Source organism: Ipomoea nil, unplaced genomic scaffold (genome assembly GCF_001879475.1).
Source record: "Ipomoea nil cultivar Tokyo-kokei standard unplaced genomic scaffold, Asagao_1.1 scaffold2805, whole genome shotgun sequence".
Taxonomy (NCBI): Eukaryota; Viridiplantae; Streptophyta; class Magnoliopsida; order Solanales; family Convolvulaceae; genus Ipomoea; species Ipomoea nil.
Window position 1 is genome coordinate 3,825,087 of NW_017619233.1, and position 60,948 is coordinate 3,886,034.

At 39.0% G+C, this 60,948-nt stretch overlaps 4 protein-coding genes across 7 annotated transcripts; 2 read left to right on the plus strand and 2 right to left on the minus strand.

The window, feature by feature from the left end:
- Positions 1-6,619: 6,619 nt before the first annotated feature.
- Positions 6,620-8,783, minus strand: LOC109158088 (leucine zipper putative tumor suppressor 2-like). Its single transcript, XM_019305908.1, has 3 exons — positions 8,409-8,783; positions 7,061-7,192; positions 6,620-7,018 (listed from the first exon to the last, which is right to left on the minus strand). Exons 1-3 carry the CDS (start codon positions 8,781-8,783, stop codon positions 6,620-6,622), a joined length of 906 nt encoding a protein of 301 aa, XP_019161453.1.
- An 11,426-nt stretch (positions 8,784-20,209) lies between these two features.
- LOC109157969 (uncharacterized membrane protein At3g27390-like) lies at positions 20,210-26,078 on the plus strand. Its single transcript, XM_019305777.1, has 10 exons — positions 20,210-20,584; positions 21,971-22,079; positions 22,164-22,356; positions 22,461-22,597; positions 23,226-23,514; positions 23,805-23,911; positions 24,010-24,154; positions 24,277-24,475; positions 25,356-25,596; positions 25,701-26,078. Exons 1-10 carry the CDS (start codon positions 20,491-20,493, stop codon positions 25,963-25,965), a joined length of 1,779 nt encoding a protein of 592 aa, XP_019161322.1. The 5' UTR covers positions 20,210-20,490; the 3' UTR covers positions 25,966-26,078.
- Positions 26,079-35,394: 9,316 nt separating this feature from the next.
- LOC109158112 (RPM1-interacting protein 4-like) lies at positions 35,395-37,829 on the minus strand. Of its 3 annotated transcripts, none has more exons than XR_002050307.1 (3): positions 37,691-37,822; positions 37,179-37,361; positions 35,395-35,673 (listed from the first exon to the last, which is right to left on the minus strand). XR_002050307.1 is itself a non-coding variant. In XM_019305932.1 (3 exons), exons 1-3 carry the CDS (start codon positions 37,815-37,817, stop codon positions 35,639-35,641), a joined length of 357 nt encoding a protein of 118 aa, XP_019161477.1. In that variant the 5' UTR covers positions 37,818-37,829; the 3' UTR covers positions 35,395-35,638. The 3 variants fall into 3 exon arrangements, 2 of the variants coding, with proteins under 2 accessions (XP_019161477.1, XP_019161478.1); XM_019305932.1 differs by having other exon boundaries at positions 35,395-35,668; positions 37,179-37,378; positions 37,691-37,829; XM_019305933.1 differs by having other exon boundaries at positions 37,179-37,378; positions 37,691-37,829.
- A 7,161-nt stretch (positions 37,830-44,990) lies between these two features.
- Positions 44,991-47,899, plus strand: LOC109157961 (cystinosin homolog). Of its 2 annotated transcripts, XM_019305761.1 has the most exons (9): positions 44,991-45,237; positions 45,352-45,484; positions 45,605-45,694; positions 45,870-45,994; positions 46,698-46,740; positions 46,836-46,953; positions 47,058-47,107; positions 47,255-47,362; positions 47,660-47,899. In XM_019305761.1, exons 1-9 carry the CDS (start codon positions 45,119-45,121, stop codon positions 47,672-47,674), a joined length of 801 nt encoding a protein of 266 aa, XP_019161306.1. In that variant the 5' UTR covers positions 44,991-45,118; the 3' UTR covers positions 47,675-47,899. The 2 variants fall into 2 exon arrangements, with proteins under 2 accessions (XP_019161306.1, XP_019161305.1); XM_019305760.1 differs by having other exon boundaries at positions 44,993-45,237; positions 47,255-47,899.
- Positions 47,900-60,948: the final 13,049 nt, after the last annotated feature.

Here is a 60,948-nt window from a genome sequence, read left to right on the forward strand (position 1 = left end):
ATAAAGATTTTACTTGCTTTAATTGGTCTCGTGTTATTCTATATTGCTTACATATAATTAGCAGTATCATTTTGGCGCCGTCTGTGGGGACCCGTGCAAGAAACCAACGTCTTGACGAGCACCCGATCACCATACAAACATGTATCCGTGGGCACACAACAACTTCGCCGACGACCAGGCGGATGCGGCGAGCTCCTCTGACCACTATGCTACCCAACAGCAGGGTCAGACGATGGACCTCAACCTCAACCTCTCACCACCGCATCCGTCAAATACATACCCGGCCGCCCAGCAACCGGTGAATTACATACAGCCGGGATACCCGACACCCGGTCTGCCGTACCAGCAGCCGCCGATGATGTATCCCGCCCAGTATCCGTACCCGGTCCCACCTCCACCGTATGGGTACTGGCCAGGCCAACCAATGTGCTACGCTCCCCCGGTTGGTTATCCACCATATACGCCAGCTTATACAGCTCCAGCCGCCGCCCCTCCAGTACCACCGACCGCACAAGTAGAGCCGCAGCGTCAGTCCACTTCCCAGGCTCGACGCTCGGCTCATTCGCGGTTGGGGTCGGGGGGTGCTGATGCGATGGAGGCACCAGCTCAGGCCGTTCAAGCGGAGGACCCTGAAGAGGTTGCCCGAGCGGTAGCTTTCGATCGTCTCCGACCAGAGATGCGCCAGCGTTTGGGACCCCAGGACCCGAATCGCGGGCAAGAGGACGTACAAATGCAGGAAGCTAGCCACGAGGCTTCATCCGGGTATAGCGGGTCGAGATCTCACCGACGACGACGCGCTCGGGATACAGCCCAAGCCGCCGAGCTCAACGAAACCCGAGGATTGCTCTACAACCTCCAGGCTGAAGTTGCGCAGCTCAGGAGTGCGTATCCCACAGCACCCCCGGCCGACCGATCGACCCTGCACCAGACGCCTTTCACAGCAGCGGTAATGGCTCAGCCTTACCCGCTCGACTTAAAGGTCTCGGGAGAGAAGAGTTACGACGGTCGGACAGATCCTGAGGCCCACGTGAATGATTTTTTCAGCAACATGATGCTGAAGGGCGTTTCGGACGCCGTGATGTGCAGAGCCTTTTACTCGACCCTCACCGGTCGGGCAGCAGAGTGGTTCCGTACCCTGCCCCCGGGGTCGATCGATAAATTTGAGACCCTGGCGATCAAATTCGTGAGGAAGTTCATCACTTCCAAAGTGGTGAGGAAGTCCTACATGTATCTCGAGAAGGCCAAGCAATTAGAAGGGGAAAGCTTGACCGATTTCCTCATCAAGTGGAAAGCGGCGGTCGGGGAGGTCGAGCCTATGGACGATGCGACCGCTACTCACATGCTTCACATCTCCCTCCGGGCGGGGTATCTATACCAGGATTTTATCCTCCACCCCCCGACCACCTATGAGGAGGCCCTACGAAGGGTCGCTGATTATGCCAACGCAGGTGAGGCGAATGCCGTCAAGCGCTCGCAGGAGGTCGGGTCGTCGTCCCGTAAACCGGCCGGCCGGGCGGAACATCGATCGGGAGATGACAACCCCCGACCCCGCACCAGGCATGGCGAGTTTACGGCCTTGAACCGATCCGCAGCGGAGGCCATGCAATATGCCCAGTCCTGCAATCTCATCAAACTTCCCCATCCCGATCGAGACGGCCCTGACAAGAGTAAGCATTGTGCTTACCATCGATGCGCCGGGCATGACACCGAGGAGTGTACCCACTTGCGCCAATTATTGGAAGATTTGCTCAATTTGGGAAAATTGGACAAGTGTGTGGGGAAGAGAGAGGAAAACAAGAGGAACACCGATCGGAGAGACCATAGGCGTTCTCATCATCGCTCCGATCGGTCGGGTCAGGACCGAAGAGACGATCGAAGGGACGATCGTCGTGATGACCGACGGGACCCTGACCCTCCATCCGGTAGCCGCCCGTCCGGAAAGCCTACCATCCACGTCATTTTTGGTGGGCTGGAAGATGCTTCCCGACTGCGGACTAATTGCTCGGTCGCAGTAGTGGATTCCCGGGAGACCGGGAAGAGGCAGAAGATGGAGCCCATAACCTTCACCCTCGAGGACCAACCTACCAGCAGTGATCACGGCATGGAGGCGCTCGTGGTCACGATTGACGTTAAGGGGACGGATGTCCAGAGGGTTATGGTTGACACGGGCAGTAGTGTGAACGTCCTATACTGGGACGTGTTTGAGAAGCTTGGCCTTGACAGGAAGGAGCTGACTCCGGTCGGTGTACCACTGTCGGGATTTACCGGGGTTCTTATCTACCCCGAGCGAAAAATAACGCTCCCGGTCGAGATCGGCACGCCTCCAAAGTCGATCCAAACGGAGCTGGAATTTGTTGTGGTCAACCTCCATTGCGTCCACAACATTATCTTGGGCCGACCCGCCATTATGAAGATCGGTGGGATAATTTCTATGCCCCACCTGTGCATGAAATTCCCCACCCCTAGCGGGGTCGGCGTGGTCCGTGGCGATGTCCAATCCGCCCGGAAGTGTTACACCCGAGCGGTCAATAGACGTGACTCCGGTCCGTCTTCCCGGGTGAACACCATAGCCAAAGAGGAGGCTAACGAACGGAAGGAGCAGCCTGAGCCTTCCGAAGAAATTGAAGAAGTTCCCCTGTCCGAGGACCGCCCGGACAGAAAGATAAAGATTGGACGAGCCCTCACCCCCGAGATCCGAGCGGAAGTTCTGGCCGTGCTCCGGGAGTATGCAGATATCTTTGCATGGGGGCCTGAAGACATGCCCGGGATCGATCGGTCGGTCATTTGTCACAAATTGGCCGTCGATCCCGCAGCTAAGCCGGTCGTGCAAAAGACACGACACCTTTCCTCCGATCGCCGCGAGTTTGTAAGAGAGGAAGTCAAAAAGATGGCGGCGATCGACCATATCCGTCCGGTGGTCTATCCTGAGTGGGTGACAAATATTGTTCTTGTTCCTAAGCCCCCAGCATGGAGGATGTGCATCGACTTTACGGACCTCAACAATGCCTGTCCGCTCGACCCGTATCCTCTACCGAGCATTCATCAGATGGTCGACGAGACGGCTGGGGCCGAGTTAATGAGCTTCATGGATGCCTTTAAGGGATACCATCAGATCATGATGCACCATGAAGACGAGAGCAAGACAGCCTTCGTGACCCCGGATGGGCTGTATTGTTACCGAGTGATGCCGTTCGGCCTCCGAAACGCAGGAGCGACCTACCAAAGGATGGTCAACATGCTCTTTGCTGATCTACTGGGCCGAACGATGGAGGCTTACATCGATGATATGCTGGTCAAGAGTCGGGACCGGTCCGACCACACTCGGGACCTCCGGGAGTGCTTCCAGATCATGAGGAAGTACCAGTTGCGGCTGAACCCGACCAAGTGCACATTCGCGGTTCAGACCGGCAAGTTCCTCGGCTATATGATGACCAAGAGAGGAATCGAGCCCAACCCGGCCAAAGTAAAAGCGATTCTGGACATGTAGCCACCTTCCACCGTTCGGGAAGTCCAGCAATTGACCGGTCGGCTGGCAGCCCTCAGCCGGTTCCTCTCCAAGCTAGCCGAGCGCGCTTTACCTTTCTTCAAGGTATTGCGAAAAGTTAATGGATTCGTCTGGGACGAAGAATGTCGAGCGGCTTTTGATGAGCTGAAGGAATACCTCATGTCACCGATCGTGCTCTCAAAGCCTGAGCTCGGGGAAGAGCTAGACGTGTACCTCGCCGTGTCCGATCGCGCAGTAAGCGCAGTGTTGTGCCGAACCGATCCGGAAGGGGTCCAGCGACCGGTGTACTATGTAAGCCACGCGCTACATGGTCCCGAGCTCCGGTACTCCCGGCTAGAGAAGGTCGTCTATGCCTTATACATTGCTGCAAAGAAGTTGGCCCCCTACTTCCAAGGTCGAGCAATTCGCGTGTTGACCGATCAGCCGATCGGGCCAGTCCTCCGAACTGCTTCATCATCAGGTCGCCTAGTCAAATGGGCGTTAATGTTGATCCAGTACGCGATCGAATACCGACCAAGACCCGCTATTAAAGGTCAAGCTCTTGCGGATTTCTTGGTTGAGTGCACCGCCCGGGATACCCGGCCTCCTGAGGTTGCGGATCCCGAGGCGGAGTGGTGGTCGCTGGCTACAGATGGGTCGAGTAGCAAAAAAGGGGCCGGAGGAGGAGTGGTGGTCACGAGCCCGGAAGGATTCAAGATCTATTTTGCTCTTATGTACCAGTTCCACCCGACCAACAACGAAGCCGAGTACGAAGCATTCGTTAATGGCTTGCAATGCGCTCGGGACTTGGGGGCTGAATACATCCGAGCCCAAACAGAGTCTGCGCTCGTGGTCGGGCAAGTCCTCGGGGACTATGAAGTCAATGGTGAGCGTTTGCAATTGTACCGAGACCTTGCCATGGAAAAGCTCGCTCAGTTCCGGGGGTATACCGTCCGACACATACCCCGGTTGGATAACGCCGATGCGGATATCTTATCCAAACTGGCCCAAGACGCCCCGGAACACATGTCGAGGATAGCTCGGATCTTGGTGATCCCAAGACACAGTATTCACCGTCTGCCGGTCAATCCCATCCAACCGGTAGATGACAGTTGGATCACCGATCTGAAGGAGTATCTCGAGCACGATCGCCTCCCCGACGACCCGCAGCGTGCTCGGAAGGCCAAGCTAAGAGCCCCAAGGTTCCAAGTCTTGGACGGTCGCCTGTATAGGCGATCGTATGGAGGCCCCCTCATGCGTTGCTTGACCGCATTTGAGGCTGAGTTGGTCATGAAGGAGCTACACTCGGGAATTTGCTCTTCACATCAAGGAGGTCGATCCCTGGCCCGTTGTATCATGTTGATCGGGTACTATTGGCCGTCCCTCCAGCTAGACTGTGAAAAGTTGGCTCGGGAATGTGAGACGTGCCAACTGTACGCCCGGATGCCTGGACGACCGGCAACGTTCTACCAGCCAGTCACGACCGCAATCCCTTTCGCTAGGTGGGGGGTAGACATCTTGGGCCCCTTCCCTCAGCTCTCCGGTCGGAGAAAGTTCGTGATCGTCGCCATAGATTACTTCTCCTAGTGGATAGAAGCCGAGCCCTTAGCCACGATCACATCTCAGCAGTGTGCTCGCTTCCTTTGGCGCAATGTCATTTCCCGTTTTGGCGTACCCGTGCATCTCATTAGCGACAACGGCCGCCAATTCGTAAGCCAATACTTCCAGAATTTCTTGGCCACGATCGGGACGACTCACGTCCGGTCGTCGGTCGCTTACCCACAGGGAAATGGACAAGTGGAGAATGCTAACCGGACGATATTGGAAGGTCTGAAAAAGAAGTTACACTCGGCCGGTCGTAGTTGGGCCGATGAGTTGCCATATGTCTTATGGACTTATCGGACGACCCCGAGGGAAGCTACTTTGGAGACCCCTTTCGCCTTGGTTTATGGAGCGGAAGCCCGACTCCCGATCGAGGCTTGGATCCCAACCGATCGAGAAAGAACCTACAACGCCGAGGAAAATGAACATGCCATGGCAGTGGATCTCGATGGGGTCGAAGAAAAAAGAGAGCTAGCTGCTCGACGCATGGCCGAATATCACAAGCGCGTCAAGAGTTCTAAAGATGTTCGGGTCAACCCTCGTTACTTTCAGGTCGGAGACTACGTTCTACGACGAAGGGAGGCCAGTCAACCTCTAGAGGGCGGAAAGTTAGCTCAGAACTGGGAAGGGCCGTACATCATCAACGCTGTCATACGGCCGGGTACATACCGACTAGAGACAACGACTGGTCGGCTACTCGAGGGGACTTGGAATTCCGAGCACCTCATTCTTTTTAGGCATTAGCCTATTTTTTGTACTTCCTAGACGAAGTGGGGGCTTGACCTGCGAGTTAGCCCCGGTCGTCATTTCTATGTAAATTTATGGTTGTAAAATTAATTCAACCGCCTGCGAGCGGGAAAGTTTAATGTATATACGATCGATGATTAATTTATCTTCAAGCTACACCGACCGGGCGAATCTATTGACCGGTCAGATGCGCTCCACATCGGCGGACATTCGAGTCCCGCCATTGATCGGGGAAGCCAGGAGCTGTCAGCATTATCCCCCGATCCGTCCAACTTCTGTCCACTATTGCACCCACTCGTGCCTCGAGCGCACAATAGTGTGGGGGCTGGGATAAGGAAGTATTCGCAGGCCCGTCGCTCGGTTACATCCCGACCGTAGAGGCTTGCTTTCAAAAGGAAGTATTCGCAGGCCCGTCGCTCGGTTACATCCCGACCGTAGAGGCTTGCTTTCAAAATTTTTTCGACAAAGGCCCGGGGATCGGGTACACCCGATCGGTTGGCCAGATTCGACGTCGAAATATCAAACGCATGACCAGGCCATAAGGTCGTAAGGTCGGGCGTCGAGTGGGTCGAAGCAGTGCAAGATCGGGCCACAAGGCCGCGAGGTCGAGCATTAAGGATCAGCATTTACGCGATTAAAGATAAAAGTGCGAAAAGAAAGAACGAATAACGCGAGTTAGAGCAAAAACAAATTTTATTAACAAACAAAAAGTTGCCCGGTACAATTCGGGACCGGGCTCCCGATCAAGGGTCCTTTACAAAAAGAAGAAGAAGAAAGGAGCCTATTTTACTTCTTCATCTCCCGAGCTCCGGCAGCCGGTTCCTTTCCGCTCGGGGTGGCCGCCGTTGATGCCCCGGCTTCAGACGCCTTGGCTTTTGGGGCGAAGGGAGAGGGACCGGGATCGGCTAGGTCCGGGGGCAATGCCGAGAGGACCAGCTGAAGGTCTTCCCCGTCTAGAGCCTGCTCCAACCGGGAACGGACTCGTTCAAGCATCTTCCGCTTCCCGGCCGTAAAGCCCCAGCGACCGAAAGAGACGATCAGCTCTTCCCCGATCTCTGTTCCCCGGGCTGCGGTGAGGAAGGCCGAGCCCAACTCCCTGTCTTTGAAGGCTGCCCGCGCCAGCTCGCTCGGATTCTCGAGCTGAGCCTTCAGCTCCTTGGCTTCTCCGATCGCCCGGCTGGCGACCTTCTCGGCAAGAACCCGCTCCTCGTCGCCCTTCTTCAGGGCCTTTTGGGTCTTCTCCAACTCGGCTTGGAGGTCCTTGATCTCCTTCAAGCGATGGGCGGCCGTCTTCTTGTGGTGATCAGCTTCCTCGGCCAGCATGGCTCGACCTTGTAAGAGCTGGGCGGCCCGGGATATCTGCAAAACAAAAGACGTTCGGGATCAGCCCGAACGAAAGCACTTGAGCAAAAAAGCTGTTAATTGAGAAAAGTTTACCTCGGCCAGGTCGTGGCCGATCCGCTCGGCCACTTGGGTCGGGGTCATCTTCCCCAAATCCTCCTTGGCCGGCGCGGCGTTGCCGATCCGGGCCAGCATGGACGCCGAGTCCCTTTCTCGCCCGACCGAAGGGCTCGGGCTGCGCTGCTCACGGCGGCGCTTCAGGCTGCCCACCTCGGTCGCGCCCTGGTCGGCGACCTTCTCCTTTCCCCGGGCGACCTCTACCCGGGTGACCAGGACGTCAGGCTGCTCGACGACGAAGCCCTCGCCCGTCGTCACCGTCGAGGCGCTCAGTGGTCGGGCCAAGGGGATCTCCTTCTCCCCGGCCGGCTTCGCCTTGGCCTTCTTCTTGCCGCCAAGGGAGATCTTGGCGGGCGGGGAAAGGGGGGCCTCTTCATCACCAAAGTCCGCCATAGCTGCAAAACAAAGAAGATCGTTAGTGTGGTCGAGGCATAAAAATGAGTCGGGGGGGGGCGGGGGGTTTAGCTCGAGTTAAACCTTTCTTCGTTCGCCTCGCAGGTTTGGCGACCGTCACGCCCATCGGCACGGGCAGATACTTCTCCGGCAGCTCGTAGGTGGGGGGCGGGAGTTGAGCCGCCTCGAGGCTTTCAGCCGTCCGGAAGATTGTGTATTCGTGCACCTCGCTCGAAATCCGGCTGACCGTGTCCCTCAGCGCTTGCGTCTCGACCGGCACCACTTGTTTCCGAAAGTGGGTGCTCCAAGCGCGATCAACCGGGAGGATCCAAGGGTCGTATTTGAGGGAGAAGATCCTATTCTTCCACCCCCTATTGTTCCCGGGCAGTCCTTTGATCGCGCACATATCGGCCCGGGACTGCAACATCAGGAACCCGCCTCCATAGTTGCCCGGGAGGACTTTGACCTGGTAGATGAAGTTGAACAGCTCCATCGTGCAGGCGGCTTCGTGCCGAGCGCATATCTGCGGGAAGCAGGCGATGATCCGGTGCGCATTAGGGCAGATCTGGGCCGGGACGACCCGGTAGTAGGCCAAGAAGGCATTCAGGAGGGGGGTGAAGGGAATGGCGATCGGGGCCATCAGGGAGTCGTAGTGCATCCCGATCCATTTGCCCCGATGCCGATCGATGACGTTCCCCAGCTGCCGGCTCGTGTCAAATTCTACCCGACCCATGAGCCTTTCGGCAATCCTAGCCGCCTCGCCCTTGGTGAGCTGGCTCATTTGCTGTTCGACGTTCTCGCTGTTCAAGAACTCGAACTCCGCGACAGCTGGGGCGGCTGGCCCGGCCGTGTCCTCTTCGGTCGGCTCGGGAGCCGGACTGGGGTGGTCCCCAACCACCCGAGTGGGCGTTTCCCTAACGCCTTCGGTCGGGGATCCTTGTCTCCCCGACGTGGTTCCTTCTTCTTCTTCCTCGTCGAAGCTCCCCGATCCGCTTGAGCCGGAGCTCGACGACCCGGATGAGCTGGACGACGTGTCTTGTGCGGCGGCCCGCTCGGGAGAAGGACCCGGTCGGCTGGTAGCTTCGGGGGAGTAGGACATGATGTCCACCTCCTCGTCGCTGAGGTGCTCGACCTCCTCGTCGTAATCCGCGATCGATGCGTTTTGGCTATCCGAGTCCGACATAGTTCTACCTAAAGGTCGGTCGGGAGTTAGTATAGGGTTCGGGGAGTTAGCTCGAAGTTAGTGCTATCCTACTTCTACGCTAAGTGAAGAATAAAGAAAGAGTAAGGAACTAGGAGCTTACCGAGTGAAGAAACTTGGAAGAGGATCTGAAGTTTTGCTTTGCTTGATCGCCTTGCTGAGATGCTCTGCTCGGGATTCTTAGAGGATACCGACTGAAGCAAAAGAATGAGGAAAGTTCAAATGAGGGCCTCAAGGGCCTATTTATAGGAGGGCATTTAGGCGGGAAATGGGCCAACTTGCCTGACACGACCCGCGCTGAATCCGAGGCGACGGATGGGATCGCCGAGGCCGGCAGAGGCCGACACGTGGCGTAGGAGGGAATGACAGCTGGCAGGTCGGCTTGGTAGCTGACGGTTGGGCTTCTTCATCCCGTCCCGTTTTTTCCCGACTGATCAAAAAGGCCCGGGCTGGGGGGCTCTTGGTAGGGAATATCCCGACCGACATAGCTTCACCACGACCGAGGAGCCTTTGTCTCTTTCTCCTTGTCTTTGCAGGTAACAGGTCGGGCTCCACGAGAAGAACCCGGTCGTAGACCGACCGGAGTTGCCCGAGCGACGGTGTCGACCACCGAGCGGTAGCCCTTTGGCGAAAGAGCTGACGAAGGACACGTGGCGGCTCTTTACATCGACAGGCAGGGCACCCGGGAGGATGACACGTGGTGGCTACGTGGAGGACATGCCGAACGGCTGGAATCCTGTCCCCGACATAGCGGCTATAAATACCCACAGTAGCTACAGTGTAAGGGACCTTTTTGACGATCGATAGGTTGTTGTTAGAGAATCCCGACCGCACTCAGTCGGTACTCAGAACAACCAAGTAGATTGTACTTAGGGCCTTTACCGTGATCAATAAAGATTTTACTTGCTTTAATTGGTCTCGTGTTATTCTATATTGCTTACATATAATTAGCAGTATCAATATATATATATATATATATATATATATATATATATATATATATATATATATATATATATATATATATATTTATATTTATATATATATGAATGAGTTCTGGTGCGGAGATAACTTCTCGTGCGGTTAACACAAAACGACACACTTTAATTATTAAAATGATGCACCTTAAGTACACAAACCACGCACACGCACCTAAAGTTTTAAAATGGCACACCTTAAGCATACAAATCACGCACCTAAAGTTTTAAGCCGACGCACCTTAAGTTTCCACAATTGACGCACCTTAAGCACACAAACCACGCACCTAAAGCTTTAGATCGACGCACTTAATTAATTTTCCAACAATTGACGCACCTTAAGCCACACGGTACAAAAACCACGCACCTTAAGAAGGAAAATCACGCACCTTAAATTTGACCTAGATGCAAAATGATCAAATTGTCACCGCATTTTTTTTTAATCATTGTTAATCCTGAATGTTGATTTAGGCTAGATCAGCTCAGATTTAATTGCACAACCGGAAGACACCCCACTGAATTTTATATATATATATATATATATATGTGTGTGTGTGCGCGCGCGCGCCTAAATATTGGACACATTAACGGATCAACCTTATCATCCATAACTTTGCTTGGGCAGTGCGCGACGAACAACTTGAGAGGCAAATACTACCAAGTTGATATTTGAATCAATTAACTAAACTAACATTTCATGATTAATTTATGTTGTTAAGAGACAACAAACGAGAAGAAGAAAACAAGGAGAAGATTCCACCAAGAGTTCTTTTTCTGGTAGAAGCAACTAAGTAACCCCACATGTCCGCCACCATGTACCATATATCATGGCATTATATTCACTTTCAGCAGACATACATAATTGCCGAAATAAATTATCCTGACTTTGGGACGTTACGTTGCAGAAATCCTAAGACGCCATAATCCGTTGTCTGTTAAAGAAGCCTTAAAAGCAATGTCGGACCAGATTCATATATTCTTCTCAATGAAGCACGTACAATAATGGGATGTTAGACCAATATTATTATTATTATTATAATGTTAGTCCCATGCATGCATAATGGTGTTTGCGTATGTAGGTAAAGTGTGGATATGATGAGAGACAGGGTCCATGAGGCCACTGCACATTTTGTTTCTACATGATAAGATCAGAAGAATAATACATATATATACACACTCGTGTGTTACAATGAAAATAATATTTGAACATGCATGATACATGGAACTAAATTAATTAACTGAATCTGCAGTATGCCACAACACGATACATTGTTTTTCCTAAAGCCGCATATTATTGCGGGGATAGAATAGTAATTTATTGACTTTATTATAAGATAGTATCTGTTTTATACTTTCTGCTAGAGATGTGTCATCGATCTTGTGACCTTCCCTCAAGAATAGTGAGCTATAGATGTGTCATCTGAGCACGAGGTGTTTGGCTTGTTAAATAAATTTATTCTTATTGTGAATTGAGATATTTTTCGGCATGAATTATTGTATCATTTTGTTAGGTGATGTGATTGATATATATATATATATATATATATATATATATATATATATATATATATATATATATATATTAAATATATAATAGAGTGCGTAAAATAAAGAGCCTATAAGATCTCTATAACTTAAGTAATTGAATCCGATCTCCATCCACTTGAGCTACAATTAAGTTATTGTGTTCTATAACACTTCTTATGGACTAATTACCATATAGATGAACTCTTAGCCTTGTTAAAAACTTTGGTAGGAAAAACCATATGGGAAAATAACCATAGTGAAGGGGGAAGAGAGTGCATGCTCAAATCCTTAGTGCTTCATCATCAATGCTACCTTGCTAAAAACCTAATTAAGTTAGGAAAATTTCCATGGGAAATTAAAATCAATAGGGATGTAGATTATTAAGTTCATGGGGATGTGACTTTAAATTGGTTGGGTAAGCTAAGGGAGATGAGACTTGACTTTGATGATGTTAATTAACATGATTGAGTTCTGATTAGAAAGTGATTACCTAATCTACACTCAAGGGGATAATTAACCATACTTCACATTTGGGTAAAGGAAAGTATAGGATGTCAAGAGTAATGTGTTTGATGAAATGCTTTTTAGACACTCATGAGTTACACAATTATTTTGCTAGAAATATACAATTCAATACATGTATTATACACGTAAAACACAAAATATTAATCTAATATTGATAGCAGAAACATGTGATCGAGCATCTCTAGCCATAGTTGTAATCTCCGTTGCATTCCTTAAAAGAATGGTAAGAAATTGAGTTTTGTTTAGCTATCACTTAAATTAGTCTCCTAAGAAACTAGATATATAGTATAGTTGTGAGTCCGTAACAAGAACAGTAAGAGGACCTATGATAAAAATTAAAGCTAAAATAGATTATATATAATACAACTCATCAACCCTGTCATCATTATCGAGGGAGGCAATAACAATAATAATAGGTTTTTTTTTTTAATTAGAAAATCTGGAGAGAGGGCTCAAAATGGTGTACCTTAAGTGTTACAAAGACGCACTTTAAGTAGTACAAACACACAATTTATGTATAAAAATGACGCATATTAAGTGTTGGAAGGACGCACATTAAGTGTTGAAAGGACACACCTTAAACTATGAAAATACACACCTAAAGGTCTAGAACAACGCACCTTAAGTTTTAACAAAAAAAAACACCTTAAGTTCTCAAACTAATAAGTGACGCACCTTAAGAACAAAATCTACGCACCTTAAGTTCTCAACTGCATAAGTGATGCACCTTAAGCACAGAAACAACACACATTAAGAAGGAGGACGACACACTTTAAGCACAAAACATACGCACCTTAAACACAAAACTTGGCCTACACACCATAAGTTTGACCCATATGGAAAATGACTAAATTGCCACCGCATTTTTTAAATCATTGTTAATCCTGGACGTTGATTTAGACAAGATCAATGACTCTCATCTCACCACACCTTCACACCTGGGCGCCTAGTGAAGGAGTTTGGTTTCAAACCCCGGTTGGAAGAAGAGGAGTACTCCATGCTAATATGACATTGATGATTTATATCACAGGGTTAGGACTATGAGTTTTCACAACCCAAACACAACGGTGCAATTATTCACACACACATATATGTCAAATAAAAAAAAAAATCCTATATATATATGTCAAATAAAAAAATCAATCAATTGGTATCATATACGTAAATACAAAAATATTTAAAGATATATTTAGAAAAAAAAAATGTAGCTATCATTTGTTTTGTTCATTTAGTAAGAGTTCATACGTACGCCGCCCAATATATGATTTGTAATATAGTATTCACTGCAATCTGATGATCTGATCGACCAAATATTCCCAACAATGATACTGTCTAGAAAAGGATCGAACGAATAGTTTGATTTATTGAGAATCTTTCAAAACATTTTCCAGCAGGACCAATTAGGAAACCTTTTCAGCCATATGTATTGTCTACTGTTTGTTCATATCCTTATTAACATGATGAACCAATTCATTTTGATTATTAAGCTAATTAAACTCAATGATGAAAATAATCAAAAGCGGAGGTTTTTTTTTTTTTTTTTTTTCCAATGATTAATATTGTAAATGTTATATTTGTATATAGAAAAGGTGCATGTACTAATGTGTGGTATTACTCAAATATAACGAAAGGTTATGGCCTTGTTTGGTACAATAATTAGCTTATAGGTCAATTTTGGCTTTTTTGACAATTATTAGTTCTTTAATTTGGTAAAAATTAATATAAGTATTTGGTTAATTAGCTTTTTGTAAATTCAAAAAGCTACTCAAAGCAAAGTTTTCAATTAGCTTTTTGAAAAAAAAATAAAATTATACCAAACAGCTAACAGCTAATTTACCAAAAAATTTTCTACAATCAACTAATGTTATCAACTAGTTATACCCTCTACTTAACTCAATCAGCCAATCAGCTAACAGCTAACAGCCATTTACCAAACAGGCCTATGTGAATGTTTAGATGCAATAGAAAGCTCCTTGTACATATCTTAATTCTCAATAGAGACATATTTTAAAGGGAAAATTTGTAATTTATGTCCTTCACAAATATGTCAATTATCAATGTCACCTTGAATTATTAGTGGTGTAAATGTTTCCCCTCAATTTTCAAAATGTGACATATATATTAGTAAATTCAAACAATTTTCACCGCCACAACTTCTATTGTGCCAACGGCAAATTATACTACGGAGCATGAATAAATGTTCACTTTTAATAATAATAATAAAAAAAATCACTTTTGATTCATTGACTATTGTATATATATTAAATTTGGTGCTTGACTATCAATATTTGTTAATTTGTGAGTCTTGAATGCAGGTAAATTTCTAACTGGTTCCTACTTTATTTTTAATCAAATTGATTATATGTATTTAGTTCTGTATTAGAAACAAAATATATAATAAAAATATTGCAGGAAAAATAAATGAACCCGAATATGTTTACACCGTTCAGAGAATTTCTCCTAGGTTTGCGAAGTCACACAATGTGAAACTCAATTCCACTAGATGATCACAGATGATACACAGTTCAACAGATTTCCATACTATAGTTATAGCCTAATCTTTCACACAACTTCTTCACATTTCCTGGACCGATGAACGAGACTTCCACTCCTCTAAATAATATCAGATTACTTCAAACATATATACTGGATTGCCATCTAATAAACTAAAATAAACATGAATTAAATTTACAGACTTTGCATATTAAAACAGCAGGGAAAATTGCGTAAATAGCAGTTTTCTTTTTCTGTATATTTTCAGCTTCAACTTCTCTGGAGATTCACTCACTATTTAGACTTGTAACATAACTCTGAAACTTTGAAATATTGTTGCAGGAAGATCTATCTCCTTGAATCATGGAGAGACAATTAATCAAACCTTAACCTGAAAAATCTGATCACTAACAAATTCTTGTTTGAAAAAACTCCAACCACTTTTATAACTTCACATAATTAATCTGAGACTTCAGGCATAATTAATTATATCTAAAAACATAATAAGTCCCAATCAAAGTTATATCCCTCATTTATGTCCATGTTTTTAATGCTAATCATTTTGTACATTGTGCTTTTAGAGTTGTACTATATAATTTTTTGGACAAAAATACCCCTACCGTTATAACTTCCATTATCTTTTCCATTATTGTTACCATGCACATGCATCCATCATATATTTTCTTATATTCTTTAATGATAATAATATTTGTTGACATTATATAATGAATTATTATGATAAATAAATTCGATTTCATATAATTTTAATTAGTAAGGATTTGTTAGTTATTTAAAAAAATATATAAATATTGGGCATATGTTTTTGCGCATCGCGCATAGAAAAGACTAGTATATTAATGTAGACCAATACATACATACTAACTTAAATTATAAAATTAACTTGACAAATATATTGCTAATTAATATTCTACACAATTTATTTTTCACTTACAATAATTTTAAATTAGGGGTGTGTTTGGAAACCCGGAAAATGATTTCCAGAAATCATTTTCCGGGTTTCCAATGTTTGGAAAGAAGGAAAATTTGAAGTCAACTGAAAATGAGGTACTGGTCAATGGAAAATGAGCCTATTTTTAAGGAAAACAACTTCCCCTTTAAAAAAGGGAAAGTCATTTTCCGGATGTTGACTTCTTCATTTCTTCACTTCAAGAGCATTTGACTTTCTTAATAAATAATATTATTTGATTTTAAAAATAAATATTATTATTCATAATATTATTGTAAATTTTATATATTTTAAACAAAATAATTAATTATATAAAATGTTTAATTATACAATTCTACATCATTTTCAGAAACACCAAAAGACAGTTTTCCATTGTGCAGCCAAACACAGGAAAAGAAAATGACTCATTTTCCAGAAGTCATTTTCGCTCTCCAAACGGACCCTAGATGCATGATTATGTAATTTGTATCACATTTGATCCTTGACTATTAATATTTTCAAATTAGGTACATGACTATGTAATTTGTATCACATTTGATCATTGACTATTAATATTTTCAAATTAGGTGCATGATTATGTAATTTGTATCAAATTTGGTCATGCCATCCAATTTTCTGGCGAAGTTTCGGGTCAACTATTGCCAAAATTTCAATGAGAAAAATAATTTTTTTGGCAATAGTTAGCCAGAAATACCCTTTTAATTAGAGCATATTATTTTTCTTGTTGAAATTCAGGCAATAGTTAGTCGAAAAATTGAATGGTAGGACTAAATGTGATACAAATTACATTCATGCACCTAATTTGAAAATATTAGTAGTCAAGGACTAAATGTTATACAAATTATATAGTCATGCACCTAATTTGAAAATATTAATAGTCAAAGACCAAATTTGATACATGTACAATAGTCAAAGGACCAAAAGTGAAATTTTTATTTTTATTTTTTTGAAAACAAATTTTTTCTTTTTAATATACTAACTAGTATTTGCACTCGTGCGATGCACGGAATGTATTCGTTATAATATATGAATTATAATTTGTTTCATATTCGATAGTGCAAATTTTAACGTTGAAGGTTTGTATGAATGTTTCGGAATTGAATTAATTGGTCTCATTATCTTTATGTGTAGTAATTTAGCTATAGAAATTTTTGTAACAGAATATATACGTAATATGTAGAAATGTAACAATTTTGTTATATTTGTGCAAGAAGTATACATAATATAACTGTTTTGAATTAGACATTGTTGAAAACCTCTTTGTAGACGACATTAGTAGTACTAACAGAAGTTTGTCCATCCTCGTCTAGAGCTAAAACCTTAAGGCCATCAGGATGAGTGACTCGGGAAAAAGTCACGTACAATTGACCGTGATTAAAGATTGATTTTTTCAACAATAAGCCAACGTGAGTTAGTGTTTAACCCAGACTTTTGTTGATAGTCATTGCATATGCTAGCATCAACGGGAATTGTTTACGCTGGAACTTGAATGACAATCTCGTATCAGAAGGGGTGAGAGACATTTGTGGTATAAGAACTTTGTTTCCTTGCTGCGTTCCATTAACTATTCTTGTTTCGCCAATATGATCCGCCAATCTTGTAACGATGAGGCGCGTATCGTTGCAAAGACCAAGAGAGTGGTCTATGGTAGTATATCAAATAGTACACAAATGATGAATCTATCTACTTACTATGATAATTATGCCAATATCTTTCATCGAACCATAAATTACTTTGCAACCAGTCATTATATTATAGACCGCGGTGCATGTGCACCGCGGTAAAAAACGGTGCCGTTTCTTTAAGTAAAGAAACGGCCCGCCGTTAGAGTTAAAGGAGTCCGCTTGTTTGGTGTATTAAACACCAACTGACACTATAGTATATCTAAACCGACACTGCAGTTATATCAAAATGATACTGTAGTTATAGTGAAATGAAACTGCAGTGTATATAAAATGAAACTGAATAACATTTCACATATTTGAGTGTATATTGTACAATGAAGCTGTAATTATATCAAAATGATCAAGTAGTTGTGTTTTAATGAAATTATAGTGTATATAAAATAAAATTAAATAACATTTTCACATATTTGAGTCTATAAATATCGAATGAAACTATAGTTATATCGAAATGAAACTGTAGTTGTGTTGAACTGAAACTGCAGTGTATACAAAATGACGCGCGGCGGAAACAAACACTGTTTATTTTCATTTAAAAAAAAAAAAAAAGACGCGCGGTGCATAATATAATTTGCCCTTTGCAACCTTTAATGTATTAAAAATAGCCAAAGGCCTTGTTGTCGAGCGACATAATTGTGACCCCTCAAATGAGAGGTTTCGTATGAACATATGCTACATTGTAATAAAGTCAATATTATTAAGAAAAAATGTATATCTTTAATTGCAAATGTTTTTTTTTTTTTAAAGATTACAAATGTTTATTAAAAATAAATTTTTAATGTGTCAAAAATGAGCCTTTACAATATAGGTCATAGTCTATTGTATAATGGCTATGAGGCCCATTCCTTCCTCCTTTCTAAGAGATTTACTCTAAGCCCATTAAGGCTTCACTGGATCCACTGATCCACCTTCACCCAAGCCAATGACACAAGGCAAAGTATTCAATGAATTCGGGTCCACATTGCAAGGTGGATTCGTGTTTAAAAATACACAATATATATACTGAATGTTTACAATTTATATATACTAAATATTCACAATTACATATTAAATGTTTACAATAGTATATTATATACTAAATGTTCATAATTTACATACTGAATGTTTACAATTTGAGTTGTGAACATTCAGTATATAAATTGTATATTTTGATTCAAGGTGGATCCGAGTCCATGGCATAATTTTCGATGACACAAAACACAAGACCTATCAATATTGATGAGGAAAATTATATCGTGGACTAACCTTTATAATGTGGGCAAATTGTTGTGTGGATCACAGCCCAAAACGATGTTGTTGAATTTTATGAATTAGAATAATGTATATTATGATATATTTGGTTGGAATTAGCAAGTTTTTATTATAGGATTAATGTATTGATTTTATAAATATATAGTTAACATATTATGTATATGCAATTAAGATATTATTTGTAATTAACGATTGTGTACACATTCTAACATTGTTCTAAGTGTATAGTATGTAAACTATTGGTAGATAAACTTAAAGCTTAAAGTTCATAAATTAAGTGTTTGACATGTAATAATTATAATTATTGTATAATTTTAAGTGATATTTGATTGAAATTAACAAGTTTTTATTATGAACTTAGCTATTGATTTTATAAATATGTAGTTAACAAATTTGTACATACAATTAATATTTTATATACATATAATTAACATATTATATATATCATATATGTAGTACCAACATTATTTTTGATTGGGTGAAAAAATTGTATCACTAAAAGCACCATTTATGTTAATTACAAAAATAATATCATTTAGGATTAAAATTTGTATATTTTTACACAAATTTTAAAAGTTCCTTGGTAATATTTTATAAATTCATTTCCTCTCGTTTTCTTCGAGTTCATTTTATTATTATTATATTTAGGGTTTTCATTTTCCAATGCCTCAAAATTATCAAACCTATTCTTGTATATTTTATACTCTACTAAACAAAGTAAATTCATATTGTATAAATAATTTTGTTATTTTTTTTTCTCGATTTGATTACATGTTTACTTATTAGATTACTAGAATTATGTATTAAGATTGATTTTATTCATTTTAGATAAAATTCATTATTAAATTGAAGATACCTATATTTAGGGATGTTAGCGAATAGAGCTTTCTATTTATGTTCGTGTTCAGTGAGATTCTGATATATATATTAATAGTTGTTGTGCTGTTTGTGAATATAAATTATTTTTTGTTCACAAACGAATTGTGATAATGAATATGAGCATGTGTTTGGTTATTAAGCGTGAATATGTTTGCGAACATTAACAAACACTAATAAACACTTAACAAACGAACACGAACATAATTTTTTTAAAACTTCAACAAACGAGCATAGATATGAACACTCTAAAAATCTTAAAATAGGAACACGAACAACTTCCATTAGTTCACGTTTGATTTATTAAGAGCCCTACCTACATCATATAATTTATACCTGTATTTTGATTAAATATTTATTAGTACAATATCGGTTGTCACTTTTTTTTTTTTTTTAAAAAAAATGAAATGTAATTATTACGCCACATAATAATAGAAAATGAAGCAAATGAAGCATTTGACACGTTTTGGATCAATTTTACTGAGTGGATGCTGAGTGCATACCAACTCCACAAGTTTCTGTTTTTTTTTTTTTTCCTTTCTTTTAATATTCCTAAGCATACTGCATAGCTGTTAAGATACATACATCTAATTGGGGCAACCACTTAAATTAATCAAACAATTAGTTTAATAATAAGTTTTAAATTTAAATCTCTCTAAAAATGGATTATTAACTTTTCTAAACGAAATTAATCAATTATGAACAATTTAAATTGATTTATATCGATTAAAGTTACAAAATGAATTTTAAAAGCGCACATTTCAATAATAATTCCGGGTGAATCAAAAGATTGAACGCCTAGAATAAACTCAACCAAGATGACTTAAAATACAAACTTGTAATCACAAAGTTACGCGTTCAAATCACAACATTCTTAATTTGAATCGATCAACTATGGACAACTTAAGATAATTTAGCCGTGCACGTTTTCATCGTCCACCAAAAAAAAATAGCGTCTAATTATCTATATACGAAGCCTGCCTGCATTGTTTTTGGAGGTTTAAAGAATATTTTCTCAAGGTTTAAAAAAAATGAACTATTTTCAAACAAAGAAAAGATAAAATTCCTTGCTTGTAAACTTACGCTCTGCAGTTTAATTGCTTTCTCCTTTGCATCTCCAAAGGCAAATTTGTGTTGCCCCTGCAGTTTATTAACTGTTTTCAGGTTGCTTTCCATTTTTATAACGAGTTTCAAGAATAATAGAAAGGCGAGTAGAAAGCTGGGATTTTGCTGAGGTTTTTTAAGAGAGATGGGTATGAAGCAATAGGAGAGAAGATCTTGTTTGGTGGGTGATTATACATACAGTAATGGAACCCCCAAGGGGGTTTCTGGCATCTCTATGGAACTTCATCCGTTTCTTGCCTTACTTCATTGGCCTTCTCATCCTTGGCACCATAAAAGGCATCTTTCCATCCCTGCTATACTCACTATTTTGCTATTTTGGTATTCATATTCAGAAACATGATATTTCCGGAGTTTATTCTTCTGCAAATTTTATCCTCAGATTTTACCTTTTGGTTGCTCCATTTTTATTTTTTCCAGAGTTCACATATTAACACTTTCTAAATATATGGCAATGGGATGTTTGGAATTTCAGTTAGTCCCAACAGAAACCTTATTGATAATTAAGTTTGCAATACAGCTATGGCAATATCAGTCCGCTGAAGGGCCAAGTCCAGCCCCGGGTGGCTAGGGGATCGTTGGGCGGAGGCCTGAAAGGCTAAGTTCGGCACCCTACCTTTCGAAAATGTGGCAATATGAGCCTGCATGGGCAGCTCAACTAGTCATAGAGGTGAAAATAAGAATGACCAGGGATCGAGTCTCACTAGCGGCTGTGTGGGAGCAACCTCTCAAAGTAAGGGGTCTCCTTGTGCGCAGTAAGCAAAGGTCTCAAATGTTCAGTTGAGTTACCATGATTTACATCCTCCTAGATGCTTTGTTGGGCCGAGGTGTGGGGTGCCCTTAGGGGTTGGGGTTCAGCCTTTTGGAAAGAAAATGTGGTAATATGACGGTATAAGGAAATAAAGTTGTGTCTTCACTACTAGCTTTAGTTTTTAGTGTAGCGGTAAGCGCTTAATCCTAACAATATCCAAAATAAAGTGAAGCTCCTTTTGTGTTGGTACCTATCTATACCCAACCTTTTTTGGAGATTTTCCAAAATGCCAATGAGCTCCAAACTTCGCAATTGCTTTAATCTAAATTATGCTTCCTTGGTAGAATGCAATGATAATTCTGAGAGGGGGAACTACATGGTCTCTCAATGCTCAAAGATTGCCCTTTCTTTAATCATAGTGAATTCTGGAGACTAACATCAGGCTGTCGAATGTATTTCAGTTAGGAATAGATATGTGGTATTTTGGGTTATTATTTCAGCAACAATCTTGCATTTGTTATTTTGTGGAAATAATGGTTCAGAGGAGAGCTTACGTGTCTTCCATCACTATCGTAGCTGCCATTTTACTTTCTTTTCTCCATCTTCTAATTGTTTTGATGTATAATTACTTATTTCTAGAGCTTTCCTTACGAAATTTCTTCACCAGGTACCATGGTATCTTAACGTATTTACTCCAATATACCAAAAGATTCTTAAATTCAAGATTGTATTTGCCACTGATCCAGTAACCAAAATTGCATCTATTATAGGAATAAGGGTCAAATAGGCCACTCAACTGCACACCAAACTACAACTATATTGTATATTATGAAGTCTCTCAGCTGGTGGCCTAGAGATTCGATGCAATTCTATATTAATGTTGACAAAATTTGTCTTATGCTTTCATTTTTCAGGTGTCATTTTGTGCCCATTTATACTTGTTATAGTTACAGTTGGGAACTCTGCTATAGTATTGGGACTTTGGCCAGTTCACGTGTTCTACTCATTTTACTGTGTCCTTAGGTGCCCTCTTCATCCATTTCACTTCATGCCAGCCTCAGTTTATTTGTTATACTTTTAATGGCCATTTTTTTTTGTCTTTTGCAGCGCAAAACTAATAGGCCCAGTTTTGAAACTCGTCTCTTGCATCTGTCTTCCTATCATTTTATTTTTGTGGTTACCGATTGCAATTGCCAGCAGCATTGTTGGGGGGGCGGCATATGGTTTTCTTTCACCCATGCTTGCCACTTTTCAAGCTATTGACCTAGGAAAGGCTAATAAACTTTACCACTGCATTTATGTATGTTTCGAAAACCGTCTTCTAAACCCTGTTATATGCATACATTTCCAGTCATTTTATTATCTTTACTTTGGCTAATCTTAGATGATGAGTTCTGCATATAGGATGGAACTTGGGATACAGTCAAAGGGAGCTGTACTATAGTTAGAGATGTAGGGGACATTTGTTACCATTCCTACTTCTCAGTAATGGATGATCTACGAATTCAAAAGTCTTCAACTGGAAAATATTACGAGATCAGGTTTTCATTCATCCTTTCTGTTTTGGCTTTTTGGGGAAATTTCTTTGCTGTTTCAATTCAGTCCTATGTGAAACTCTTCTACATGAAATCGGGAGTTTTGTTTGACACCTTAGAAAGAACTTGAGTACAAAAGCATAGTACATGTATTTTCTTTGTGCAAAAAAAGGAGGATGAGAGCATTTTGATTCCCAGCTTTCTTTGGAATGCAACTGATACGATCCCACATCGGCTCCAAGAGATTGTGGAGTGGTACTTAAGATGGGGCAAATCTCCACTCATGAGCTAGCTTTTGTGGTGGAGTTAAGGCCTTGGCTTGAGTGCCATAACATTTGGTACTTTCATTGAGAGGTCGGAGTGTGGTGGTAAAGGGCTACCTGGAAGAGGGTTACCCGGTGTTTGATAAGGTCCAGAGTGAAGCCATCCAAAGGGGAAAAGGGCTACCTGGTGCCGGGAAGAGTCCGGAGTGTAAGCCGACGTCCGGCAAAGCCGGGAAGGAGTCCGGAGTGTAAGCCGACGTCCGGCAAAGCCGGGAAGAGTCCGGAGTGTAAGCTGACGTCCGGCAATCACTCATGAGCTAGCTTTTGTGGTAGAGTTAGGGCTTTGACTTGAGTGCCGTATAATATTGCAGGTTGCTTTACCTTCCTGTAGCACTATTTTGTGGCTTGCTAGGTTCCATGGTCGATATGCTAGTGATCACTGTGATAGCTGCCTATAAAAGTCCTTATATGCTTATCAAGGGATGGTATCGCTTGTTTCACGATTGTATAGGCCGGGAGGGACCTTTCTTGGAGACAATCTGTGTGCCATTTGCTGGTCTTGCCATCCTGCTTTGGCCATTGGCTGTTGTTGGTGCATTCTTAGGCTCCATTGTATCGAGTATCTTCCTTGGTGCCTATGCAGGAGTTATTCTATACCAGGTATGGTTGATTTGGCCCATGACCTGGCTTTGATACCATTTGTTAGGATTAAACGCTTACCACTATGCCAAAAGCTATAGCTCACAGCAAAGACGCAACTTTATTTTCTTATATACTGCCACCACATTTTCGAGTGGCAGGGTGCTGGACTTGGCTCTTCACTGGCCTCCGCCCAATAATCCCCCAGCCACCAATTGTTGGACTTGGCCCTTTACTGGCCTCCGATCCGCCCAACAATCTATGCACATGTTTTCTTAATTGTGATAATTTTTTCCTTTTCCTTTGAACAGGAGAGCTCTTTCTGGTATGGGATATGCTATATTGTTGCCTCGATATCCATATACGATGAATATAGCAATGATATTCTTGACATGCGTGAAGGATCCTGTTTTCCCAGGTTCTAAATCTTGGATGATGTTTCAATTAAGCTTTGAACCATGTATTTTATTGGTATAATAAACTTTGACATTGCCTGAATTTGGGAGATCTATACAGGCCAACATACAGAGCGGAGACTACTTCAAGAACCAACTCCCATGCAGGTTCTTTCTCGAAATCTGATTCTCTCGGAAACCCACCCAATCGCTCAAACTCCATGAACGCCTCTATGATTGAATTGAAAGCCCGTGACTCCCGTGAGGTATGCTGTTGATTATCAAATAGCTTTATGGAGAAAAACTTTTCTTTGAAAGTTGAAACTATAACGAAAGTCATGTTTTATTGTAGAAATAATGGAACCCTAATAATACATTACTCTTGTAGCTTGCTGATGCCTTTTTCGAGGCGTGTCGGTGTAATGGTGAAATCTTGGCATCTGAAGGTGTTATAACACGAAAAGATTTTGAAGATGCCAAGTCTAGTCGAGATAATGGCAAGACCATAAGTATCGGTCTACCAGCATATTGTTTCCTCCAGGTGCTTCTACGTTCTGCCAAAGCCAACTCTGCTGGTCTGCTATTAAGTAAGTAACACATGCATCTAGTTCGATTATATACTTTGATATAGAGTTTATACCCAATTTAGTCATCGACTATAGTAGTTTTTCTCGATGTAGTCCTAATCGTCTTTTTGTTGGGTCCTCGACTTTTGCCACTAAATCGAAAAGAAACCACTATAGCCAAAGACTAAATTGGATATTAACTACTATAGTCGAGGATTATTTTGGGTAAAACCGTTGTAGTCGAAGACTAAAGTGGGTGTTAATAGAGGGGAAATTACCGAGCTACAGTTACAGAGCACTCATTTAGGGAAAACCATCAAAATTAAGGACCCAATTAAGCACAAAAAGACATTTAAGACTAAATCGAGAAAACCACTACAATCGAGGACTAAATTGGGTATTAAGTTATTAACTGGTTTGATATATGAGTTAATATCCAATTTAGTCCTCGACTATAGTAGTTTTTCTCGATTTAGTCCTAACAACTTTTTTGTGTTTAATTAGGTCTTCAACTTTGATGATTTTATCTAATTGAGTCATCTGTTAAGATAGTTTGGTAATTTCATCTCTATTAATACCCAATTTTGTCCTCGACTATACTAGTTTTACCCAAGTTAGTCTTCGAGTATAGTGGTTTTACCCAATTTTGTCCTCGAATATAGTGATTTTTCTCGATTTAGTCCTTGATTCTAACAGTCGATGACTCAATTGGGTAAAACCATCGACGTCGAGACCCAATTAAGCACAAAAAGACATTTAGGACTAAATTAGTTATTAACTCCTTTGATATATTATTGCTGAAGTGGTGATAAATGAATCGGTTATGTGAGCTTGATATCATATTGTGGAAGCAGTGATAAATGAATTGTTTACACGGCTTCTTCCTCCATCCCATCTACAGATGATAATACCGAAATAACTAGCACAAACAGGCCTAAAGATTCCCTATATGATTGGTTTTTCAATCCACTGTTGATCCTGAAAGAGCAGATCAAGGCTGATAACCTCTCTGAATCTGAAGAGAAATACCTCGGTAGATTGGTTCTGTTGGGCGGTGATCCTGAGAGCCTGAATAACTCGAATATTGGCTCGCCTCCTGAATCTGAGCTAAGACGAGCTGAGCTCGAGGCATTAGCTCGAAGGTGAATGCTAAAACCTTTAGAAACATATCATTGAACTCTGTCGATTATGATTTAGTATCGTGATATGAACTGAATGGTTTTCGTTCCTATGTTTGTTCACGAAGGCTTAGAGGGATAACCAAATCTCTATCGAGATTCCCAACGTTTAGGCGGCGGTTTGATAGCAGCATGAAGAGCGTGTTAGACGAGCTAGCCAAGAAGAATGGTGAGAGCAGAAAATGTGAAGCCGAGGGCCAAAATATCCGCAGGTCGAAGAGCATGTTTGTTAGGATTTTTAGCCAGAAATCTTTTAAAGACAAAAGAAGCAACACTGAAACTGATCAAGAGGCTCAAATGGTTGGTAACGAGGGAGATATTGAAATCAAGTGATTAAGGATTGTATGCTGTCGGGTCGGGGTGTGGGGCGTTTTGAGGTGCGGGATTCCACTTTTTTGTCACAAGGATTGAATATTGTGTGTAGGTGAATGAGAGATTTGTTTGAATTTGTACGGACTTCCAAATCTTACCCCATTCAATTTACTCCATGATGTGGCGGGCTTTGATAGGTCATTTTTTTCATGTGGATCTCTTAAAAGTGTCTACATCAATATTTTAAATGTGGGAGTAAAAGTTAGGAGTATAGAATAGGAGTAATGTAGTACTTTTTCGAACCCGATTTTAAATTCTCTTCCCACTTAATTCCCACCTAATTCCAAAAATCATTAAATTCCGTAGTTTGGTTGGAGGGAATTACAATTCCATGGAATTGCAATTCCCCCATTTTCATGGAATTAAAATCTCATGTCCCCCCTGGTATTTTAATTCCTGGGAAAAAAAGATAGTGATGAGTCAACATTACCCCTTCCATTTTTTAACTTAAAATTAATGTCTAACAACAATAATGGACATTTTTAACTTTATACTACTTATTCCCTTTCAATTCCCATGTATACCAAACATTAGAATTGAAATTTCCAGTAATTCTATTCCTGTCAACCAAATACTGGAATTTAAATTCCCACTTTATTCCCAGTAATTCAACTCCCATGGAATTACAATTTCTTTCCCACATAATTCCCTAAATGCATTGCATGAGGGTCAAATTAACTAACCAACTAGCTTATGGCCTTTTGCTACAAAATATTTTTATAGCAAATTCTTGATGAAAGATTTTAAATCGAAAGTAATTGTTTAAAATAATGCTTATTACTTTGATAACAAAAACTAATACCTACCAATTTATACAAAAAAAAAAAAAAAGTTAATACTGGTAATGTATTTTATTTTATATCACTTTTATATAAAAGTGAATATAATACTTCTCAATAAACATGTAATATTTCTTAAAAAAAATGTGTTACTTTTCAATTTAAGACAATACATATAAACATGTAATACAATTCAATAAAATCGCAATATTTTTCAACAAATAATTTAATATTTTATACCAAACATGTAATACTTTACAAAGAAAAATATTACATTTTTCAAGATTAATGTAATACTTTGCAATGAATATGTAAATATGTAATACTTTGTTCAATGAATAGTAATGTAATACTTTCAACAAACAGTTAATGGTTTCTAAAGGAGAAGTAATAAAGTGGAAATTTAATTTTTGTCTGAGATGAGGGGGATACCCAAAACAACTACTCAAAGCGCCCTACTCAAAACGTCCTGACATCCCTTGATGACTCAATAATTTTGCGTGGAGAGGAAGCACCGATCTGATCCAGAGCCACCAGCTCCATTAACTCTGGCAGAGGTGATGAGAAAAGACGAAGCCCTCTCTCGTTCATTACATCCTGCGATGCCATCTTGTCAGCCACCTTGTTCTGCTCTCTGTAAATATGCTCATAATGTACTTCCAAAAAACTAGCCGCTTCTTGTATGCACAGCCAGCCAATGTTGTGATTTTGGTCCTTCCATCCGCCTTCCTTGCGCAAACATTCCACTACGTTCTTAGAATCGCATTCGAGTAGGGATGGCAATGTGCCCCGTCCCCGATCCCCGCCCCGAAAGAGACGGGGATGGGGAAAATTTTCGGGGAACAGGAACGGGGACGGGGAATATGTGTGAATCCCCGCAGGGGACAGGGATACCCCTCCCCTCCCCGCCCCGTCCCCGGATAATTATTATATATGGAGGGCCCCGTCCCCGGATAATTATTATATATATATTTTCGGGGAACAGGAACGGGGACGGGGAATATGTGTGAATCCCCGCAGGGGACAGGGATACCCCTCCCCTCCCCGCCCCGTCCCCGGATAATTATTATATATGGAGGGCCCCGTCCCCGGATAATTATTATATATATATATATATATATATATATATATATATATATATATATATATATATATATATATATATATATATATATATATATATATATATATATATATATATATATACACTAACAATATATTAGTATACTTTAGTATAGAATATATATACTGTGTTAATATTAATTATAAAACATATATATATATATATATATATATATATATATATATATATATATATATATATATATATATATATATATATATATTTCATTACACACATATATATAGTATACTATTAGTGTGTGTGTGTGTGTATATATATATAGTTAGTATTTTAATTTTTGAAACTAGTACTTAAATTTTAATTTTTTATTATTAAAAATTAAAATTATTTAACATTTTGAGTAGGAGTTGACGGGGAATGGGGAATCCCCGACCCCGTCTAATTCCCCGCGGGGACGGGGACGGGGAGTATACTCCCCGCCCCCGCCCCCGCCCCGTTGCCATCCCTACATTCGAGAATTATCCTCGTGGCGCCAAAATTTTTCGCCATTCGTAGCCCCTGGAGAACTCCCCATGCCTCAGCAGCTTCAACAGAACACCTTCCAATTTTGTAGGAGAAACCCCGACACCACCTGCCATCCTCATCCCGAAGCACACCACCACAGCTCGCTAAGCCTCTTTGTTTGCAGCACCCATCAACATTAAGCTTCAGCCAGCCCCTCAACGTCTCTTCCACGCCACCGAAGTGGTAACGGCAAAGGGCGGTTTGTTCATAGGTTTCCATTTTTTCTTGAAGGCCCCTGCCACTTCATTGTCATACTTCCGGAGCCAAGTGATCTTTTGGTCTAGAGGCATAAGGTTCCCATTGAAAAGCTCGTCATTCCGCCACCTCCACAGCCACCATAACCTGCATGCGAAACGCTCAGGCCAACCCTCCGAAAAGCCATTTTTAGCATCTCTATGTAGATTTTTCTCGAGCCATTCTGCCCAGTCCAACCTACGCAGCTTCTCGATCGTTCTCCAATGCAAAGCCGCCTCCCAGATGTTTCTGGTCGCCACACATCTCCGAAACAAATGATTTAGGTCTTCCCTTTGTCCTGCACAACGAAAACAACATGCATCAGAAGTCAGATGGCGCCTTTCACACTCTGCATTCGTAAAGATCCTCTCATGTCGCACTAGCCAGAGGAACATAGAGACTCTGGCCGGCACCCGCAACTTCCAAATCAACTTCCAAAACTTGTCTATATCGCTATAGCATGACCTCCGGTTATCAACCCATACGCAGATTTCACCGAGAATCTTCCATGGGCATCCGGGCTCCAACCCCATTCGTCGCACACGTCTTCCCTCACCAATTCGAAGCCTGCAAGTGTTTCTAATTCCTCCCGAGGCAAATTTTGTTCCAAATTTTCCCACTTCCAACCTCTGGCCTTGTCCCAATATTCGTCAACATTTGCGTACAACTCGGGAAGACTGAGCGGTCGAAGAAGTTTCTCGTACAAAGAGTATGGATAGAGCCATTTATCCATCCAGAAGCGGGTGCTCTCGCCATTACGTACCATACCCATGATACCCTTTTCCAGCCATTCACTCGCAGTGCACATACCTCTCCATACATTTGATGAAGTCCGTCTGCTAGAAATGTCCATTCGAGCACCAGTCTGGCATTTGTATTTCATCGCTAGGGTGGTTGCCCATAGAGCCTTTGATTCCGTCCTGAATCTCCAGCAGAGTTTGGTCATGCACGCAATGTTCATCTCATGTAGTTTCCTTAGACCGAGGCCACCATTCGCCCTTCCCGTTGTAACCAAATCCCAACTTACTGGACTCATTTTATTTTCCCCTGTTAGCTCATTTCTACCCCATATAAAGCGTCTGGTCCTTTTTTCAATTTCATCGCAAATTCCTTTCGGGAGTGCTGCGGTCTGCATGGTGTAAACCGGGATAGCGTTCAGAACAGATTTCGCTAATGTGACTCTCCCAGCAAGCGACAGAGTTTTGGCCTTCCACCCTTCCAACCTATGCGCAATGCGTTCCAAAAGGCCAGCATAAGTATTGCAAGTCACCCGACCATGGATGGATGGCACTCCTAAGTACCTTCCCAAGTCTGTTGTTGCAGCTATACCCAACTTGCCCGCAATCGCTGTAGCCACTTATGGGGGCGTGTTTCTTGAAAAATGGACCTGTGACTTACTGAGACTGATTCTCTGCCCAGAGACCTTACAAAAGGAATCCAGACAGCTTTGCACAATATCCACCTGAGCCACCGATGCCTCAGTGAAAAGTACCATATCATCGGCGAAGCATAAATGAGACAAGATTGGCCCGTCTGGAGCCAATTTGATTCATTTCCAATTTCTTTTAGTGACCTCGGACAGGATTAACTGACTGAGCCATTCCATACACAAGACGAAGATAGCTGGAGACATGGCGTCTCCCTGACGAATACCTCGTTCGGGCCTGAAATATTCTAGTCTTTCCCCATTCCAAATGATTGCTAACTTGGAAGTTGAAACGCAAGACATAATAATTTTAACCCAACTATCATTAAAACCTGCCTGTACCATAGTGTCCTTGATGAAATCCCACGACAGCCTGTCGTAGGCTTTTTCCAGGTCCAGTTTAATGGCCATGTATCTTTGCTTTCCACGAGCTTCCCGCATGGTGTGCATAACTTCCTGGTACACAATCACGTTGTCCGTAATCTGTCTTTCTGGGACGAAGGAACTTTGGTGCAGTCCTATAACCTGAGGCAAGATACACTTTAACCTGTTAGTAATTGTCTTGGTCAGGATTTTATAACTTACATTGCAAAGGCTGATAGGCCGAAACTGTTTAATCGTGTCGGGGAACCAGACTTTTGGAATTAGCGCGACAAGCGTATCATTCAAACCTTCCGGGATCTCACCAGATCTGAAAACACTTCTGACCAAATTGAAAATGCTATCTCCAGTTACTTCCCACGTATGCTGATAGAAGCCCGCCGGTAAGCCATCCGGGCCCGGGGCTTTGAACGGTTTCATGTCAAAGATAGCCTTCTGCACTTCCTCTTTTGTGACCTCCCTATTAAACACCCGTTTGTCTATGCGCCTAATCCTAGGGAAACGTGCTTCAAAATCAAGCACACCTGTCGCCTCCGTGTCTTCGGTGAACAGAGCAGCATAAAAGTTCCTAACATGTTCTCGAAGCCCTTCGCCCTCAGTGAGCCAGTTCCCATTCTTGTCTATGAACTTTGTTACCTTTGTGCGTGACTGACGGACAGTTGCAGCCGCGTGGTAATAAGCGGTGTTTTTGTCCCCTGACGTTATCCAATCTTCCCTTGATCTTTGGAACCATAGCAGCTCCTCTTGATACAAGGTGTCCTCCAGCTCAACTTGTAGCTTCTGTTCGAGCTTACATAGACCTCTATGATACTTATTAGCTAGAATCCGTTGGATTCCTCCAAGCCTGGAAAGCAGAACTTTCTTCCTTTTGAAGATATTCCCAAACACCTCTTTATTCCATTCAGAAAGGCCATGAGCAACCCTCTGAACGTTGCCGGCCAAATCCCGATCCGTGTTCCACATCCTCTGAACAACCTTCGTCAAGTCCTGGTGAGTAAGCCAAGCAGCCTGAAAATGAAATGGAAAAGGTTAGTGGGATTACCCCTTCGGCTCTCGTGTAGCCGAAGCAAGAGCGGGGCATGGTCCGAAGCAACCCTAGGCAAATGCTCTACTTCAGCATCCGGGAACCTAACTCGCCAGTCAATATTACACAAGGCCCGGTCAAGCTGAGCCCCCTTTGTAGCATCCGTCGGTCCATTCTTGACCCACGTCAACCTGGGCCCCGAAAATCCCAAGTCAATGAGACCTTCGTCTTGGATCCAGTTGACAAAATCCGAGCTCTTTTGGGTAGAGAACGAACTGTAGTTAGTCGTTTCTTCCTTGTTGATGACTGAGTTGAAGTCCCCGGTTAAAAGCCAAGGGCCTTGTGGGCCGCGTTTAGACTGAGATAGGTCCCGCCAGAGTCTGCGGCGGAGGTGGTGGGTCGGGCTTCCATAAACTGCCGCAAACACCCATGGTGGTTGCCCGCTTTGAGAAACTTGCACCAAAATAAACTGCGAATGAGTGAAAAGGACAGAGATGTGCACCGGGTCCTTCCAAAGAACCCAAATGCCCCCACTAAAGCCAACGGCCTCCACTCGGATCCAGTCCGAAAACCCGAGCTGTGAGCAGATTTTGTTAGCCTGATCTCCAGAAACTTTTGGTTCAAAAAGACCCAGGATATTGGGCTTGTAGACCTGTAATAAGTGCTTAAGGGCACGGCGGAACGGCCTTCCGCTCGCCCCTTGGCAATTCCATATCAAACAATCCATAAAAAAGGTGAGAAAAAGGGAAGCAAAAACGCACAAAAACCAAAGTAAACAAGGCAAGAGAAACAAAACCTCAGTGGCCAAAAGTGGCCCCATCACTATCACCTAACCCCGGGATTCCTTCCAAATCCATAACCACGTCACCTTCATCGTCAATGTGCCCTGGCGGGTCATTATGGTGTTCCTTTGTGAGTTGCCAGACTGGCGATGGGAGATCGCCTGCCTCGTCCCCACCGAACACCTTTGACGAATGGATCACCAACCCGCCTTGCTCACCCCGCACAACTACATGCTCATCTTCTTCGGCTGCACGCCTTAGTCCTACTCTTCCTCCCCCTCGGGCTCTTGGTACGTTATCCCTTCTTGCCGTAGGTGTTCTTGATGTCCCGGGAGGTGCGTTCAATATCTGTTGTTCAACTACTACCACATTCGGTCGCCTTATACTGTTGCCCGCCGCCACACCTCCTTGTTTCCCTCTTGCCGGAACTTCCACAACCTCTGCCTGTCGTCCCACCTCCTCATCACCATTTTTTCCTGACATAGCCGCCATGTCTCCCTCGCCAAATCCATCCTCTATCGGTGCCAAAAGTTCAAACCGCGATGTCTGTACTTTGCTATTATTCTCGGTTGGGCCCTTCTCTCCCGCCGGCCGGGATGGTCTTACAATTTGCCTGCCCCCAGCTTGTGCCCGGCGCCCCGGCGCGATCATCCATTCTCCGAACGGCGCTGCTCCAACAATAACACTCCGCTTCCCTGCTGCAGGCTGCCCACGGTCCTCGTCTTTACCTTCATCCCTCCGGCCATCCTCGGGTCTGGCCATCTTCGGGCAAACGTCAGACTCATGTCCGTATATGCCGCAAGAGAAACACACCATATGAATTGCTTCATACGCTACAAATCTAACACAACCTTTATAATTAAACTTTGAAATAAGGGGTTTCGTTATATCAACTTCGACGCAGATGCGTGCAAACATTCCACGTGAAACTGAACTCGTAGCGCGATCCACTCGAAGAGTCCGTCCCACTTTATTCCCAAGCTTCCTGAGAAAAATAAGACTGTAATATTCTGCAGGTAAACATGGTATTCTGATCCATACCAGGACTTTCTCTGTTACATTCGAGAAGGGGTCGAAGTCGGGAACCCAAGGCTTCACGATCAGGTAGTGATCCAAGACCATCCACGGTCCTTCGAACATGGCGAATTCTAGATCTTCGACAGCCCCGAATCTCACAATGAAATAACCATTGTCTATTGCGATGAGATCCATCTTCCCCTTCGGTTTCCAAAGTGGAAATTTAATACTTTTTATTGAAAATATGATAATTTTCAAGAAAAAAGTAATACTTTAATTTTCATTGAAAATATAATATTTTTCAATCGAAAACTAATACTCCTCCTTACATTTTAGTAAAAAATGAAATATTTTCAATTAAAAACTAAATACTTTTTAAAGAAAAAGTAATACTTACAGAGAAAAAATCAGTAAAAAAATAATATTTTAATTTCATCAAACATGTAATACTTTTTAAGTAAAAAGTAATTCAATGATAAGGCAATACTTCTCAACGAACCGTTAATATTTTTTTTTTAAAGTAATAATTCAAAAGTATTATATTTTTCCTAATAAGTAATAATATTGTTGGTCCCGGTTAGATTAGGTAAAAGTCTAAAGGGGTGAATAGACTTATAAAAACTCAAAAAAAAAAAAAAACTTATAAAAACTCTTTACAAAAATAGTCTTTAAACAATAGTTAGCGTTCAATTAATGAAGTTAATTTTTCAACACAACTACAAGAGGCAATGTTGATTTCTTAACTTGTGATAGTTAAGGCTAAAAAAAGGGTGTTTGATTATGCAACGGAAATAAAGTGTTTTATCTTAGAATGAATTTTGTTAAAGTCAAGAAATTTTTGAGAAATATAACTAGCAATAAAGTAAATAGCTATGAAGTAAATACAACATAACAAATTATAATGGTTCGAAGGTGATGTAACCATTTTACTCCACTCTACTCCTATCTCCAGGAGGAATTCACTATAACTACCACTCTAATATAATTATAGTGAAAATTGATCGTGATTTAACCTAGAATTCACTATAACTACCACTCAAATATAATTATAGTGAAAAATAATTAAGTGATTTAATCAGAAAGCTATCATTAATCAAGGTTTTCATAAGTTCCTCTGTTACTCTTCATATTTCTACTATATATAGTAGAGATACAACAATTCCACAAAGTTTTTTTTTTTTTTTTTTTTTTAACCAACCAACCGAAATATATTAAACTTCCAAAATGTCTAAACGGCCAACACAAGAAATAGAACGAGGAATACAATCAACATATTCAACGCCGCCCACCCCCGGATCATCAAAAGATTTCTTAGCAATAGTGGGCTAACGTATTTGCATTCCGTTTAACAAAATTTAAGGAAATGGGTATAAGGTTTGAAGATGATATTGTGCATAGGTGAAGTTTTTAATGTAATACTTTAAATAGTAAAGATATTCCTTGTGAAATATAACGCATCTCACGTATGATGATTTTACACCAGACTTATTCTAATCCAAAAATATATATTTTTTAAAATAAATCCAAAAATAATTTAAACAAGCTAAAATATCATTTAATTTTTTCTTCAATTTGCTTTTATCCATCCAAATGTTAGTCCAATCTACCCATTTGCCCTTTAATAGTTTTCCCTTATGTGTTGTATCAAAATTATTTTGAGTTTAGGGTGAAGTTATGTTGCTCACTCTATTATAAGTGATAACAAAAAGAAAAAGAAAAAAATGTTATTAAATATAATATATAATTGTGATGGTAATCGTAAAGAATAATACAATTCATACATTTTATTTTCATATTTTTTTAATAATTTATAGAACAATATTTTACTGTAAAACTATAATACTCCCTCCATCCCATTTTATGGGTCTGATTCGATTAATGAGGTTTGATTGAAGTTATTTTTAATTTAATTTTTTATAATATTAAATCTAATATTAGTATACAAAATTTATATATTTATAAACTACACTAAAAATACTATTAAACACAAAAAATCAAATTTAAAAATAAGTAAAAAAATACTTAAAAAATAAACAAAGAAGAAAAAATTAATTTACCAATGAATAATAAGCATGATAGATAAAATAAGACACAAGAAGTAGTAAAGAATAATACCATTAACACATTCTTATTTTTTGATATTTTTACATAATAATTAATAAGTTGGTTTTTACCTAACGTCGGGATTGAATCAATATACTATTCAATAATTAGTAATTGATGACATAAATAAACCCAATTACTAATTATATTTTAGATAAAAATATTTAAAATTAAAATGTGGAAATTACATAAAAAAATTTCCTCAGCCCTGCTTTCACATCCTTTACAAATTACAACCTCCTACCCATGTTTCAGAAACAGCAGAACCGCCTTTTCTGTCGGAAAACAATGGAATATATAATCATCATTTTGTCGGTAGCCAATAAATCAATAAGAATTTCTAGCATACAAATCCAAAAATTAAAGGAAAATGCTATATATATTTCGATTTTTACTCTCAATTTTTACTTCTACACATAAAATCTTTATATAAACATTTGTATTAGGACCAACATAAAAAAAAAAAAAAAAGTAATTTATCAAATCAGTGCCTGCCATATTAAGGAGAAATTTAGAAAGTATAATTTGAGAGTGCATATAATATAACTCAAGATTAAATATACGCTCGTGTAAGAATTGTTTCAATTTTTCAAACATATAAATATACTCAATTCCAATAAAAACTTTATCCACAAAATTTTAATAATAATAATAATAATAATAATAATAATAATAATAATAATAATAATAATAATAACAACTCGTCTTTTAAACCAACAAATATAGTTTAAATTAATTATTATCATATAAATTTTGGTAAAAGGCATGATATTTTGGATATTCTAAACTAAAATTGATTGGTTACAAACAAAGAGCTTATTTGTTGAAACTCTATTAGAGAAAACATTTCACAATAAAATTTATTTTAAACTCATCTCTATCTAACAAATAAAGTAAAAACTTATTTATAAACTAATTAAAATAATATATATAAGCTCTAGAAACCTATCAAATAGAGCCTAGAGGTTAGAGATTGGGATTTGGGAGTCTTGCTAAAAAGATTAAAAAGACAAAATAAGATTAACTCTTTAAAAACAACCAATTTCAGTCAAAAATGATAATTGATCTTTTGTTGGAGCAAAATAGAAAAAGGTCAAGTTTAAGGGAATTTTGTGAAAGTAATTTTAAGGTGCATTTGAAAAAAAAAATTAGGAGCAGTTAAATAGTTAATTATAGCTCTAACTAAAAGGTTATATAAATATTTTAAAAATTTATATATATGAGATATTGTTAAGACAATTAAAACAATAAACATTGAAATTAAAACTGTGTAAGACTGTTTCAACTTTACTATCATTACTCCCTGCTCTAAACTTTTTTCCTAAACCAACCTCAGACTGAAATGCAAAGGAATTCTATTTTTTTTTTTCATAATAACTAGAGATTGGACTGAATTTTTTTTGGCAATTGTTATAACATGGACCAGAGTTTTTTTTTTTTTTTTTTTGTATTGCGCATTCTGGTTCAAAAATTAAGTGGCATATTTTGTATTTTGCACTTATAGTTAATAATCATTAGTTGGCATATAATATATTAACTACAAACACATACCATGTTAGGTAACTACAGCGTTTACACGATTGAACAACATGTGTCTGCAACATGTTAAGTCTCTGTAGTTAATATGTGCCTTCAATTTATTTACATGCACATATATGATTAATTGTAAGTAAAGAATATATAATTGCAGACACATAAATAATTGAAAGTTATTTTGAACCACGGAGCAGAGTTGTGAGTGAAAAAGAATAAAATTAATCGTATGCATATGTATATATACCGTGGGGAGGTCGTCATCACGGGGATCACCGGGCCTTGTTGCCGGCGGTGGGCAAGCGGCGGGATTTCCGGTTCCTTTTTTCTCATCTCTTGCCTTGGCAAATATCACTGTAAATCCATCGGCTGAGGCCGGGTTATTCACATCCCACTCGCCGAATTTCGGCAACGGCCGCGCTTTCTCTGGCTGCATATATCCGCCCACTAATGCTCTTTATTACCAAAAATATCAAATGCATCGTTGATTATGGATGATTTTGATGGGGGCCGGGCTTTCATTTCATATAACAAAGACAGATCGAAATCTCGATCGATATAAGCAGATCAGAATGAGAAACAGGAAATTCGATCTCAATCTCAAGTCATTATGAAAATATATACACGCATTAATCTCCGATCCAATGGCAATGAAGGATTGAATACAATTAATTAATTACAAGACGCGTGATGGATAACCTAATCTAATCTAATCTGCAAATTATATTGGAGAGGAGGACGGAAATCTGAGGAACTTACAGGCGTCATGAGAGATGGAATGCAGGAGCTGAGCCTCAAATGGAAACAGAGTTATTAGCCAACAAGAGATCAGAGGGAGAGAGAAACGCACACACGGAAATGGTGATGGGAACTGGGAATGAGTCATGAGATAGAGGAATATAAGAGCTACCACTTACGCAATTTTAATGGAGGCTAGCAGGATGCGCATTTTGCATGCACTCAACAATATAATCAACAAAATGATTTTCAAGGTTGAATTACATTATCAACCATAGGCAGAAACTTGATCCGTCTCCATGAGATGGGTCGGGTTGTAAATAAGTACATCATTCTAACACATAAAGTACGTTAGTTTATCCCATAAATTTCATTCTAAACACATAAAGTGCATTATTCTAACACATAAAGCGCATTATTCTAACTCATAAAATCATTATCATACCCGGTTCATTATTCTAACACATAAGTGCACGGAGTACAAAATTTTGGTTTTTAAACATCAAAACGACATCCTTTTGGATCGTGGTCCACACAATAATTTGTCGGGTGAAAAGAGAGTAGGCCACTATCAAGGGGCCTACGACTTGAGAGTAGGCCACTATCAAGGGGCCTACGACTTGGCCTAGCTTATTTAGTAAATAAGCCAAGCCTAGGCCTATTTAACTAAATAGGTCTAAGCCTATATGATTCTATTTGGCACGAGTAGTTATGTTGTGCATCCGTATGCATCATGCAAAAACGACGTCGTTTTATTAAAAACGCGCGCCTCCCCTTAAAAAAAAAAATTTCTGGTTCGATTCCCAGCAACAACATTATGTTGTTCATTCATTCTGGAATTTTAGTTCATAGATTATGGAATTTTAGTTCATAGATTATGGAATTTTAGTTCATAGATTATGGAATTTTAGTTCATTGATTCTGGAATTATAGTTCATCGATTCTGGAATTGTAGTTCATCGATTGTGGTGCACCGAGAGCACAACTCTCGTGCATCTGTGACCACGAGAGTAGTGCACTCTCGGGTTGCACCACAGCGCGCACGAGAGATGTACTCTCGTGTTGCCTGGTCCGTGTGCTCTCGTGTGAACCTGCACCCCAACGGTCTGAAACCCGAAAGTTCAGCCTGTTGTACAGATTAAACTCATCTGTTACGGAATTAATACTGTTTTAATTCCAATTTTAAATTCTGAGTTTAATCCTACTTAGTAGGTGACCGTTACAGGTGTTACACAATTGGTTTAATACCAATTAAAGGCCATGTTGAATGTTATCCCTTCCAACAGCCCTATATAAAGAGAGGTAGGGCAGAAGCATTTTATACAGTACAGAAAACGGAAGGAATTCCAGTAGCTTTCAGCTTCTCAAAACTCTGCTTCTACTCTCTTCTTTACCAACTTGTGTTCACTGCTTTGCTTTGTTTGCCGGGTTCCTTGTTTAGGTGCTTAAACAAGGAATCGTAGCACGTTTTATCCTGGGAAACCTAGGCTACAACGCTCCTAGCATTTGTGGGAGGTAACAAATAAGGTTTTAAGGAAAAGAACTTCGTGTTCGAACTCGTGCTAAACCTATATCCAAACACTCCACCTTTTCCTTCCCAGATTTTCTATTTTCCCATATAATATTAATCTTTTCGTAGGATTATTATTTTTGGGATTTTTCAACCTTATCACCCAACACAAATAAGATTAAACTCAAATTAGTAATTATTAATCAAGATTAACTTATCTTTAAAAAAAAAAAACAGAAAAAAAAGAGAAGAAGTTTGCCACCTCTCATAAGCGCAACAATGTGCTCTAGAAGGCTCAACAATGTGCTTTGAAAGGCTCCACCATATACTTTGGAAGGCTCAACAATATGTACTCTAATTAAAACCTCTTCTAAACTAAAATTCTAACTAATGATTGCATTACCGATTGGTGAGTTCTAATGAATAATTTGACTTAGCTTGAACGTAAAGAATTATTGATGTTATCTTATTTCTAAATTAATTGTATGCAACTCCTTTCAATCGCGTGGTGATCTAAATATAAAAGAGGATTTATCTATTACAAATACATGCATCAAACATGAATTTATAACGTGTTAAAAAAGAAAAACAGGATAGAGATAAAAGGGAAAAAGGGAAAACTCTTATTCATTCATTTGTGTTCTATTATACAACAACACAACTATATATATTGTACAAACGTAACGAAAGATATAACGAGGACATAAATACAAGAATTGTTACAAACTGTTATAATAATGTCCACATAATGATATAGTTATAACAAAAGCTAACCATTACTAGCCACATATGCCAAATTAACCTCAGCAACCACACCGCTGCTCTAAAGAACAACCTTCTCTCCCCACGAGCATGCAAGAAACCTTATTTCTAGAGGCTTGTAACTTAAAAGTAATCATATGCAATTTCATTTGAAATGAATTTGTACTGATTTTTAGATTTTTGTGGTCCCGTTCTGTTAAAATAAATGATGTCCTATCAAAATCACAATCTTTAAAATCAATATCATATTTTTTTTTCTATTAATAAGGTGGTAAAATGTTGTTGTGCACAAAGAAAAAAACAAAAAAACATATTATGAAATAATAATAATAATAATAATAATAATAATAATAATAATAATAATAATAATAATAGTGTGCGCAAATTCGCAATGCAAAAGGATTAAAAAAATGAGAAAAAAAAACGAAAAAAAATATTATGGAATAAATTACAATAATAATAATAATAATAATAATAATAATAATAATAATAATTATTATTATTATTATTATTATTATTATTGTTGTTGTTGTTGTTGTTGTTGTGTGTGCAAACTCGCAATGCAAAAGGATTTTAAAAAAAAAAACAAAAAACATATTATGGAATAAATTACAATTATAACGATAATAATAATAGTGTGCGCAACTCGCAATGCAAAAAAGATTTAAAAAAAAAAAAGGGAAATGTTTAAGGTTGGAGCAGCACTCAAATTTTAAACCTCTGACCTCTAAGTTGAAATGCAATATATAAGCACATGTTTCTACCATTTCTCCACGAAACATTTTAAGTTTAATTGAAAACTTTTAGTTTTTATTTCAAAACTAGTTAGGTAAAAATTAAATATTGGACCCTCTAAAATTTGGGGGCCCTCTAAAATTTGGGGGCCGTGTACGGTAGCCCAGCTTGCACAGCCTAAAATCCGGCCCTGAATTATTTGCAGAACACATGACAATCGTTATGCTGTGCAACCATGTGCACCATGCATGGTGCACACGGTTGCAAAACGACGTCGTTCCATTTTTAAAAAAAAAATCTGTTCGGATTGCCGTTAACGGCGTTAGACGGTTTCCTTTCGTATTCAAACAGTAGGATATATCCATAACTTCATAACTATATATCCAGAATTACATAACTATATATCCAGAATCACATAACTATATATTCATAATTTGACAGTAGTACATTCCAAAATTAATAATTACACATTCATAATTGACCTTATCGATTCTGAATATATAATTCATTCATTCTGCATATATAGTTAATTCATTTTGGATATATAGTTCATTTATTCTAGATATATATTTCAAATTATGCACAGCATAACACTATTAACGACAACCAAAAATATTTAAAAAAAAAAAGTTGAACGCGTAATTTTTAATCAAAACAACACCATTTTGCAACCGTGTGCACCATGGTTGCACGGCATAATTTGCGAACACATGATCACTTGGCCAACTTAATTAACTCTTAAGCCACCTTGCTTAATAAAATATTGTATTAATTAATAATTAGGCAAATGATATAGCCCTCATTAATTAATTGATTGATTGATTTCTTAGACTTAAATAGCTTAATTAAAATGCTAATTAATTGAAGATATATTCCAGTCAAATATGCAGCTGGCTTAATTACACTCCAAGTTTGCTTCAATTAAAGAACAAAAATTAATATCATCAGCCCATTTAATACCATCAAGTTGTCAATATTCAAATTTGAAATTTTAATTTTACAATCATTTTAACCAGCCGTTATATTATAGACCGCGGTGCACGTGCATCGCGGTAAAAAACGGCGCCGTTTCTTTAAGTAAAGAAACGGTCCGCCGTTAGAGTTAACGGAGTCCGCTTGTTTGGTGTATTAAACACCAACTGACATTATAGTATATCTAAACCGACACTGCAGTTATATCAAAATGATACTGTAGTTATAGTGAAATGAAACTGCACTGTATATAAAATGAAACTGAATAACATTTCACATATTTGAGTGTATATTGTACAATGAAGCTGTAATTATATTAAAATGATCATGTAGTTGTGTCTTAATGAAACTATAGTGTATATAAAATAAAATTAAATAACATTTTCACATATTTGAGTCTATAAATATCGAATGAAACTATAGTTATATCGAAATGATACTGTAGTTGTGTTAAACTGAAACTGCAGTGTATACAAAATGACACTGAATAACAGAGTTACTTTTTGCAAAAGGGTGCGAAACGGCAGAAACTAACACTGTTTATTTTCATTTAAAAAAAAACGCGCGATGTATAATCAATTATGCACCGCGGTGCATAATATAATTTGCCCATTTTAACGGATTTGGAAAAGAGTTAACGGTACAAGAGTAAAATATTGCGCGCCTTTAGTGATAATTGAGTGAGTGAATATGAATGCACAAATAATTTAAAGAATGAATATATAATTCAGAGGAATTTTTTTTTTTTCTCATTAACCTTAATATGATTTTTAAAAAGGGTTTAGATTCCCTAATGTGTTTGTTGGTTGATGGAGAATTTATTCCAATGAAATGAATTCCTCACATTTAAAAAAAATAAAATCCTTATTATTCTCCGTTGATATTTTATTTTTTACACCTTTTGAAAAAATAAATACAATATCCTTATTATTCTCCGTTGATATTTTATTTTTTACACCTTTTGAAAAAATAAATACAATATGATGAATTTCTTTATTACCATCACATATCTTTATTATGTAGGGTCATTTGAGTCTTTACACTAATTGTTTTCAACAACATATTTTTTACCAACCAAATAATAAAATTAATATTCTAAGTTTTTTTTTTTTTATGAAATTTAAATTCAATACCTTCTCATAAATTATTTTTAGCGAGTCAAACAGGCGTAATTGTCTTCATACTAGCAAATTATGTCATGGACAATGATCCATCTTACATTGTGAACATGGTACAAATGATATTCAGATTATATATTTGCAATTAACATATATATTATGTACCTTCAATTAGCATATTATGTACATATAATGTTCTAAAATATGTTAATTGTAATAAATACATAATGTATTAACTGTAGATATGTAATAGGGAATATGTTACTTACATGTACATAATATGTTAATTGTAATATGTAAATAATTTATTAACTGAAAATATACTCCATATAATATGTTAACCACAAATACATAATCTGAGCATCGTTTTGGGGAAAGGAGGGAGAGAGAGAGAGAGAGTGTGTGTGTGTGTGTGGTTTGGCCAACTTAGCCTACTCCACTCTTCTCCTTTAAACTCCAAAGGAGATTTGCACTAATCCGTTAGTACAAAATGGACGTTCGAGCCTTGAACACAAAGTCGACCTTGAACTCCACAAGTTTTTCAACTCAACCGAGTTTACTCTACCTTTTTCTACTTCTACCGAGTAGAGATACATGTTTTGAAGAAAATTGATTCTTCTATGTCCAACAAGAAAGCTTGACTTTGAAAGATGAACTTAATTGATTATCTCTCTAAAATGGTCACATAATATTGAGCTTTTGAATGCTTTAAACACTTAATAATTTTCACTTGAAAGACCAACACCTTCTTCGGTCTTTTAAGAGGGTATTTATAGGCGTTTTAGAAGTGTGTCTGTGGGAGGGGAACTCATTTCAAACGTCTATTGACCAATGGGTAATCCGAAGTTAGGTAGACTTGTCAAATTTTCTAGCCGTTTAAGATTTATTTTGCGCTAAACATATCTTTTTTGTTCTATACAAAATGTCTTGGCTTTTTAAGGAAAATCTTCATTGAGATGTGAACCTAGGACTCTCTTTGTCTTGGTCACATTCACTAGTATGTGTTTTTAAGGTTTAGAATTGTTGACTCTGAGAATATCTTGAGCAATTCTTTTCGAATGGTTAACTGTCACTATTCAAGTTAACGTTTCGAACCTTAACACTCTACTACCTCTCGAATAGGAATGGTTGTCCTTACCATTCGTTCCACCTTTTACATCGAAATGTAGGCCCTTCCACCATTCGACCTTTACAACCTTTTGGTCTTGTAGTCTTCTACTCTTCGAATCTTCATCTTGGACTCTTCAATCTTCAACTCTTAGAGGTCTTCATTTTCAAGCTCTTTCGAAAGATAACCATTCGAACTTTGTTGAGACTAACCTTTTGAGTTATCATTCGGAATTATTTTGACTTTTTGAAATGTGACTTTTCGAGTTACTATTCGAATTTTAGCGGATATAACTAAGTCTAAACAACAAAATAAATAGAGGACTAAAATTCCTAACTTTTGATATCATCAAAATCTAAATTACAAATGTTCCTAACCTCCACCATGCAAGATGGACCATAGCTCGATAATATAACAATTGGTTTATACTCCTAAAGTCCTAATTAATGGCAAATTATACTATGGACCATGATCGACATTGCAATGTGAACTACAAATAAATATTAAGTTTATTTTTAGTATATTGAATTTTTATTTTTAATGTATTGAAAGTTAATTTTTTTTTTTTTTGGTAGTATATTTGTAGTACATTAAATGAACATTTAATATACCAAAATAAATCTTATGTCAATAATCCATCTTGCAAGGTCAATCATGTTCATGATATCAATAGTTATACCATGGACCCGAGTCCACCTTGCAAAATACACAATTCACATACTGAATGTTCACAATTTATATATTGAATGTTCACAATTTACATACACAATTTATATACTTAATGTTTACAATTTACATACTAAATGTTCACAATTTACATTTTACAAAATTGTGAACATTTGTGTATTTTCAACACAGATTCACATTGCAAGGTGAGAAAGCGAATCGAATGTGGACGTTAACTCGACCAGATTCATGTCCAGATTAGCAATGCTATCAAACCGTTCTTATCTTCTGGGTAGGATGCTGATAATTGATATGGCATGAATATTATGACTATGAGTGTCCCTTTTAAGAAATTAATTAATAAAGCTACAGAACCAAAAAAAATTTATCACTTTATCCCCCATCCTAAAAATGCGGGTTAGTTGAAGTCCGATATTCCGTATTGCGGTCTTAAGGATAGCGCATGAGCGCCCATACTATATATAAACGTTCACCGCGCAGGCAACCAAGAAGGTGAGATTCCGAAATTGAATTGAAAATATTTCTTTTTGTCAATTTCGGTTCAAAGGTTTTCTGTAATGGCGTCTTGGAACTCAACTCCGCTGGAGGTTCTGTACAACGTATTGGGATGGGTTGCGTTTGTGTCGTGGTCTATCAGTTTCTATCCTCAGGTCATCCTCAACTTTCGCCGGAAAAGGTTTCCCAATTTCTCTCCCTCTCTCTTTCACTTTCTTCTTCTTCTTCTCCTTCTTCTTCTTCTTCTTCTTCTTCTTCTTCTTCTTCTTCTTAATTAGAAAAGGTTTTGGCGCAGTGTGATAGGATTGAATTTCGATTTCGTGGTGATGAATTTGACCAAGCACACCTCCTATCTCATCTACAACGCTTCACTCTTCTTCGGCTCTGCTGTTCAGAGGCAGTACCGTCAGAAATATGGCCTTGATGAGGTTACCTTTTTATTTTTTTTTGTAATTTCTGCGTAATTAATTATTTTTGTCAGCGTATGAGTCATTTCTCCTTCTATACTAAGATATTGGATTGATAATTTGGGGATTTCTTATATGCAGATGATACCTGTAGCTGCTAACGATGTTGCTTTCTCTGTACATGCTGTTCTTTTGACGGCAATAACCTTGTATCAAATCGTGATCTATGATGTTAGTATTTGTTTGATATTTTAGTATAATAACTTTGGTTGAGATATTCTAACCTAGATCATATATTTGATACCTTCTGAAGTTAGATTTCAGATTATTTGTGTGTTTAAATTGAGCTGTTGTAGAGTTGGTAAGTACAATTGTGTAAATATTTTTGTGGGTTGTCAATTTACAGAGGGGAAACCAGAAGGTCTCAAAAAGTTGCACTGCAATTGTGTCGGTTGCATGGTTGGCCATTGCTGTTTGTGTGTTCATTGCTATACCCAAACATAGTTGGTTATGGCTGGTGTCTTGCTTCAAGTAAGGAAACCTCTGCTTCATACCAAAAGTACTGCTTGACATTCATTTCCTTCCGTAAAAGAAGTCACTGATTGGTGTAATGATTTAATGAATGGGTGGGCGGGGGGCGACTTTTCTCATGACATACAGTACTTTCAATCTCTGTAATTATCTATATATATGTTTGCATGCTTACACATGAGTATCATCAGTATGCAAAACAAGGTGACTCTATAGTGGCCCCCGGGGCATAACTTAGTGGTCGAATGGTTGAGTGTGGGTGTAGTGACCTAGCAAATACCCGGGTTTGAATCCTCATTGGGAGAGGCTCTCAGCCTTTGGGCAAAAAGCAAGCACTCAGACCCTGTGTCGCTGAGGCATATCTCACGATTTACATCCTCTCATCCAACCCAGGGCAGGGCGTTGAGGGGCCCTTAGGTTTGGGGTTCAAACTTAAGGTGACTCTATAGTGACTTTCTGGATATTGTAGAGCAAGATGCATAACATCAGAACATGAGTGCTTTCTCCATTACTATTCTAGAATTTCTTAGGTGAGGGGCTTTCTTGTTTCTGGAGACAGGTACCTTTTCTTTGGATGCATTTGAAGGGAAATCCTTGTATTAGGATCTTTACTTTTTCTGTTATCATTATATTTTAATAGACAAGAAGGATGTATTTTATGAGTGCTGATGAGTTTGTGTTTAAATTGGAACTGTATCTACAGCATCTTGCAGGTTGCCATGACAGTCATCAAGTACATTCCCCAGGTTATAGCAACACTCAATTGAACCAACTGCTTTGTATGTATGTAGTCTTTGCACTAATAAACTATTTGTGTGTTTTACCTTTTATAAATCTCTAGGCAGTCATGAATTTTCAACGAAAGAGCACTGTTGGATGGAGTATTGGCAACATTTTACTTGATTTACTAGGAGGTCTTACAAATTATGGGCAGATGGCTGTGCAGTCTATAGATCAAAGTATGTCTTATGTTCCCAATTTTAAACTATTAATGTTATTAATATATGCTTTAGGTGGAGACTGGGGAATGTCGTAATCACCTCTTTCTTTCTTTTCTTTTCAGATTCTTGGGTGAATTTCTATGGAAATATAGGAAAGACTTTATTGTCTCTGGTATGAATGCTCTCTTTTAGCTAAGTTTTTTACTGAACTAATCATTTATATATCGAGTTAGTTGATTCCACAATTTTAAAACCTCGAATGCTACATTTTATTGCAAGCCCTTGATCCTTGATATTTTTTTCCAAATGCACATTACAGGTATCGGTATTTTTTGACATTCTGTTCATTGTGCAACATTATGTGCTCTATCCTTCCAGAAAGACGGTTACTTCTGATGATGCTGATGCTGATGCTGATGCTGAAGCGGTAAGAAAGAAGCTATTAATTAACTCTTCTGATCACCCACATGCAGATGATGTGTAATGGTTGAACGTGTACATGTGATATCTTTTATTCCAAATTGGTAAGCACTTGACGATAGGAGAAAAACAAAACAAAACAATATTGTGCGTTATTTGTATACATGTGTAAATGTGTTCCTCACAGTGGCAAGACTGCAAAGCTGTGTGTTTCTTATGTGTTGATGATAAACATGAAATGTTGTTGTTTTTGTTCCCGGGGTCCTCCCTTCCTTTGTTGTAAAAAAAAAAGTGCTAATGTCAGGGTATGCAGCGCTGAATTTGAATCATTGAATGCCTTTAGTTGAACTGTTGAAGAGAGGATGTAGCTGGGAAGAATATCCCTTGTCATGCTGCAATTTTGATGTATCTCAGCACTGAATTGTAGCCATATGTGATTCGGTAGAGTGATCAAGGAACTGGCTCAATTCTGTATTGGAAATGAAACATCAAGTCTTGCATTATCATGTTTAATATTTATTGGTCAAATTGGAAATTCTTTTTTGCTTATTTTCTTTAATAATGTTTTTTTTTATTATATAATTTATTTATTTATATAAATAGCACTCATGGGACATATGGACATATATATGTGGCATGGTCTCATCCCTTCTTTACATCTCAGGCAGCTCCTCTCATTCGCCACCCACTCTTTACTCGTTCCAAGTTTGTGAGGAGGCTATCCTTTGCGATAATCCAGATGAACACTTAAGACTCTTTCAATGAATTTTAGCTTCCACATCCTACTCCTTCTCCAGGTTCCCTATAATAGTATTATAGGCACATTTGGCTGAGAAAGAACCCTGACTCGATTGAGACTAAGGGTGTGTTTGGTTCGCACATGAAAATTGGAATCGGAATCGCAATGGGAATCAAATACTTGGTAATGGTATGAGTTTTGGTAAAGGTATTTTGCATGTATGTTTGGTAGTAGGATGAAATTGGAATGATTATCAAATATTGATGTTTGGTTATGTATGACCCGAGAATAAAAGTTTAATACAAAATAAAAATCAAAGCAATTGATCTTAATATAATGATATTCAAAGCATCAATATGAACAAAATAAAATAAAATAAAAAAATCTAAGAACATTAAACCAAACTTAAAAATTATATTACCAATAAGACGGAATGAAACTTTTTTTAATAAGGGGATGAATTTTTAATTGAAGAGGTAATCAAATCTCATAGTTGTCTTTTAATAAGTTGTCAACCAACCACTAATTATGATTTTGATTCTCATTTCTAGTATGTAAACTCATGAACCAAACACATCCTAAGTGTAGATAATTTTGGTCAATCTAATGAAACTTTGAATAATCAAGATTATATTAATGAGGATATGTGTAATTTGACTGAACATGATAATACACCAAATAATAGTCCTTTGAGTGAACATGGTAATCTATCAAATGACCACAATGTTGAAAATATATTGGTTGATAATGATAAATAATTTGTCCCTTATTTTGATATTTATGATCCTAGAAATTGGTCTAATCTTGAATAATAAATCAAGAGATATTTGGTTGAAAAGGGATCTTTAAGAGAATTAAATATTGTGTTTTCTTTAGATAATACATCTAGGCATTTTTAAATGCTTATTATACTAGATGAAAAAGTTGAGTGATGGATAAACTAGTGAAGTTAATTTAATAATAATAATAATAATAATAATAATAATAATAATAATAATAATACAAGTGCTTTAGCAAATGAAGGATTTACGGATTGGAAGCATCCTAGTGAGATACTCAAACAACATGAGAATAACATTGAACATATGACTAATATGACAAATTAGAATGACCTAAAAATAAGATTAAGGCCCTGTTTAGTAAATGGTTGTTAGTTGTTAGCTGATTGTGTTAATTAGAGGGTATAACTAGTTGATAAATGTGTTTGATAAATTAGTTGTTAGCTGATAGCTATTTGACATAATTTTTTTTCTCAAAAAGCTAATTGAAAAAGTTGCTTTAAGCATCTTTTTGAATTTTAGCATTTTGGAGTTACAAAAAGCTAATTAATCAAATACTTATATTGATTTTTTAACCAAGTCAAACAATTAATAGTGGTTAAATAAGCCAAAATTGACTGATAAGCTAACTATTTTACCAAACATGGCTTAAGTAATAATCAAATTATTGATAAAGATTTACAATATGAAATTTTAAAAGAAAAAGAACATTGGAAACAATTTTGACTATGCATAGTTTTAGTTGTAAAATGTCTTGCTATGCAAAACATAATTTGGCTTTTCGAGGTCTAATGAAAAATTTTATTATGATAATAATTACAATTTTTTGGGGTTGATTGAGATGATTGCAGAATTTGATGTAATAATGCAAAATAATATTAGACGTATTCAAAATCATGAAATTAACATCATTATCTTGGTCACAAATTCAAAATGAGTTCATTTTTATTTTGACCCAAAGTGTTAAAAGTTCTATCACAAACATTATTAAAGAGGCTACATATTTTTCTATAATTCTTGGTTGTACTCCAGATGTGAGTCATCAAGAACAAATGTGTTTAGTAGTACGGACCTTAAAATTGATGATGTGAGGGGTTAAGGTTATGATAGTGGTTCTAATATAAAAGGACAACACCAAGAGCGTTCAAAAATAATTACTTTAAATAAATCCGAGAGCGTTGTATATGCCATGTGTTTGTCATAATCTTAATCTTACTGTTAATTAGAGGTGTCAAACATATACAGATGAGCTAGCCCGATCCATTTGCTACAATGGGCGGACTATGACTAGCCTATATTCTACTACGGATAGGGTCGGGCTTTATTTTTAAGCACATGCACCGGGCTGGCACAGTTTGGCATGTTGGCCCATACATTTTCTAAAATATATAATATGCATATATAATCCTATATATAATAAAGCCATATGGTCTTGTGAAAATTAAATGGTGATCATCAACATTTAATTTTCACAAGACCATAATAATATTGTTAATTATAATAACAATAACAATAATAATAATAATAATAATAATAATAATAATAATAATAATTGCAATAATAATAATAATGATAATAATTTCCACTGACAGTTTCTAATATATATATATATATATATATATATATATATATATATATATATATATATATATATTTATTTATTTATTTATTTATTTATTTATTTATTTATATTTTAATTTCTACTGGCAAATTATTGTGTGAACGATGGTCCACATAATTGTAGGGATCATGAATATCAAATACATTTTTAATATATTAAAAATACATTATTTTTTATATTGAAAGTACCTTACATACATATATAATGTACCCTTAGTAATTTAAAATATACTTTTTATTTCATGCAACCCCAAAGTTCATAAGTTTGAAAATAATATATGGCATAGCTAGGCGGCCTAATATTTAAGATTGTTGATGTGCATATTGAGGACTACGGAGACAAAGATGCGTTATTCGTGGATTCATCGGATACTATCCAACAACACTCTCCAACTTAATTGACATGAAGTAGGCTTAGTAACATTAAGATTATATTCTCGAATTATTAGTTATCATCTTTTATTGATTACACACTTAAATTTGATAGTATTTGGAAGAAAAAATCAATGTTCGAACTAAGATTGTGATTTTGGTCTTTAAAGGTCAATTGTACGTTGCTACATCTAGAGTTAGAAATCTCAAAGGTCTAAAAATTTTGATCCGTGGTGACTCTAAAATTGTAATTCAATTACTATTGTAGTTTACTAAGTTCTTAAAAATTTGTAATATTAAATACTATGTACTAAATTTTTAATATAGTTTAAGATTTGTATTAATCACACGGCTTAAATATTATTTTAATTGTAAATATATTTATGTTCATAATTTTATCATAAGAATTCACACATAATAATTATTAAATAACAAAAATTTTATATATGAATAAACCTCATATAGGGTATATTTTTATAACATATTTTCCGTGCATCGCACGGGACAAATACTAATTTAAATAAAAGACTAATGGCACATGGGATTATAACATTAGAGATTATGAAATTGAATTTATGCCTATTAAATTATTACGTATTTACTATTTAAGTACCATACTAATTAATTAGTAATTACAATCTTAAAATATTTTGATTTGTTTCAAATTGAAAAGTTACTCGTAGTTGCAATATGTAAACTTATCTTTATTAATTTATTACATTATTGATTATTCATTTCATAATTTTCTTGTAATAATTCTTAAGTTAAATATTTGAAAATAAATATGTAACATGTAAAACTAATTTGAAAAGAAAATATAACTTAAATGAATTGATATATACTTTTTAATTTTTTAAATTTTCAGGCCATGGACCAAATTGAACTTTAATTTTTTTTTTTTTTTGGACCAAATCAAGCCCGACTCAAAATCTAATCAGACCGGCACGACTCGGTCCAAAAATAAATGGGCATATGGTGGGCTAGACCGAGCCGATTCAAGTTTGCCCGTTTTAAACCTCTACTGTTAGTGATATGACACATTCTTGTACTAAAACAATTTCATTTTTTGGAGTAATACAACACATGTATGTTTTATTTTCAAGTTCTCCTAAAAGATGGAAAGTGTTAGTTGATAATGTTTCAAACTTAACGGTGAAATACTGAAATCTTTATGCAATACTTGTTGGGATGGTTGAATAAAAAGTGTCAAATCTATTAGATTTTAAGCTTTTCAAATAAGGTTAGCTTTGTTATAATTATTTGAATCTTGTGATGATGTCAAATCAAATAGTGAAGTAGATAGTTTTGTTTTTTTTTTTTGAAAGAGAAAGATTAATTCATTAAATCAGAATCAAGAATGTCAACAAGGAAAGCAGGTGGGTCATCCCACCACTCTCCGCAACCTGACACAGAAAAGGCCTCCCCAGCAACAGTGTGAGCAGCACAATTCGCAGATCGCTTAACATGACAGAACCGCACATCCTCAATCTCATATGCCAAGCTCTTTACATCATCAACTAAGTAGCCAAAAACAGAAACAAAAGAATCCGAAGTCAAAGCATTAAAAACAATCATACAATCTGTTTCCACATCTACAGCACCCAGACCAGTACCCTTCAGCCAACTCAACGCCTCCCGTATAGAAAGCACCTCCGCCTCCCTAACCGTATACAGCCCGGGTACTCTGACATTCTTAGCAGCAAGGAAATTACCACCATCATCCCGCAAGACCCATCCGAACCCCATAGCATTATCCGCCTCCCTTAACGCAGCATCAGTATTAAGCTTGAGCCTTCCCCGCGCTGGTCTTGACCATGTGGTCACGGCAAGTGTGTTTCTGTGGCCAGCACCATCCAGAAGTTTTTCATTAGCATCTCTCCAACATTCCAGAAACGCCATAGACCTATGCAGCATAGTAGATAAATCAAAACCTGCACCCCTCCAAACACTCTCATTCCTACTGCACCACACACCCCAACAAGCCATCACAAACCTAGGCTTAGCAATCAAATCTAAAGTGCCTAGAGCCCAAAAGAACCAGTCACCCAGATGATTACCATCATAGCTGCACACATGCGGCATCCCCAACCAGTTCCATAGCCGAACTGCCTCCCCACACTGGACAAAAAGATGCATTGCCGACTCCTGAACCTGCCTGCACATATGGCAATCCACCAAACATGCAACACTCTTAGTTAACAAAATATCACGTGTGGGAAGATAGTGGGATGCTAACTGCCAACAAAAACTCTTCACCTTAGGTGGGACCTGCAAGTTCCAAATACTTGCCCATGGGCGGTCACTCGCAGCTTCCCTCGTAAGCTGCTTATAACATGACTTGACCGAATAAACTCCCTTCTGCTCCCATTTCCAAAACCACTAATCATGAGGCCTCCGATTACTGACAGGAATATTCAAGATTATATTAGCATCGCGGGTATTAAAAATATCTTTCACACATTCCACATCCCATCCATTACCATTCAAATCCATCAAGGAGGCCACCGGCGCCTCATAAACCGTCTGATGCAGCTCCGTTTCCACATACGGGCTGCTATCCACAGGAAGCCACGGATCCCTGCCAATTACAGTACCTTTGCCATCGTCAATGACCCTCCTACAGCCCTCCTCCAGACAGCCCTTTACCTCCAGCATACCCCGCCAAACATAGGATGGGTTGCTGCCCTCCCTAGCATCAAAGAAGTCACAATCAGGGTAGTACCGAGCTTTAAACACACGGGCCACTAGACTTGTAGGGTTCGTTACTAACCTCCACGCCTGTTTTCCCAGTAACGCCTTATTCATCTCATGTAGACGGCGAAAGCCCATCCCGCCACATGCTTTGGGCCTTGACAGACCCTCCCACGAACGCCATCTGATCCCACGACTACTACCCACACTGCCAGTCCACCAGTATTGATTCAGAATTACCTCCACTTCCCGACATAGGCCCAAGGGGAGCAAAAACACCATCATTGCATAAGCAGCCATAGCCTGCAAAACATTCTTCAAAAGCACCTCCCTCCCAGCTCTAGACAAGAACTTGGCATTCCAAGAACGGACCCTGGTGAGTATACGGTCCTTCAGGAAACCCAGAATAGCCTTCTTCCTCCTCCCCACTAGGGATGGCAACCCCAAGTACTTCCCACTCGTATCACCCTCCTCCACACCGAGAATATCAACAACCTCATTCCTTTTGTTCTGTGGGACATTAGCACTAAAACATGCAGCTGATTTGTCATAATTAATATGTTGACCAGAAGCTGTGGCGTAAGTATCAAGTACATACCTCATTTGTATGCTTTCGGCCTCATTAGCCCGTAAAAAGAGGAAGGAATCATCTGCGAAAAGGAGATGAGAGATGGATGGAACCCCCCTAGCGACCGAAACCCCATGCAAACGGCCCGCAGACATGCTTCTCTCGATCATCGCACTCAATCCCTCAGCCACAAATAGGAACAGATACGGGGAAAGCGGGTCCCCCTGTCGAAGACCCCTTCCTGGTAAAACTGGCCCCAAATGCCGCTGATCATGTAAGATGTGATACCGAACTGAGGTTACTGTTTCAAGCAATATATCAACCCAACCACCACCAAACCCCATCTTAAACAGCACTGCCCGAAGAAACTCCCACTCCACCCGATCATAGGCCTTCGACATGTCAAGCTTTAACGCAACCACCCCCTCACGTCCCTGGGTCTTACGTTTCAAAAAGTGGTGGACCTCATAGGCAAGCATGATATTGTCAGTAATTAAACGCCCGGGGACAAAGGCACTTTGAGCACATGATATTAACTTATGCAACATGGGCTTTAGACGGTTTGCACATACCTTCGCCGCCACCTTATAGATGACGTTACACAAAGCAATTGGGCGTAAATCTTTCATAGTCTCCGGCCTGGCCTTCTTTGGAATCAAAACAACAAGGGTATCATTAGCCCCACGCGGGAGCTTGGCCGTCTCCAAGAAACTTCTACAAAAAGCCGTTACCGCCCCCCCTACAATATCCCAGAAATATTGGAAAAACCCCGGTCCAAAGCCATCAGGACCCGGAGACTTATCCGGATGCATCTGGAACACCGCAGCACGCACCTCTTCCATACTCAACGGGCGCAACAGCATGGCATTATCAACCTCAGTTACCTTCGCAGGAATTGCATCAATAACCTCCTGCATCTCTCCATAGTCCGGGGTAAACAGTCCAGTATAATAATTCAACATTACATTATCCAACCCCTCTGAATCCTCCACCCAATTCCCATTCTCATCCTGGAGACGTCTGATTGTATTACGTCGGCGTCTAGCTTTCACAGAATTGTGAAAAAACCTGCTATTAACATCCCCACCTTGGTACCAAAACTCCTTAGCCCGCTGCTTCCAGAAATAATGTTGTTGCTCCAACAAGAAGAGCAACTCTCTTTCCACTGCATCATATTCTCTCACCCCGGGCTCATCCCGACGCCCTCTCAACCATACCAAGCGCTGCTTGTTAAACTCAATCTTCCGCTGAAAATCTCTATTATAATTCTGCCCCCACCTCCTCAAATCAAGTGCACGTGCCTCCACCCTTGCTAATGTATCCAGGCCCACCGTCCTGTCCCAACTTTGTGTCACAATCTCTCTACATGAGTCTTCCCGAAGCCACAAATTATCAAAACAAAACCTGGCTCGCTTCCGGACCCGTGGGAGAATAACCGGTGTAAGAACCAGGGGCAAATGGTCACTGTAAGGGACGACCAGAGACTGTGCCCGTGCGCCCTGAAACTGATTTAACCACTCCTCATTCGCTAAAATTCGGTCCAACTTCTCCTCAATCATACCACTCGTGCCCCGTGATTTAACCCAAGTAAACTGTGGCCCATCAAAAGGAAAATCCAGCAAATCACAGTCCGTAATAGCCTCCCTAAACCCGTTTATCAACCAAGGCGGATGCGGGGCCCGTCCCCTCTTCTCAGACTGATCTAGTAGATCATTATAATCCCCCATCACCACCCACGGTAGAGTCGACCGTGATGACAATGTACGCAACAACTGCCAAGCCTCCCGCCTACGGTGTCGCTGTGGGAACCCATAAAAACCAGTAAAACGTCACGAGGGGGCACCAACATCCAATCGTAACTCACAATCAATATAATTCGCCGAGTATCCCGTTATTGTCAAATCCACAGTATTCATCCATAACATCGCTAAACCCCCACTCCGACCATCCGCCTCCACAGTAAATACACAATCAAACCCCACCTGTACTCTCACATCCTCCATCCGCTGCTTACCAACAAAAGTCTCGATAAAAAAAAACCACACTCGGCCTCTTAGTGCGAACAAGGTCCGCTAACACACGAATTGCCGACTGGTTGCCAAGCCCCCGGCAATTCCAAGAGATCAGACTCATAATTCTCGGCGGGCTTGCTCCGTAAGACCCGCCCCCAATCCATTTTTTGTCAAGGCCACATCACAATCCATCACACCCTCTCCCACACTCACCACAGCGCCATTCCCCTCCACCCTCCGTCTCTTCTATTCTCCCACCACAATCACCGGCACAACACCCTCAACCCCAGCCACCCCATCCACCCCCACACCCCCCAAAACCGAAGCACCCCCACTGCCCAAACCCGAGACACCCCCACTGCCATGTCCCAAACCACCCCCACTGCCATGTCCCAAAACCCCCCCACTGCCCACCCCCGACTCCGCCCCACTGCCCAAAACCTTCCCGGCAACACCACTGGAAACAGCCCCTCCCCCCATGGCCGGCGATCTCCACAATTTCCGCTCAGCAACCGTTTCAGGGGGTATCCAACCCATGTTCAACAACGGTGGACCCCGGCGTGATGACGCCCGTAACCATGCGCCACAAGGCTTCTCGGCCTTAGGGTCAATACGCTCCAACGCAAGCCTACAATGCCTGTCCCCATGCCCAACCAACCCGCATAAGAAACAAAAAGTTGGCAACCGCTCATACCTGAAATCAATAATAGCCCAACTCCCGGCATCCCGCTTCAACTTCATGTGCTTCTTGAGAGCCTTGGTGATGTCCAGCAACACCCGTACACGATAATACGTCCTCATGGACCCATCAAAATTCCTATCATCCGCCATTACCACCCTCCCCAAGAACGAGCCAATCGCATTGACCACCGACTCCGAACGAAAACCTACAGGCAAAGCATGTATTTGAACCCAGAATTCAGCATGGTCCAACTGTACCGTCTCCGGATCCTCCCCCAACTCCAGCCTCTTCATCACCAACAAACTCTGCTCATACGCCCAAGGGCCCTCGCTCAAGACACGCAGGAGATTGGCCTCGTGGTAAAACCGGAAAAGAAACCTACGTGGTTGAAGCTCACGCATGTTCACACCCATGGCCGCCTGCCACACCCCCGCCATAGTATCTTGAAAATAAGCAAACCGGACAGCACGGTTTGTGAGCAACCTGCCTACTGCATGAAACCCCTCTTCCCCCGCAACGTCAGTGTTCGGTTCGTAGGGCACACGAATTGCCAGCTCTTCATCCTCCACATCCGCTAAGGTCAGGCTCGCACACTGGTCCGTTAACTCCTGATTAGCCATTCGCAGTGGCCGTAGACACCGTCGACAAGTCGTGCGAGTCGTTCACAAAGAAACCCTAGAAAACTCGCGAAAATTGGCGAGAGAATATTTCAGAGAAAAAAACTCGATTGATCATTTCTAAACTGATGAAATTTACTTCTCCGATAGTTTTGTTAGTGCACTTGAAATCTGAGTCTCACTCATGCTAATGCAGTTCATCCAGAACAAGCCAATGGGGAAGAGATAGTTGCTGCAATTAACTTCCCGAATGGGAAGAGGACGACACAATCTGGAGGGAATAACAAGAGCTCAGCCAAATGCATCTTCTGCGGAATGACAGGCCACACCATTGAGAAGTGCACTTGAAAGTTTTGAATTTTTACTTGGAATTATTATTTGGTATGGATTTTTATTTGCTATTAACATGGTAAGTAAAAGATTGCAATCGAAATCTATGTGCATTGAAACTACCATAAAACAAATTAAAGGTGTAAAGAAAATTTTTTGAGAAACATAAAAATGAAGGATTTGCTTCGAGTATAAATACTGCAAAAAGTATTGCATGTGAGATGAACATAGATGCTACATTTCCAATTAAACGTTGCATTATTAGGAAAAAAACAAATTGACGATTATGATCATGAAGAGGAAATGCAATCACATGAGGAGTCCTTTAGAGTTAATTATTTTCTAATTGTTGTGGATATGACAATTGCTTTATTGAATACTATATTTGAGCAGACATTTGAAAATGTTTTTGGATTCTTATATGATTCAAAAACATTAAAGTCATTAGATAATAATAAATTAAGAGAATGTTGTAATAATTTTGTAATTATTTTCTCATAACAATGTGTCGAATGATCATTTTTGTTTTTGTTTCTGAATTAAAAGCGCTACAAATGAATGAAATGACTTTGCTAGACAAGTTAATGTCAGCGATTGAGATTCTTGAGTTTGTTGAAGTTGCAGATTGCTATCCAACAGTTTATAATCTTTCTATTGCTTATAGAATTTTATTGACTATACATGTGAGTGTAACATTTGCGGAGATAAGTTTTTCAAAATTAAAATTATTGAACACATACCTAAGATCATCAATGTCACAATAAAGATTAAATGGTTTGACTATATTGTGTGTTGAGAATGATATGTTAGATAATATTAACCGTAAAGATGTTATTGATGATTTTGCATATAGGAAAACACATAGAAATTTTCTTTCATGATTAGTTTTATATTTGTAAATTGTTGTAAATTTTTAAATTTTATTTTAAGTTAGTTGAGATTAGTAACTTTTACTTATATATTGAATTTAAAATTTAGTTACAAAAATTTGTGTTAACTATTATTAGGTCTTTTTTTTTTTTTTTTTTCACTTGTCCGGAGCCTATAAAATGATAGGATCAGTTCGGGAGGTAACTCCACTATAAAGCTTCATATTTATAAACAAAATTAAAAAGATAATTATTATTTTCATTATTACTTTATCATTATGGCTTTATTTTTAGCTTTTCAACGTGTCTGAATGCTAAGTAAGAAAAATATATGGTACACTTTGCGTTGTCTTTTATATTGTATGGTATATTCTGTCTTACAGTCCTACCTCTTACATCATATGATAAGCTCCATGTTGCCTCTTACATCAAATGGTAAGCTTTGCATATTGCCTCTTTATAACACCCCCGATTTTAAAGATACAAACTAAGCAATTTAAACTTAGAAATAGGATAAATCTAAACATCAAGAGATAAAAAGTGCGGAAGCTAAACTTGTCAATCGGGAAGTGTCACGCCACATCTAACTAAAAGCTAGATGCATAGACTAGGAGACAAATATTTAATCATCCAAAACATAGCATCAAGTTCACAAGTTCAAATCTATAGGCACACAGGCCTCCACCACTAGCTAAGGGACAAAAGGGAGATACGCTAAACTAATCCATCTTCTAGCGCGCTTGAGGGGACTACTCTGTACCTGTAAAACATAAGGGGTAGCACCCGTTAGCGAATAATGCTAAGTAACCCACCACTACGCGTTGAGTACCATATAGGTATATTTTATAGAGAAAATCATTTGAGACAAGGAATATATAATATATAGTCTTTTAAAACGAGGAATAGAGACAACATAAGACTCCTCAGAATCACTCTCAATCAATTGATGAAACATCATACAGTTGCTCGATAGATCAATAAGAATGACAAAATCAACATATAATCAACAGGACACAACATTCAGTAATCAATCAAGAGATAACATCAAACATACGCATAAACAATGGAAGTCAAAGATGACAACCAATGACATGTTCCAATCTTATGCTCGGTTCCAACCTTATATCATCATTCCAACCTTATTTCAGTTCCAACCTGTACCTCCAAGTGCCACCCTGTACACCAAGTCCAACCTTATCCCTCCTAGAGTCATTGCTCCCTGCCTGCTTGCCACCGATCTCATAGACACAATATCATAATAATATAGTACTAATCACATGATAGTATACCGCCAATCAAGTGAGCAAAGCTCATTACCACCAATCTCATAACAATCACATAGTCATTGACATAGAGGATTGAGGCTAATCAATAGCCCAATCAAATATCAACAATAGAGTACAACATATGTACTAGATAACAATAAAGGATTAATCGTAATACTTCAATGAGAGACATGAATCGAACAATCAAGACAATGACACAATAACAATAGGCTTCAATACAAAGATTACAATGATTGGTGAATACAAGTTACCAATCTTCATCGAGAACGAATGAACGAAAACATACTAGCATCAACAACATCATAACTAACATGCACATCAATATGATAAACATAACGGTTCAAACGAACATCAATGACTTCACATTAATCCAACGAAGAACAAAGTTGAAACTTTAAACATGATTCAAGACTCATAAGATGTAACACCCCCGATTTTCGATATAATTTAAAACCATTAAAGCTTATAAAATAAGGACAAGTCTATCATTAATATCCCAAATAGGCGGAAGCTAAACATAAATGTTGTGGTGCTATGCCACATCTAAGTTTGAGAACCTAGATGCACAAGCTAGAACTTAACTAAACAAAGTATAAATCATAATCATTATCCAAATACAAGCATGGCTCACAGGCCGTCTAACTAAAGCTAACTACCATCTAACTAGGAACCGCAGCTCTGACTAGCCCGCTCACGAGCCAACTAATCAGTACCTGAAAAACATGCGGTATCACAACCGTTAGCGAATAATGCTAAGTAACTCACTCCCACCCGTTGAGTACCATAATCATATAAATATAGGAAAACCATTTTGAGACTTGGGAATACATAAATATAGCCATAAACAACTCTAACTTTAAAACCAGGAATAAGACTCAAGACACACCAACAGACTTGACACGACAAGACACACAAAGACACAAGCATGCAAACCATGACCACAAGACAAGACGACAATAAGACTCAACAATAACAAACAACAACAACAACAACAAACACGTCCTTGTTTCAACCTTATACCAAGTTCC

Excerpts from the sequence above, each read along its gene's own strand:
- LOC109157961 (XM_019305760.1), top strand. The coding sequence starts at position 45,119 with ATGGCGTCTTGGAACTCAACTCCGCTGGAGGTTCTGTACAACGTATTG. Across the intron at positions 45,695-45,869 it reads ATCAAATCGTGATCTATGAT|AGGGGAAACCAGAAGGTCTC; the intron begins GTTAGTATTTGT and ends GTCAATTTACAG. Across the intron at positions 46,741-46,835 it reads TCATCAAGTACATTCCCCAG|GCAGTCATGAATTTTCAACG; the intron begins GTTATAGCAACA and ends ATAAATCTCTAG.
- LOC109158112 (XM_019305932.1), bottom strand. The coding sequence starts at position 37,817 with ATGACTCATTCCCAGTTCCCATCACCATTTCCGTGTGTGCGTTTCTCT. Across the intron at positions 37,379-37,690 it reads TTCCATCTCTCATGACGCCT|TGGGCGGATATATGCAGCCA; the intron begins GTAAGTTCCTCA and ends AAAGAGCATTAG. Across the intron at positions 35,669-37,178 it reads GTGATGACGACCTCCCCACG|GCGGTTCTGCTGTTTCTGAA; the intron begins GTATATATACAT and ends CCGACAGAAAAG.
- LOC109157969 (XM_019305777.1), top strand. The coding sequence starts at position 20,491 with ATGGAACCCCCAAGGGGGTTTCTGGCATCTCTATGGAACTTCATCCGT. Across the intron at positions 22,080-22,163 it reads TCATTTTACTGTGTCCTTAG|CGCAAAACTAATAGGCCCAG; the intron begins GTGCCCTCTTCA and ends TGTCTTTTGCAG. Across the intron at positions 23,912-24,009 it reads GAAGGATCCTGTTTTCCCAG|GCCAACATACAGAGCGGAGA; the intron begins GTTCTAAATCTT and ends AGATCTATACAG.
- LOC109158088 (XM_019305908.1), bottom strand. The coding sequence starts at position 8,783 with ATGTCCTACTCCCCCGAAGCTACCAGCCGACCGGGTCCTTCTCCCGAG. Across the intron at positions 7,193-8,408 it reads CCGAAAGGCTCATGGGTCGG|ATATCCCGGGCCGCCCAGCT; the intron begins GTAGAATTTGAC and ends TTTGTTTTGCAG. Across the intron at positions 7,019-7,060 it reads AGTTGGAGAAGACCCAAAAG|GTCGCCAGCCGGGCGATCGG; the intron begins GCCCTGAAGAAG and ends CTTGCCGAGAAG.